The following is a 69,517-nucleotide window of genomic DNA, read 5'->3' as shown; positions in this document are numbered from 1 at the left end:
ACATGACACATGACTTCATTTCTTCATGCCTGCCCAACATCCTAATTCTCCATCATGAGTGCACATGACTTGCACTGTATAAAGAGTGGTTATATTTATTATGATTAAAGAAGAAAAACTGCCCAGAAGGGACCTAGTCAATTTATTTTTTACCCTCTGAAATCTCAAATAGTAGGGATATGTTAGTAAGGGCAACACACTGGGTTCCTCCAAATGTCAGAACCAGATCGTCACCAGAATCCTTTTTCGGTTTTCACATTATCCATTAAATCTAGTAGATAACCAGTTTCAGTATACCATAAGCCCTCATTTCTGGCCCAATACTAGATACCACATACTACATAAAAATAAATAAACTAGTTCTTTCCTCTTACTCAGTAATTCTACGTCCTGGGAGAGATCTGATGCCTCGGTATATTAGAATTACCTCACTAAATTCCTCAAACAAGGCTCTCCCAACCCCTCACCAGAGTCTGAAACCTGCCCATCCTCCAAAAATAATTGCCAGAATAAGCTATGGTTAACTGATGAGAATAAGAGTGAGCGCAAGCAGGGTGAGAAGGCGGTCTACCAGAAGGCTGGCCCAGTGTGAGGAGCCAGAGCCAAAGCAGGATAAGGTAGGGTCCGCAGCCTGGCATGGAGTTGCATGTATCCGTGTGGAAGGGCGGCCTGGTGTGGGGTGCCACCACCCAGGCAGGACAAAGATGGAGGTATTCATATAAAAAGGGAGAAAGTAGAATAAACCTTATGCGGCTGGATTGGAACTGAGGTCCTGGTGTGAAGTCATGATTTTCAACATGTATGTACAAATATAGATATATATTTGGGTATACATATTTGTGTTGTGTGTGTTTACATATATACATATACACTCCCAAGTTCTATTACAAAGAAGCCTGGGAACAACAACCCCCCAATAAGCAATGATGCACTTCGTACCCAGATTTTGGCTTCTAAACACCATTCTCAAATAAAAGGAACCCGAGCTTTGTGGCAGAATGGCTGACTCTATGGCTAGGGGAGGGAAAATACAAGACAAGCCTGGGGTATCTTGTTCCAAAATGTAAAAGATTCTTTTTTTTTTTTTTTTTAAGATTTTATTTATTTATTTGACAGAGAGAAATCACAAGCAGGCAGAGAGGCAGGCAGAGAGAGAGGAGGAAGCAGGCTCCCTGCTGAGCAGAAAGCCCGATGCGGGGCTTGAACCCAGGACCTGGGATCATGACCTGAGCCGAAGGCAGCGGCTTAACCCACTGAGCCACCCAGGCGCCCCAAAATGTAAAAGATTCTTGACGAATAACAGGGATGTGTCAAAAGCCCCCATGAAATTTCCTCTATGAAAATATAAGTCTTGGGGCGACTGGGTGGCTCAGTGGGTTAAAGCCTCTGCCTTCGGCTCAGGTCGTGATCCCAGGGTCCTGGGATCGAGCCCCGCATCGGGCTCTCTGCTCAGTAGAGCCTACTTCCTCCTCTCTCTCTGCCTGCCTCTCTGCCTACTTGTGTCAAATACATAAATAAAATATTAAAAAAAGAGAAAAAGAAAATATAAGTCTCTTCAGGACACAACTGTGATTTTTCCATGTTGCTTGTCCCCAGGATTTTGACTAGAAAAACTCAGTAGAGCACCTGGGTGGCTCAGTGGGTTGAGCCTCTGCCTTTGGCTCGGGTCATGATCTCGGGGTCCTGGGATCAAGCCCCAAGTTGGTCTCTCTGCTCGGCGGGGAGCCTGCTACCCTTCTCTCTCTGCCTGCCTCTATGCCTACTTGTGAAAATGTCACCCCAGTATTTTTTTTTTAAGATTTTGTTTATTTGACAGAGAGTGATCACAAGTAGGCAGAGAGGCAGGCAGGGCAGGGGCAGGGAGCAGGCTCCCTACTAAACAGAGAGCCTATGCGAGGCTCGATCCCCTGAGATCATGACTTGAGCTGAAGGCAGAGGCTTTACCCACTGAGCCACCCAGGCGCCCATGTCATCCTAGTATTTTTAAAAAGCAAAACACCATAAAGATTTCTCAATAGTTTCCTTAAAAAAAAAAAAAAAAAAAAAAAAAAAAAAAAAGCCAATCTCGGGGATCTGAAATAAAAAATCCCAATTCACTCATACCACAACTTAGTCTTTTTCTATTTCACTGTTAAATTTTAAAAAGTTTTAGAGTCACAGAAAAGTTGTGAAAACAGCACAGAATTCCCATATATCCCACATTCAGTTTCCCCAATTTCTAACATCTTACATTTCCATGGTGCATCTGCACAATTAATGACCCAATATCAACACAATGTTAAGTCCACATTTAACTCAGATTTCTTTAGTTTTTATGTCCTTCTGTTCCAGGATCCCACATTACATTTAGTGGTCAGGTCTCCTTAAGTTCCCTCTTGGCTATAACCTTACCTGATTGTTTTTTTATCCATTGAAAAAGCATAATATGATAAAAGCAGCCTCTTAAAAGACATACAAAAACCTGTATGACTTCTGCATATATTGGGAGTTCAGGGTTGGTGTGTGCTTTAATACTACTTACCCTTCTTGACAACGTAAGTAACCATTAAAGCAAAGGAAAATCAGTCACTATTTACTTTCCAGAGGGTATCATTTTACAGAGAAAAGAAAAGGAAAAAGATAAATCATCACTTCAGCCTCAATTTCCTCATCTGGAAAATGGGGATAATTATACTTACCTCTTGTGGTGTTGTGAGGATTAAAATAATGCTATAAAACCCGTAGGAGAGTGCTTAGCACACAGCAAGCACCCAATAAATGGCAGCTCTTAGCCAGTCTTTCCAAAGAAAAATATGCTAAAAACAAAGACAGGACTATTTCTTCTGTCACACAAAATTACTTAGGAATGACTAAAAGTATTTAAGTCTTTTTCATGTGTTCCACATGGTCTCCTCAACCTGACTCTATCTTTGTAAATGAATACAGCCTCCAAGCTTTTATTTATTTATTTATTAGAGAGAGGGAGAGAGAGCATGAGATGGGGGAGGCTCTGAGGGAGAAGCAGACGTCCCCCTCAGCAGGGAGCGGGATGTGGGGCTCATTCCTGCGACTCCAGGATCATGACCTGAGATGAAGGCAGATGCTTCACTGACTGAGCCACCCAAGTGCCCCGCTCCAGCTTTTTTATCATCTCTCTTCTCCCAACTTCTGAATAACCAAGTTTAAAAAGGGTAATGAATTCTTTTCACATTCTGCATTGACCTCTGCACGACATCCAAAACCTAACCTTGGAGAGGAGCCGGAGCAGCATCATCACTCTCTCTCTCATGAAACCCAATCCTTCCGATCACATTCTCTTCTGCTTTCTATTACCCCAGAAGCTATCACTCCTGACTCACAAACCTAAGCTTTACACACATAGTCTTCCTTTTGGATAAGAGGAAAAAAACCCAAAATACCAAAACCAAAATACCAAAACCAAAATACCACACTGATCGTTTGAAGGACAGAGACAAAATTTTCCAATGAATGGATGCAGCAATTCCAGTTAATTTTCTGAATAAACCGTAAATCCAGAAGAACTTACAGAGACAGTAATTCCTAATAAGCTGTAAGGCTGAACTAAGCTTCATCTTCAACCGAACAAGAAAAGCTATTGTGAAGTACAAATGGATAATTCTGCTTACCTCCCAACTGCGGAGCCCTGGTTTTAATAGCCGTCAAACTCCCTCGTAGTCTGTGGTTTACGCCCTATAAAGAAGCAACCAAAAATACAGCAGAAGTACAAGACATTTCCAGCCCACTGACAGGGCCACCAGTGATATTAGCAAATCCAGATTTTAAGTGATGATAAAATAAGACCATTCACCTACTTACCACTGGAGAATTTCGAAAACCTTTTATTGCCTGAAAGACACCACCGCCTATGGTACCCATCGTAAAGGCCCCACCGCAATCATCGACAATTCGCCAAGGGCTAAGAACAAGGGGGAAGAAAAGATGATTGTATTTCTCCTTAATAAACCATAAAAGCTTTCTTTCCTAACACAGTAAGGGATGCAACAGATTCCAATGCAGGGCCCACCACAACCAGTGAAATAAACATTTAGACAAAAGAATGCTGAACATATCTGCATCTATTCAGCTCCAAGCCATAGGGAATGGTACTGGCTTTAACCCCCTATTGTTAGCAGTGCTTCATTCTCATTTAATAATCAGCACATCTGGGGCACCTGGGTGGCTCAGTGATTAAGCCGCTTAGTCATGATTAAGTCGGCTCAGGCCCTGGGATCGAGTCCCACATTGGGCTCTCTGCTCAGCAGGGTGCCTGCTTCCCTCTCTCTCTCTCTCTGCCTGCCTCTCCGTCTACTTGTGATCTCTCTCTGTCAAATAAATAAATAAAATCTTTAAAAAAAAAAAATAATCAGCACATCTATGAACAGCTGGGCACTGAGCAACAGTGACTCAACAACTATGTAGGAAATTACATCATATTCAATGCTGATCCAATCTCCGAGGGATCGAAGTAAGCTCTCCAGCTGCAACAGAAGTTAAAGTTGAGACCCCCCCCAAAATGAATATTCAATAGGGGCAGAGGGAAACCAATTTAAACAGTTTTTAAAGTTTGAAATTCTTTCTGGGTTCACTGAGTCGCATTAGCACTTGGAACTTTGGTCTGTATTACGTCCACTTAACACACCAGACTACTCTCATCTCCAGTATTTAGAGGTTATATTTGTAAACCCAGTTTCCAAATGCAGCGACCTAACTTATACAACACGATGAAACCTGAATAATGTAATCAGAACAGAACTACTATTCTAGGGATCTGGCTTATAAAAAAGTCTGTGAATGGTTAAATTCAGTTTTAAAAAAATATTTTATTTATTTATTGGTCAGAGGGAAAGAACAAGCAGGAAGAGCAGCAGGCAGAGGGAGAAGCAGGCTCCTGGCTGAGCAAGGAGCCCGCTGTGGAACTTGACCTGAGGTGATCTGAGCCAAAGGCAGATGCTTAACCAACTGAGCCACTCAGATGTCCCTGGTTAAATTCATTTTAGGGGCGCCTGGGTGGCTCAGAGGGTTAAAGCCTCTGCCTTTGGCTCAGGTCGTGATCCCACAGTCCTGAGGTCAAGCCCCACATCAGGCTCTCTGCTCAGCGGGGAGCCTGCTTCCTCCTCTCTCTCTGCCTGCCTCTCTGCCTACTTGTGATCTGTCAAATAAAACTTTTTAAAAAATTCATTTTAGACTCACTGTAAATAAAAGCAATTTCTTTGATCTAGTTTTAAGGGTCAAATGCTACATAATGAACCTATGGGCAATCACCTTTGCTCAAGTAAATTTGTGAATTGAGAGTGGTTGCTCCCGGAGAATTTGAATGAGTAATTTATGCCTTTGGTGGAATACAAAACCTTGCAGTCAAAACATCATGTTCTTTTTCAAGTATAATACAAATCAGGACCTTGTACAGAATGACTCTCATGCAGGACATACTCCAATTGTCAGCAGGATGCTTCCGGCCTTGCTAACCAAGGCTTGCTTTTGTGATCCTAAAAGCAAAATCAGCAACACCTGGGAGTTTGTCAGATGTGCAGACTCTCAAAACTTTACTCAGGACCTACTGAATCAGAGTCTACAGTTCAACATGATCCCAGTTGACCTGGTTTCACTTTAATAGTTTAAGAAGCAGTGCTTGAGACTAAAAAGGATTAGGAGATTGTGTTAAAATGGTAGAAAGACTAATAGAAAGTATAGAGAAAAGACAAAGGAGAATGAATTAGTAGCTCCCTCAGAGTGGTACGCCAGTAACTTTAAAAAGAACTAGTCCAAATGATCTTATTAGTTGAGGATTAAAAAAATCAGTAAAGAACAGCAGGGTTCAGATCAGAGAGCAGCCAGAGTATTCCAGGAGAGATATATAAAACATGGAAATAGTTTCTGAACTCTGGCTAAATCAAAATATTCCTACAGAGAAGTGATGGGCTACACAGAAGGAAAGTTGAAGCCAGACTCTAAAATAATGGAAATACTAGACAAATGCAGGGGACAGAGAAAAAGTAACATAACACGATTAAGTTATCATTTGCTAAGTATCAACTATGTTTTAGATGTCTTCGATGCAAATAAGACCTATGATTTTCAAGAAAGGTTATTCTCCAATAGAATTTCTAAGCTTTTAACTTCGTGAAGAAGAGTATTCCTGTCTCCTCTCCATTTTACGGTGGACGGAGGCTCAGACAGAGATTAATCTGCCCAAGATCATATAGGCTGTAACCAGTACAATTCAAATACAAAAGCTAGGACTCCAAAGCTCTGAATCCTTTCCATTATATCACAGGGACTATAGGTTTTCGAAAAGAAACATATGGTAAAATGAAGGATTTAGGATAATTAAGTTCATATGATGTATTAAAGTGGGCTGTATTAATGGGATTGTATTAATGAGATGTATTAATGAGGGCAATTAAGAAGCTGTTGCAAAAGGCGTTAAGGATGCCACATAAGATTGTGATAATAGGCATGGAAAGGCAGAGTTATGAAAAGAATTCAGACAGCATATGGTGTATACGTTTGGAGGTGGGGTGGTGTGGAGGGAGGAAGAAGATTCTTATAGTTTGAGGCTGGAGGATTTGAGAAAATGCTCTTACCAAACAGGGTAATACTGAAGATCAAAAGCAGGTCTGACTACAAAACCAACTAGACAACTGATTGTATTGCTTCAGGACATATGCACTAAGAGAAAGCAAAGGGACCACCTCATCAAGTAGTAGATAAAAACTCATTATTCTTATATCTTTAATTCAACAAAGTTAAAAAAAATTACCCTCCTGCCAGCCTGCGTCATTATACTACACCCAACAGCAGCTGATTAACAGTCTACAATGTGCTGAATTCTGCACACTTTAGAAAGGGGGATAATCACATTTGATAATTTTAAAGAGCCAGGAGGTGCTGAAACATGCCCCGTATCCCATTTGAGTGACTTAAAAAAAAAAAAAAAAAAAAAAAAAGGCACAAAGCAGGTAACATGGCTACTGCTGGCAAGGTAAAAATATAAAATCGTAGGCATTTTCACAAGTTGAGGATGACACTGGCTTTTGTTCTAACCCAATAAACAGGTGATTAACGCAGTAACGAGATCTGATTTCCCTCTTAACACCCCCCGAAGCCTTAAATTTAGGCAATCTGAGACCTGACAGCAATTAACCTGTTTTTATAACTATGTATGTGCCTGATTTATTCATGCTGTTACTCTCTGAACCTGTAGTGGTGCGCATACAGACCTCACTCAAATACTGAATACATGAATTTCTGTTCATGGTTTCTCAAAGAACACATGCTACTATCTCTATTTTCCAGATAATCCCTGTCTCCCTTCTCCCTTAAGGCAAAATTCAAAGGGTGAAAACGAGGCTCCTGTCTACAGGAGCTTACCCAGGCCCTTTAGGTAAAATCTCTGTTCCATACACTTGAAAATGCTTCGCCCTGCGGACACAGGTCACGATACAAATAATGCCTTAAGAATGGCATCCCTTTCAGCGGCCTCCTGCCCATTCCTCAACACAGGAACTGAGCAAAGCGAGACATGGGGACGCGTCCAAGGTCACCTCAGCAGACAGAGGGGATTTATTACGGACCCCGCCCAAGATCGACTACGCCCCGGGTTGGGAGCCGGTTCCGAGGCTCCGTCAAGCCTAAGCGTGGGCCTCCTCATCCAATGCAAGGTCATCGGGGTGCCGGGTTGTTGGAGGCGAGGCTGCCACACGCGGCCCGGGGAGTACAGGGCTGAGAAGCTGGCTGGCTGCTCTAGACGGCGCTGCCTACGTTTATCAAACCCAGGTCAACAAGCCCGCGACTGAGTTCAATTTGCACCTCCGGGCACTGGACAAGAGAGGACGAGGACCGTGGGCAGAGGGGCAGGAGGAAAGCAGTAACAGTGATAAAGCTCACCAAGGTTCTCGCGCGTACTCCTCCATCTTGACTCCACCTGCGCGAGTGATGCCGGGCAACTTGGGTGGAGCCTGACCCTAGAGGCGGAAGTGATCTCGAGAGGAGGGCGTTAAGGTCTATGTGGATTGGTCCACCTTTTCCTCCCGCAACCAATGGGAGCCTGGACTTCAGGGCAGCGTGGGGGCGGGGCAGAGGTGCTGCGTAGCAGCCGTGGCCCCGCCCAGGTCCTCGAAGGCTGCAAGTCTGGGCTACGTGGACTGGTAGCTTCTCAATCGCGAGGGGTTCAAGTTACACGGTCACTGAAGGTTCCGTGGACTGAGATAAACCTGGCCTTATTCCGCTAGGGTTCACCAAATTTCCTAAATACATTTCTTTGTTTGTTTGTTTTTAGTACCTTGGCTGCTACTTGGGAATTAATGTTAGCTAAATCGCGATGGTTTGTGAAACTCAACCAACTGTAAGGAGCAGGAGCAGGAGCAGGAGCAGGGTTAGGACCGACAGTGTCATAGTCCTTATAATTACAGTGCTTGGAATGTGATAGATGTTCCATAAATGCGTTTGAAGTGAACTTACCTGGGCCATCTTGAGTGTTGTGACCAATTTGGGGCCCTCAAATGAAGGGACAACAGAACCTCGTCCAGTCCACCCTCCAAAAGATCACCAGATGTGAGGGGTGTTTAGCTCAAAAAAGAGGAGACCAAAAGGATGGGAACCCATTGACCTCTTTTAGCTTACAGTCAACAAAACCTCAGTCATGTGATGTCTGTTAAAGGAACACTTCTCCATTCCTTTTGAGATTGACTTTAAAATAGTATATAGGGGCACCTGGGCGGGGGGGGGGGGGGGGGGGGCGGTGGGGGGGCTCAGTTGGTTAAGCATCTGCCTTTGGCTCAGGTCATGATCACAGGGTCCTGGGATTGAGCCCCACGTTGGGCTTCTTCCTCCTCAGCAGAAAGTCTGGTTCTCCCTCTACCCCTCTGCCCTGCTCAAGATCTCTTTCTCAAATAATTTTTTAAAATATGTGGAAATTTTATGGAAAAAATCAGTGCAGTTCATAGAGAACTGCAGTGAAGAGTGAGGTACGCACCAAATCTTGAAAATAAGGTAAGCAGATAAACTGAACACTCCACAGAACTGGAGATTGTCAGCAACGTGTATCTTTATGTGAAAAGAACAGTTCACACTAGTCATCTGATTATATGTAAAGACCAAGAAGTCTTTTTTTGAAATGTGACTATAATTAAGAACCTTAAAGTCTAATTAATTGCACAAGCTGAAGAGAGAATGTGGGAGATGGGCAACAAGAGGAGCCAGAGAGCAAGCATTTGATGTTTGCTCAGCACCCCAGACCTAGTGGGTATGAATATTTCAGTAACTAAAGACTGGCATTCTCATGGGGCAAGGATATTTTTTTCTGTTCTCATCAGGACCCAAGTGAAATATTCCTTAGGTCTAACTACGTCCCCTTGCTCTTAGTCCATATTCATTATGCATTTTTCTGATTGTTATTTGGTTTCTGAATAGATTTTCCTTTAGGAAAGAATTCCCTGGATTGTGCTCAAAACTATTCTTGTGTACTTGGTAGTTATACTAGCTTATGCATCTGCCTCTTGTGAACTGGGTTCTTTTGAATCAAGTCAATTACCAGGGATGGTGATAATATTAAGTTTGTGAGTTTACAAAACAGAGGGCCAGACTCTTGGCTGTGGTTACCCAGCTCACTCCATTCCAACAGTCCCTATCCAAAAGAAACTTACTGTTCTGGGAGGCCCTTCTCAGATGGCCAACAAGTATTCTTAGACTTCTCACTCTTTGTTTTCTTTTAACTGCAACAGATAATAGGGTGTAACAGGACATTTTTGGCTGGGTAGGGCCTTGTACTTAGCCTTTGTTGGCTAGAGGAGGAAGATGTCACCCCTCCTTCAAAAATATCCATTTTCATCTGAGTGCAGAAATGTCTCAGAAGAAAAGAACTAGCACTTTAATCTCCTCCTAGCGAGTCTGAAAGAAGTCTAAGGAACTGTCGTGGCCCTCACTGAAAGAATGGCCAAAGACATGGAGGAACAATGGAAGAAAGGAGTGGGGGTCCTTGGGAGAAAAGTTACAGTAAAGGTGAGGGGAGTTTGAACTAGTGATTCAAGACGGCAGGGTGTATTGGTGAAAGGTAGTGTTCTGGGCCATGTTGGAGACTACTGCTGGAACCCCCTGTGATCCAAGTCCTTTGCGTATTGCTTTGGGGAAAATAGCTCCACGTGTGAACTAAAAGAACTGTGACTCTGGGGCCTGTTTTGCTGTGAGAATTCCCTAGAAGGGGAAAGGATGGTGAGATCAAGGTGAGGAAGAAGGTGAAGAAAGGGAGATCATCCTCAAGGAACCACCTGGATGGTTGAGCTCTATGAAGAGGCCAAGTCTGGCAATGGCACTGGTGTCTTCTTCCCCACTCTGAAGCCATTATCCACCCCTGCCACCCCCCCCATTAGCTTTTATTCATCTTCCACTCTTGGAAGGTGAATGGAAGGAATGGTGGTCATCTTCCACCATTCTTGGGGAAGGGGTCACTGACAAGGCCTAAGATTGGAGAGAGATGACCATTTGATGGATATCAAGGGTGCACAGGTAATGCTGAACCAAGAGAGGACCTAGAGGGAGTATAATCCAAGTCAATTATAAGACCCTTACTGGGTACTCAGGATTGTCCTTAGTTTTAGGATTAGGGTGGAAAGAGTACAAAAAATATTGGTACAGTTGCTACCCTCAGGGTCCTCAAAATGTGCGTGGAGAGAACAAATGCACTCTTGAGAAATAGTTGGGTCAACTTTATAAAATTGCCAAAATGTGTGACTTAGAACATGGTAAGTGCTAGAGGCCCTGAGAGGAGAGAGGGAGACCTGGGGGCCTGAGTGTGCTCACAAAATGTGCGTGATAAACGCATTTAAGCCACAGTTTGAAGAGTGGTCAGATTTTGATCGGTGGAGAGGAGAAAGGTATTCTAAGTAGAGGGAATGATAGCATAAAAGTGTGGGCAGGAAAGAACATGGTGTTGTCACTGGATAGGTTGCTGGTCCTACAGGAGGATAGAAAGACTAAAGCAGCTAGAGCAAAGCTATATCAAGTGATAAAGTTCTAGGGCAGAAGATGTGGAGAATGACCAACAAGCAAGACTGGAACAATCAGCTGTGTCAGGAGGATCTCTCCTGTATCTACGCATTTAAGCATGAAGAAATAACTTCCTTCCAGTTCTCCAGAATGTTTCTGGAAGCCAAATGACCTTGGATGGGATGACCTTGGATGGGCCCAGTCAGTTAAGTGTCTGCCTTTGGCTCAGGTTGTGATCCCAGGGTCGTGTAATTGAGGCCTGCATTGGGCTCCTTGTTCAGCAGGCTCCTTGCTCAGTGGGGAACCTTCTTCTTCTCCCTCTGCCTGCTGCTTCCCCTGGTTGTGTGCTCTCTCTTTCTCTCTGACAAATAAATAAAATCTTTTTAAAAAGAAGAAGAAGAAGAGGAAGAAGAAGAAGGAGGAGGAGGAGGAGAAGGGGGAGGAGGAGGAGGAGAAAGAGGAAGGGAAAGAGGAAGAAGAAGAAGGAGAAGGAGAAGAAGAAGAAGAAGGAGAAGAAGAAGAAGAAAAAGAAGCCAATGACATTGGGAAGCTAGAGAGAGGGACTTCCTTCCCTGGAGATGTCTCCCTTCTCTCCTTGGACCAGATTGGTTTCCTTTCCAGGGTAATGAAGACATATTAGAGTTTTATCTCCTATATTAATATAGCTAAAGGATTTCATTCTAGAAAGATACAGAGAGGTCATAGGGTAAGGAGGAGGCCGGCCTGAAATAGCTTCTGTGGGGAGTGAGCAAGAGAATAAACCACAAATGAGTAAAAGAAGCAGGAATGCTTCTTTTTATGCAGACCCAACCTATGGAGGAAGTGAAATCGCCATTTTCAGAATCTGCCCCTTCCAACCACTCAGTACCTTCAAGGGACCCAGACCTATGTAGGTTGAGCTCCGTTGAGCCAGAGGCTGTGGGAGTCCTTAAAGAGCTTTGTCTACCAAGAGGTCACAGGCATGTATGCGGCTCCAAATCCCCCAGTCCTGCCTGGTCCAGACCCTGAGACACTCACATTGGCATGGACAAGTGAGGCCCTCACCAGAGCCGACCTTGGGTCTGGGGAACCAGTCTGTGCCTAGCACCTGTTTGGTGGGCAGAGACGTTTTAGTCAGGGTGAGGGTGTGGGAGGCAATCTGTTGTGTCTACCCTCTTGCTCTCCCCCTTGCTCTCCTTCCAGGGGGTACATTAGTCTGGCATGTGCTGTCTTGGAGCTCCCCTCTACCCATGTCCACTCACCTCAGGAGTGCTGGGCCAGGCCCGTGGCTTGCTTCCAGAGACAAAGTCTGCTGCTCTCGAGAAACTTCCAGTTTCCCTCCCACCCCCTAACAAGAATGAACCAGTGTGATTCTATATGGACAAACAGTATATTGAGGGCTGACAGTGGGTCTGATGCTGTGATGCATTTAGCACACATTATCCTATTTAATCTTATTTTACGACTCCTTATTTAATAATTCCATAACCCTGTGCAGACCTAGTGGGTACTTTTTTTTTTTTTCCCTTCGGGTGGGTACTTCTAATGCCCTCATATTCCGCTTGGGGCCCATACGGCTCAGAGAGGACAAATAACTTACTCAAGGTCACACATCTCAGATTTGAGCCCACATCATTTGACTCCAGAGCCTGTGATCTTATCTGCTATCCTATCCTGTCACCCTGGCTTCCTGAAAATGTGCCTTTCCTGCTCATCCAGCCTAAGTGAGAGCCACCCCTAAGCGTCAGTTAAATCGGTTCCGGTTCCCTATGCCCACTGCCCCCGCCACCATGTATTTGGCTATGAGACCGGAGGTCTCTCTTTCTTCCTTTCTCTCCCTTTTATTCTAGCACAATAGTACTTGTTTTTCTCTGGGACTGGAGAATCCCCTGACACTCAAGATGTGTGTTTCGAGTGGAAGTGGATTCTGAACTTGGATAATTAATGCCCCTACAGAGTCAGGGGCCAGTGGTCCCTCATTGCAGGGGCTGGAGGAGACTGTACTCATGGGCTCTGTGTTCCTGAATCTTCGGCCCCCACTGTGATGACTTTCAAGGGAAGACTTTCGGAGTCTGTGAGCCCACAGTCTCTGGGGCCTTAGGTAGTGAAAAGCTTTAGACTGAGTCATATCAGAAGAGCCGGCTACTTGGAATGATAGGACCCGAGGCAGAGAAGACTCAGTGGTTTGTGGGTAGAAACATTGGTTAGGAGGCCACAAGTCCTGCCTTGAAGTTTGGAAGCTGTGGACTTATTCTCAGAGTGTGTTCCTTAAGCAGAGACCACTGGACCCGGAGAGAAGGCCATTGAGACTAGGTAGTACAAAGGCTGCCCCTGGGCCTGGAGGAGTGGACATCATTGGTAAAAAGCCTAAGAAGGAAAAATCCTTGGAGGCCGGAGAGAGAGCTGCTTTTGGCGGACTGGGGGCTCGAGGTTGGTCATGGTGGCTCCAGAGCCAGAGATTCCTGGACATAATGCCTCTTCCAGAAATCTCCTTCGAGGCAAGAGCGAGAGTAGAGACTGAGTGACCCAAGGCGGGGCCGGAGTAGGGGTGGGGTTGGGCTAGAGGCTCGTTGTCAGTGCGGGAAGCGTCCTTTCCACCCAACAGATGAAACTAAAGCCCACCTCAGGCTAGCTCAAGCACTTCGTTATACCCTCTGGGCTGCTCACCCTGACTGCTTCCTACAAAATTATTGTGTCTTCGGTCAGACTTTTCACAATTGCTTCCACCTGTCTTGTTTTACTTTGCCTTATAGTATAATTAGGTTTTGCCCCCCAACGTATACATTTTTAAAGAGAATAAGCGGGTTGTAGTTATTTTTGTATCTCTCACCCTATAGTGCCTGGTAGACACATAGTCAGCACTCCATAAATACATGCTTCCCGACTCACCAACAGAATGATGACTGCCTTTTAAAAATGACAACCCCCAGGATTCTCTAAGCCCGTCTTCCACCCTGCCTCTCAGGTCTACCTGCCTCACCTCTGCACTCCAGTCCCTCCCGTCAGTCCTGGCCCCACCTCAGCCTTAACCTAAAGCTGGACTAGTAGACATTAAACGCAGGGCCAACTTTTTGACCCAGACGATCCCTGGACTCAGCAAATGCTGATCAGGTGACTGTCTCTCTCTGGCTTGGGATGGAAAGAGGCCAGGAAAGATCGAAGCATCTACCCCGATGGGTTACACCAGGGCTTCTAGAAGGGATTTGGTGGCAGGAGGCGGGGGGAGCAGGAGATTGAGTGTCTCTGTGACTTGTGCAGGCAGCATGATGGATGAGCAGTGGAAAGCCCTTTTATGAAACATGCCAGGCCTGCTGCAATAGTATCCCTCCCAACAGCCCAGAATTATATTTCCCTGAAGACACACTCAATCTTGCTTTGGATTTACATGTGGATGGCAACCTGCAGGCTCCTGCTGGGCCCTCCCGAAGGAGGTCTGTCTATAGGTGCCCCTGCAGAGGAAGAAGCGATGAGAGTGGAGGGGGGTTTGAGCCCTCTTCCCAAAAGCCTTGGCGCTTCCTAGAAATGGACAGTCCTTTAAGAGTTCTCTGACTTATGCGGGTCATACTCCCCCCCCTCCGAACAGCCTACCAGTTTTCAGTTTGGGTACACAGTGAAGATTTATTTCCTCTCTCTCTCTCTCTTTCTCTCTCTCTCAAGTAGTGGCTAAGCCTCTGATGCTTGGCACACAGGTTCTCCTGGGCAGAGAGAATGGGTGGGCGGGTAGTTGGGGGTATCTGGAGTCACCTATCTTTCCTGTGGCTGGAAACAGCCGGGAGTCCCCCAGCACATTACCAAATACAGTAGAAAGGAGTCAGGGGACCATGCACCGATCACGACAACAGCCAGCCGGATGCAGACGTCAGATATGTGCTTGAGCCCGGCATGCCTGGGGCTGGCCTGTTCCTGACAACCCCCCCCCCCCCCCGGCCCTCCATGGCCCGGTCTCTGCTTTTCTGGCTCTCCTGTGGCTCTGATCAGTTTCTGCCAGCCTCTGCATTTTTGTATCTTTTTCTCATTGCGTGGCCCCCTTGTCTTTAAAAGGCTAAATGCTCTGTACTAAATTTGGTCACACAGAGCTCCAAGATTCCCTGGAATGTCCTCAAGTTTCAAACGGCTCTGACAGCGAGGCGGGACCCGCCCCCTGCGTGGGGATTGGCTTCTCCTTTCAGGGCTGGGCAGTTGTCAAGTCTTATTGGCCCCCTGCGAGACCAGCCCGGGTCCACTAGCCCCGGGCTTCCCAGCGAGCTTGCAGTTAACGCTTGGGCACCTGTGGCACTGCGGGGCAGGGCGGAAGAGCCACGTCCTCAATCAGTTGGGGGTCTGCTCCCAAGCCCACTCTGCGCATCCAGACCAGCTTGTGCCTCCCCCTCACGGCCCCCCGCCCCCAGGACCCCCCTAGCTTTCCCCCAACACTCCACAAGAACCACAGCCCACTTTGCCAAGATGTCCAAGGTAGCCAAGTATCGCCGGCAGGTGAGTGAAGACCCTGACATCGACAGCCTGCTGTCCACCCTGTCTCCCGAGGAGATGGAGGAGCTGGAGAAGGAGCTGGACGTGGTGGACCCCGACGGGAGCATCCCCGTGGGCCTGCGGCAGAGAAACCAGACCGAGAAGCAGTCCGTGGGCATGTACAACCGGGAAGCCATGCTCAACTTCTGTGAAAAGGAGACCAAGAAGCTTATTCAGAGGGAGCTGTCCATGGACGTGAGTGAGCAATATGCGGGAGGGAAGGGGGGAGGGCGGGGAGGGCAGGGGGACCCGCACTCGTGACTGGGATGCTTCTCTCCTCGGAGGAAAAGGTCTCGTTGGCAAAAGATGGAACGCTTCAGAACCGATTACCATCTGCTGAGCGCGCAGCGTGAACCTCTTACCCCTAATTTCTTTTATAAAGCACAAGTTGGCTCTGTTGGGAGAACTCAGCATCCCACAGTGGCAGATAGAGCTGCTGGTAGGATGGGAGCTGGAGAACGTCCTTGAAGCGTTCATTGTCAAGTTGATTCCATCCTTGTCCCCCTGCACATTCACTCTACCCGTTGTGGGGGAGAAGGCAAGGGATAGAATGATGCGTGCTGTCTCTTGGCAGTCACCCCAGAAAAGAAAGTCAGGCCTCCTTGCAGAACTGCTTGTCTTCAAGCCCTCTGGCCCCATGGGCAACTCGTGGCACATGGATGATTTGAGGAAGCTCAGGGGCACGTGAGCTTCCCAAAGCAACAGTCAGGAGTCAGAGGCAAGGGTCGGGGGTCTGTGAGGTGGGAAATGCTCTTCACCTGGTGGCTTCAGTTACCCTCGCAGGGAAGCTGGGGTTTGTACTTCCTAGAGGAACATCTTGAGGGAACATCCCTTCCTTTTAGTCGTAAGTCCTTTTACAAGCCAGCAAGTCCCCTTTGCCGGGGGATAAAGATAGTTCCCGGCAGGGCTGTGCCTTGAGGAGGGGACAGTGGAAGGGCAAGGGCAAGGAGGGCCATTTTGGAAACATCTGCTGATGTCTAGGATGGGCTTAAGCAAAACCTGTTTTTGTTTTCCCGGCTTGGCCTGGAGGAGTTCTTTATTTGCCATGTGTTTGTATGTGAGTTTTCTTGGGACAAACTAGACTAGCCTCCACCTGAGTGTGACTCATAGAGCCCCTCATCTGCTGTAGAGAGGCGTTAGTGGGGAAACTGTCTTCTCTCTGTGAGCTGGTTCTTACTGGCCACGTCTCTTGTCCTTGTGGATTCTTGCATGAGAAAGTTCAGTCTCAGTTCTTGTCCTTTGTTTTACTTCTACGGAAACCAAGACCCAGAGGTTCACATGATATGTTCATTCTCCCAAAGGGAATGAGAAAGGCAACAGTATCTCCCGGAACTCCTGTGACATGTCCGGCTGGGTAGGAGTTTGTGCCGGACACTAGTCACAGAGCACGTTTGCGGACAGAGCCCTGGCTCCTTGAGTGTAGGGATGGGGGAGGGGGGGATGAGGGAAAATGAGATAGGGGAACTGGACCTCTCTCTGTGTCCCTACCACCTTGGGCCCATGTTTAAGGCTTCACTAAGAAGCTAGGAGCGAGGGGAGTCAGAAGGCTCAGAAATTCATTACCCTGTGGACAAGGGGATTATCTTTGATGCTGCCACTCAGATAATGATGAACAAATACTAGAACATTCATGGAAAGGATGAGAGGATATAGGGGACTACCTGTGAGGGCCTGGTACTTCAAGACAGCTATCGGGGCATGTAGGGAAAGCCAGGCAGCACACCCAAGGCTTTGGCTTCTCTGTAAATCCCCCACTTGGACCCCTGACTTCCACTCTGGAGCCCGACCCTCCTCTTCCCTCCCCCTAGTCCCCAGACTCTGTGCCCAGTGGCTTCTGGTATACAGAAAGATACTCCTGAGGCTAAAGTCAAATGCAGAACATTCTTAATCCCAAAGCAGGATGCTTAGGCTATGGAGAGTGTGAGGGGCTCTCGGGGTCCTGGAAATTGCATTTGCAAAAGGCTTTTTTTCCTTTTGCAAATGCAATTTGCAGAAAGCCTGGCGAACCTCACCTCCCCAGCCCCACCTCCCTCGCCCCTGCCAGTGGTACCCTTGTTTCTGCAAACAGAGTCTGAGTCAAGGAATGGAGGGTGGGGTGTGTGTGTGTGTGTGTGTGTGTGTGTGTGTGTGTGTGTGTGTATCTTCAGTATGAGAAGATGGCTTCGGGGCCATTTTTCCCTTGGAGGGAGAGGCTGTCCCCATTCTTCCTCATCCAGTCCAAAGGCTTGTGTCACCAGAGTGGCTGAGTGGAGTTCTGGGTGCATCATGAGCCATGAGCAGAAGTCATCTCTGTAAGTCGGGATGAATGGCGATGAACCCGACCAAGTGACTTCTTCAGCACCATTAGCAAGCTAGTAAGTGCGGGCTTAAGAACTTGGATTTAGGTGCCAGAAAAGCCTGGTTTGAGTACCAACCTCTCTTCCTAAGAGCATAACTAAGTAACTTACAAGTTATCCAGTCCACACCTCCCCTCAGCTACACAGTATCCAGCCTGCAGGATTGTTGTAAGAACCGAGAGGACAATGGTGGAAAGCACTTAGCACAGAGCTTGGCATATAATAAGTGTGTGATAAATGACAGCTATGCAATTATTAATTCACTGATGTCTACCCCTGCCCAGCCCCTCCCTTCCGTTAAAGCCAAGTCCGACTGCTCAGCTAGGGGCCAAAGTAAGCAATAAACAAGCAAGTCCCAGGTGGGTGCTCGGGCTGGGGGGCCTTGGATGGCGCAGACACAGAGCGGCTCCCGGTTGGGCTCCAGGCTGCTGGACTGACTGTAGCTCTCCCTGCTAGTGGCCTTTGCTCCCGTAAGGAACTGACTGGAAGTTAGTCAAAATAGAGTAACTTGCCTCTAGGAAGTGCAGCAAAGTGAGCATTTACTTACTGAGAATTTTCAACAGGTGAAGCATCTTCACCTTTTCCTTTATTTAAGCCTTGCACTTCTTGGGAGATAGGTATGTTCGTCCTCATGATACAGATCAGAAAATTGAGGCTCCGAGAAGCTGAATAACGGCCCTAAGTTCACACAGCAGCAAGTACCCAGCCGTGCTTCCTTCTCTCTGGCCTCACCCGGGTACAAAAAAGGGCAATCATGCCAGCCCCTGTACTGAGGAATTTATCATCTTATCAGGATCACAACACACACATACAGAACCCCACAGCGGTGTGACAGGGCTTAGACTACCAATTTCACATGTTGTTGTGGGAGCCCGGGGCTATCACACTGGTCTCGTCTGACTGAATGCTCATCCCTGCCCCCAGGACTGAAAACATAAACAGTAAAACCAAGTGTGGCCTCCGGATTCAAAGTGTTAGAACCGAGTGTGGGTTAGGGAAGTAAATCCTGCCTAGATATTAGGAATTTTAGTTAATTCCTTTTAGGTGGGATAATGGTATTATGGATACACTTTTTATTTTTATTTTTTTAGGATTTACTTATTTATTTATTTGACAGATAGATCACAAGTAGGCAGAGAGGGAGGCAGAGAGAGAGGGGGAAGCAAGCTTCCTGCTGAACAGAGAGCCCGATGTAGGGCTCGATCCCAGGACCCTGAGATCATGACCTGAGCCGAAGGCAGAGGCTTAACCCACTGAGGCACCTAGGCACCCCCATGGATACAGTTTTTAAAGGATCTTTGCCTTTTAAAGACACAAATCCTGAAATATTTATAGGAAAAACTGATAGGATTAGGGCATGTGCTTTAAAGTAATGTGGGCAAGGGAAGTGGGTAGGGGTGGGGTGAACTGATATTGTCCATCAGTTAGTTGATAACGTTGGATGCTGGGTGACGGGTCCACATGCCTGCCCGTTACACGGCTCTCTCTACTTTCATATGCTGGACATTTTCCGTAACAAAAGGTTGGTTTGGTTTTTTTAGACAGACACTGAGAGTGGAAGCCTGGCCCAGTTTGGGTCTTAAGTTTTGGTTTCTCCAGGGGAAGAGGAGGCCCAAGATTCATACTCCGGCTATACTGTTGGGTGGGTGTAGACTGTGGCTTCTCGGGTGGTGTCTCAGGCAGGCTTCTCCTTCAGTGGATAGAATACTCCAGGTTTAACCCCTGCTTCATCAATACTCTTCTCTCTACCCCACCGCTGTGCCTCCTTCGGGTCTCAGGCACCACTTCCTCCAGGGAGTCTTCCCTGACTGCCAGGCAGGCAAGTGTCGGCATCATGTCTGATCTGAGCACTTCGGGCCGCTCGGGACCAAAGCCATCCTGTTTTCTTATCTCTCTTCCTCACCGGCTTGTGTGATTCTGGTGGACAAGGGCTAACACTGGGCCCGGCATAGAGGTGGGCCCTCAACCTCTGTTTATTGAATGAATGTTAGGAGGGGGAGGTGGGGCTTGGCAGAGCTGATCCCTGGCTTGCCTCCCTCCCTTTAAAAGGACAGACCTCTCAGCCTGTGCGCTCTCCCCTAGTCCTTCTGGGGGGGCTCTCCTTCTGTCCAGGTGGAAGACAAAACCCCTGGGCAGGTGTGTGGCCAAGAGCTCAGGGAAACCCGTGTGCTTGGCTCAGGTTTCAGGAACCTGATCCCAGCAGGTCAACTCATGTGTTCTCTTTCCTTCCCAAGTGGGATAGAAAATCTCCAGCCTGCCTCCCCTGTCCTTCTCCCTGGCGTTACCAGGGAATGGGGATTAGCACCTGCACCCAGCCAGGAGCAGAGGCAGCTGAACTGGGGGGTGGAGGAAGCTCTTTCAGGTTCTTCCTTGAGAAGCTAACCAGAAGCACCCCACTAGCCAGTCGCCCAGCCTTCCGACCTTCCCCGCGGGTCTCTGGCTCACACAGCCTAGCGGTTCCCCTCCCCTACCAGGCCCAGTTCATGGCCCAGTGTCCATGGCTTCTCTATAGGGATGGGGATGCCAGGAAGGCCGGAGGCCGGCAGCACAACCCTCAGATTGCCCTTTGCAGAGGGCTGAGCCCTATCAAGAGTGCCCTGGGCAGCACGGCTCAACGATTAAGGAGATTAACCCCGACGGGTACACACCCAAAATAGCCCTGGGGTGGAGAGGGCAGAAGAGGTGATGGGGGCCTGTGGACCTGGGGAGGCGACCGCAGGCACCCAGGGAGGGTTAGACAAGTTTAAATCTCTCTCCCTGGAGTCTGAAAGGTGTCTCCCTCCAGTTTGAAAAAGTAGTTACTCAATTTCTGAGACTGGGTGGTGGGACCCCCAGGTGTTTGTTTTCGTTGTTGTTCCTACCCATAGTTGATACATTTTCTTCTTCATGTATAGACTCTTTGATTGATGGATTTTAAGCTGTAAAGCCCCAGCACCTGGTCCACACACAGTCTCCCCACCCCTGTTGCTCACCTTTTCTCAGCAGGACCGCAGGGAGAAGAGCTTGGGAGGATAGGACACGTGGCAGGAGGGAGGCAGGCCAGGCAGGACGGAGGAGGAGATGTAAACATGAAACATGAGCGAAGAGATGCAGATGGTCACGGGAGGGCGATGAGCCCCACTGACCAAGGGCATCCGATAGGCTGGGGGCTTTGGGTCCCCACATCAAGGAAGGAAGAGGCAGATGTGAGCAGACACCCAGAGTGGACACAAAATCCTCATGTAACTTGGCTACCCTCCCTTGGCCTCTCTTTCTCCCCCAAGAGACTCTGGAGTACCTGTAGGGGACCATTTCAGCCTACCAGAACTGGCTCATGGCACACAAAGCCCAGGTGAAGTGCACTGGGAGACCTATAGAAGACAGAGGCGTCAAGGGCGCTGTCTTTGGAGATCCAGTCCACCCGCATGAAGTCTATACACACACACACACACACTGCAGTCACTGCAACAAAGCACAATGACTGGGGGGTGGGGGAGGAGAAGTTGATATTCCTCTCTCTGCCAAGTTGGATAAACAAGAATATCCTGGACGTACTACACAGTCCTTTCCAGATCAGGCTGTGCTTTCTTGTTTATTGGATCTCTTTTGGCATAACCAGCAAGGAAAGAAGGAGTTTCAGAGCCTCATTTCCCCTAAAGGGCCCCCTTAGCCCGGGGCAGTGTGGGGAATAGAAAGCCGATGGGGGTTTGGAACCGGATGGGACCAGGTGTGATTCCGCTTCCGCCCCACACACCCCCACCATCACTCATGACCTGAGGAAGAGCCTCAACTTTCCTGAGTACCTTCTAGACTCAGAGGTGTTATTAATGCTATTTCATTAACATGTAGCTGTTGGAGGCCCATTGCTTTACTGTCAAGAGGGAGGATGATATCAGTCTGGAAGGGTTACCGTGAGGATTAAATTGGCTAAGGCACCGAAAGTGTTTGGTGGGTGAGCCGGTGAGCGACTTCTCCTCCCCTAAATTCCTCAGACTTTATACCCATGTGTGCCAAATCAACCTTTGTTTTGATAATCTCTCATGAGATTAAAAGACAAACTGTCAGCAGGAGGGAGGGAAGGGCAGAAAGGGAGAATTGGAGGCAGAGAGGCAAGGAGCTAGCTTAAGGAAAAAGGCAAGCTTACTTAACGACTTCCTGCCTGGCCCCCTTCGCTCCACGTCTTTGAGCCTAATTTATTTTATGCCCCAGGCTCAAGGGCCTGCACTGGGTGGCTGGGTTGGAAACAGGGTAGACGCAGGGTAAATGGGCACTGGTGGGAAAGGCTGGGGACTAGTGAATTCTTGTCTGCAACTTCCGGGAGCTCAGAAAAGCCTAGGCTGTTTTGGAACAGTTTGGCTTCACTTGTGTCTGGGGTCTGCTGTTGAAACAACCAGCGGGCTTGGCAGGGGGCTGCTTAGGAGAGAATAAGGTGGGGCTGCTCCCACATACCTCTACCCCCTCACCTGCCTTCCCTCAAGGGAAGGACTTGCGGGGTGATCACATCCTCAGCCCTGACTTCCAGATCAGGTCAGCAGCCTCCCTCCTCCCCACTGATACAGGACTGTGGGGGAACCCCCTCCCCAGGTGGAACATCCTGGGGGCAGAACTTCCGTGAAGCCCTGGGTATAGGATGTATTGAGTTCCTGTTGAGCTTAGCGTCTTCAGAGTCTGGCTAGACCTGGAAGCAGGTCCTCTCTGCTGGCGGCCGGCTGTGTGGCCCAAACAAATTACTTTACCTCTCTGAGCCTGAGTTTCCCCATCTTTAAAATGGAAACAACACCTAGTCATAGGATAGTTGTGAGGTTTAAAGCAAAATAACAGGGGGGCACCTGGGTGGCTCAGTGGGTTAAAGCCTCAGCCTTCAGCTCAGGTCATGATCCCAGGGTCCTGGGATCGAGCCCCATATCAGGCTCTCTGCTCAGCAGGAAGCCTGCTTCCCCCTCTTTCTCTCTGCCTGCCTCTCTGCCTGTGATCTCTGTCTGTCAAATAAATAAATAAAATCTTTTAAAAAAATAAAGCAAAACAATATTCATAAAGCTGGGAGCAGAGTGCTGGGTTGGAAACTTGGTAGTGAGGGCTAAACCCTGAACTTGAGTTTCCTCTCCTGCCTTCACTGCTCTTCCCTCCACCCTTTCCAGGTCTCAGCATCCTTTTCCAAGGCAGGATTTAGGAATTCTGTTTTGTGGGACGCCTGGGTGGCTCAGTTGGTTGAGCAGCTGCCTTCGGCTCGGGTCATGATCCCGGCGTCCTGGGATCGAGTCCCACATCGGGCTCCTTGCTCATCGGGGAGCCTGCTTCTCCCTCTGCCTGTGCTTGCTCTCTCTCCCTCTCTCTCTCTGACAAATAAATAAATAAAATCTTTAAAAAAAAAAAAAAAAAAGAATTCTGTTTTGTATCTACCAAGAGGGAGGATGACTCCATATAATCATTAATTCTCCAACTATTTAGGAAGTTTCTGTTATATTAGGTGCTTCTGAAGGCTGGCATAGAGTACGGAGTCAGACAGACCAGGTCCCTGCTCTTGGGGTGCTTCTAATGGGTGAGACAGAGAATACACGTTCTTCAATATACAGATCTCATAGAACATATGCACATCCCATAGAGCATATATATGGCACATACACATAAAGGAGAAGAATGCACTTTCAGGAAAGGGTCTGTGATGATTTCCTATAAAGTGGTCAGGGAAGACACCACCTAAGACATGACTCAGGCTCAGAGCCTGGAAAGGACCAAGGAGTCAGCCAACGGGAAGGTCTGGAGAAAGCTTTCCAAGTGGAGGGAACGGCACCTAGAAAGACTTGGGTAGGGGAGGAGGTTTAGTATGTTCAAGGAAAAGCCAGGCCAGTGTAACTGGGCCAGGGCGAGCCAGTGGTGGGGTCAGGGGCTTGGAGGAGATAAAGCCCCAGAAGTCAGCAGGATTCACATAATGCAGGACCTTACAGCTCAGCAGAGGGATTTTTGGATTTTTATTCCAAGGGTGGTGAGATGTCGTTGGAGGGTTTGGAGCAAGGGAGAGATGTGATCTGATCTAGGTTTTTTTTTGGTTTGGTTTTTTAAAGATTTTATTTATTTATTTGACAGAGATCACAAGTAGGCAGAGGGGCAGGCAGAGAGAGAGAGGAAGGGAAGCAGGCTCCCTGCTGAGCAGAGAGCCCGATGCGGGGCTCGATCCCAGGACCCTGAGACCATGACCTGAGCCGAAGGCAGAGGCCCAACCCACTGAGCCACCCAGGCACCCCCGATCTAGGTTTTTAAAAGGATCTGTCACTCTGCCAGCTTTCAGATAGACGGTAGGAAGGCAAGCCTGGGGGAGAAGGGAGCCCCGCTAGAAAGGTGTGCAGTAGCTCAGGCAAGAGGCCTAGGATGCCTGGAGGAGAAGTGGTCAGATTCAGGAAACACCTCAAAGGTAGCACAGACAGGACTGGCTAACTCACTGGGGCAAAGACAGGGGTGGGGGGGCCCAGGCCTGCCTGAGCTCTGGGCTAGGTTTGATGCCATTTACTGAGGTAGGAAACAATGGAAGAGGAGTGGTTTGGGGGAGATCAAGAACTCTGATCTGAATGAGTTAAGTTCGTGGTGCTTGGTAGATGTCGAAGAGCAAGCATTAGGTTGGCTGAACACGTACCAGTCTGGAGCTCAGTGGCACGGTGGGGCTGAAGTCTCCATCTGGGGCCATTAGCGTCTAGATGACACTATAAACCACGAGCGTGGAAGAGGCCACGTGGGGAGGACGTGTGGATGAAGAGCTGAGGGCCAAGGGCCATGCCCTCCGTTACCCCAACATTTAAACACTGGAAGTGGAGAAGGGGCCCATGAAGGAAGGAGACTGAGAGAGGTGGGCGGGAGCTCAGAGCGGCTTCACAAAAGCAAGTGGACAGGGGGCTTCTAGGAGGAGCCTCTACTATATCCGTTCTTGCTGAGAGGCCTAATAAGATGAGAACAGAGAATTGACTGTTGTAACTGGAAAGATGGAAGCCACGGAGACCTTGACAAGATGGGGGGGGGGGTCACTGCAGCGAAGCGTGGGCTTGAGAGAGACAATGGTCAGTGAGGACTAGAGATAAAGAATACAGACCAGTCTCTTCGATTTGTTCCCCCAGTTTTGTTCTAATGGGAAACAGCGAAGTAGGGTGGCCGTGGGAAGTAAATGTGGAGTTAAAGGGGGATTTTTTTTCGTTTTAAGACGGAATACAATAGCATGTTTATATGCTAGGGGGGTTGGTTCAGTAGAGCGGGGACCCTCGATGGTGCTGGAAAAGGCTGGAAAAGGGATGGAGTGCACTGGAGTGGAGGGGTTGGCCTTGGCAGCGGGCAGTCACCTTTTCTGTGGGGAGGGAAGGCAGTGGAGACCGGCAAGGAGGGAGGCAGGGTGCTAAGTGGTCAGGGAGCGATGAGGTTGGTCTGCTCTGTGGGGACGCAGGCAAGGTGCTGCTCTGGGAGGGACCCCCTGGAGGCTGGACACAGGCTGGACTGAAGCGGGGAGAAACTGACGAGGCCGTGACAGTAGTCAGAGGTTAAACGTCAGGTCACAAGAAAAATGCTCAGTGCTCCCTGGGTGGGGTAGAGAAAACACCGAAACGCTTCCAGATCTGACATCTGGCACGTGACCAGTCAACAGACAGCAGCCAGCTCCAGAGCGGCCTGAAAATCCAGCAGATTTTCACCTCCAATGCCTCCACCTTCTGTCCCCAAGGCCACCCGTGCCCAAGGAGAAGGAAGGAGCACACGGGTCCCTTCCCAGCACACAGCTGACAGCCCTGGGTTTGCAAGGCAAGCCAGTGGGGGGTGGGGAGGGTTTGGGGCTCACTCCCGGCTTGACTGTCTCCTAGCTACATGGCCTCAGACAAGCACTGAACTTGTCTAAGCTTTACTTTCTTTTCGTTGTATTCTTTAATGGCTTTTCTGTGTCTCGTTTTATATTTGACAATAGCGGATTTTTTTCTAACACTTTGTTTTTATCGAAATATAAAACACATATAGAAAAGTATCCAAAACACAAATGTAGAGTGTCATGAATTCTCACAAAGGCAATAAGAAGAACATAGCTGGCCCTGCGGGACCCCCACCCACCCTTTGCTTCCTCTCTGGCTCTACCCCCTTCCTCCCTGCCATAGGAACCTCTATCCTGACTCTCCAATCTCATAGGTTAGTCTTGCCGGTTTTTAATTTTATATATATATATATATATACACACACACACACACACACACACACACATATATATGTATATATTTATAAAAATTTACATTACATATATAACATCCATACACGTATATAATCATACAGTAGGTGTTCTTTTGTATTCTGCTTTTTAAAAAAAATAAGATTTTAATTATTTGACAGAGAGAAATTGAGAGAGTGAGTGGGGGGAGTGGCAGGCAGAGGGAGAGGGAGAAGCAGGCTCCCCGCTGAGCAGAGAGCCCCATGTGGGACTTGATCCCAGCCCCCTGAGATCATGACCTGAGCTGAAGGCAGACGCTTAACCGTCTGAGCCACCCAGGCTCCCCCGTATTCTGCTTCTTTTTTCTTTTTTTTTTTTTTTTTTAAGATTTTATTTATTTATTTGACAGAGAGAGATAGATCACAAGCAGGCAGAGAGGCAGGCTTCTGGGGAGGGGGAAGCAGGCTCCCTGCCGAGCAGAGAGCCCGATGCGGGGCTTGATCCCAGGACCCTGAGATCATAACTCGAGCCAAAGGCAAATGCTTATCCTGCTGAGCCACCCACGCACCCGTATTCTGCTTCTTTCAAGGAGCGTCATGTTAGTGACATTGTGTTTTCTGCAGCCTTTTTCCCGATCTCACTGCTGTAGAGTATTCCCATGTGTGTTTCATTGTATGGCCGTGCATCATCTGTGTATTCATTTCACTGTTAATGGACATTTAGGTTGTTTTACGGTTTGGGGCTATTACAAACAATGCTCCTGTGAATGTTTTTGTACATCTTTTGGGGGCACTTATGACTTCATTTGTGCTGGATATATACCTAGGAGTAGAATTGCTGGGTCATAGAAAAAATGCCCAGTGAACTTTTAATCTCCTCACCTGTAAGTAACAATGATGCTACCTCATCTGAAGAGCATGAAAGTTTGAGGAAGTGAATGACAGTGATTTGCAAACAGTAGGCACTTAATAAAGTGGGAGCCACCATCATGTTTTCTAACGGCGTCCATCTTTGAGAGCAACTGGAGTGTTGTCGAGTCCTTTGGCCACGTCCTGCCTGCTGTTTCTTGAACCCTACTATTAAGATTTGCATTCGGGGTCTCTGGGTGCCTCAGTGGGTGAAGCATCTGACTTCAGCTCAGGTCATGATCCCCGGGTCCTGGGATAGAGCCCCACACCTGCTCCCTGCTCAGCGGGGAGCCCTTCTCTCTCATCTCATCCTCCTGCCCCTGGCTATGCCCCCCACCCACTTGTCTCTCCTGTCTCCACAGGGACCTTTGCTCCTTTAATCATCTGTTTTCTCTCAACCTCTCTCTCTCAGTCGCTCCCCTCCAACATTCCTTCCCACTGGCTCTTTCTCTCCAGTTCCCTGGCTCTTCTCTCCTTTCCTTCACAGCCAAGCTGTAAGAAATCGTATCTACACTCACTCTCACACGCCCTGCCCCTGCGCTGACCTCAGTCCTGGTAAGGTCTCCACAGGCCTCCTTGTTGCTCACCCAGGGGATGCTTTCTTAGTCCTTACCCTCTTTGTTTACTCTGTGGTATTCCACTACTCTCTCCTTCTCAAAATACTTCCCTTGGGGCCAAGACACACCATGCTCGCACACCTGGCTTCCTTTTTCTCTCTCTAGCTGTTCCCTCCTTGTCTCCTCTGAGAGCAGCCTTTCCTTCAAACGCCTCGCTGTTGTTTCCAGGGCCCTGACCTCCCGAGGCCGTCTCTGTGGGTACCCTCAGCCAACCCCACGGTTCAGCTACCACCCAGGTGCTCTGTCTCCATCTCTGGCCTAGATCTCTATTTTGAGTTCTAGATCATTCACTTGCTTCTTGGACTCCTCAAATGTCTCAGATTCAACTAGTCTAAAAATAAATTAATCATAGTCACCTCACCCCACCTCACAGCCTGCCTTTCCTCCTGCACTCTACAGTGGGGTAGAACTAGGTAGACCTAGGCACACCTAGGTCAGAACTCTGGGGCCTCTCAGTGTTCTCAAACTCTCCCAGTGACAGAACCCTATTGCTTCTACCTGGGCCACCTCCCTCGCCTCCAGTCCTCCTCTCTGTGGTGCTTCTGCTTTCCCCCGTATCACTTATCAGCCGTAAGAATGGCGTGACCTCCCAAGGGAGCTCCCTGTCTCTCTTCTCCCCCCATTGCAATCCATCCTCCCTGCAGCTGACAGTGTCTTATTATAAAATAGAATCATGATCTTGACACTCTCCTGCGTAAAAGCTTTCAAGTTGCTCAACATAGCTTCCATGATCAAATTCACACGCCTTGGTGTGGCTTAGGAGGCCCCTGGCAGCCCAACGCCTCTCTATCTCTGTAGCTACTAATATTCTTCTCCTTGACTTTTACCCTTTGCTACAGTTAAACTTGACCACTGGTTCTCCAACAGTGCCACGCTTTGTCTTGCTTCCTCTGTGCCTTTGCACCAGCCGTCGCCTCTCACTGGGATGCTGGCCCACCCTGGGCCTGCTAACCTGGATTCTTTCAAGGCTCTGCTCAGGTGACAGCTTTCTACTTCCCCCATCCCTCCAGCCTGGGCTGTGTGCTCCACCCCTGCAGTCACAAAGCACTCTCTGTGTACGGTTCCTGTCACTTTGGGCAACACACATACCCCTAACACCTTTGTTTCAGCACTTGTCTGTTTCTCTGCCTTCTTTTTTTTTTTTTTTTAAGATTTTATTTGTTTATTTGACAGACAGAGATCACAAGTAGAGAGACAGGCAAAGAGATAGAGGAGGAAGCAGGCTCCCTGCTGAGCAGAGAGCGCGATGCAGGGCTCGATCCCAGGACCCTGGGATCATGACCTGAGCCAAAGGCAGAGGCTTAACCCACTGAGCCACCCAGGCGCCCCCTTCCCCGACTTCTTAAGAGCAAGGCCTGACTCTTACTCGTCTCTATGTCCCCAGCAGTGAGCACGGTGCCTGGCTGCACGAATGAGGGGCGAATGGTTTGCAAATTCCATTCTTGTCACACCTGATTGAATCTGCAGGAGTTAGGAATTCATCTAGGAATTCATCATTCATCTGAGACGATTTGAAAATACGGTGTTGGGGGTGCCTGGCTGGCTTGGTTGGTAGAACATACAACTCTCGATTTTGGGTCATGAGTTCAAGCCCCATGTTGGGTGTAGAGCTTACTTTAAAAAAATAATAATAATAATAAAAAGAAAATATGATTTTTATGTCCAAATCATCAAATGAAAAGCAATTTAGCAGGGATTCTTTTTTCCCAGTTTCTGTAAACAAGCAATTAAACCAGTCCAAAGGTTTACACTCTGGAATCTGAGTTGTTGGGATGGGTCATTGCCATATTTTCCTTTTAGTGTGTTCTGGACAGAACGAACCTCAAGGCCTCATTTTTAACTTTTTCCATTTTTTTTTCCTTTCTTGCTCTTCTCGTTCCCAGCTCTCTAGGGATCTGAGATTATAGGCTGACATTTTTAGCTTGACCCAATCAAGTTTGCCCATGATCTCTGGGGCCACAGATATACCCTACAGAGGACAGTAGACTTGGTCTGCGTACAGTTAGCCTAGGCTGGCAGCTCCCATTATCTGAGTGCTTCCCTAGACTATCTGGGGAAGTTCAACCTCTTTGCCTCTAGATCTAGAAAAAGGTAATATGGCTTCTCTAGAGAACTTGCTATAAGCAGATTATGTCTTTGGATCCCACACATGTCTTGGGATTCATAGAGTCTGCCCTTTTGGGAGGCCCAATGTTTGGATATGTGGATATGATGACCCCGGATATATTAGTTCCATGTAGACGCAGCCTTCCCCTACTGAAGCCAGAACTGCGAGGCTGGACCAGAGGTGGAACAGACCTGGGACTGGGTCCTTGTAGACAAACAATCGGCTTTTCTCAGCCAGGGTTTATTTTTGTTTTTAATTAATTTATTTTTTAAAAAGAATTTGTTTATTTATTTGACAGAGAGAGATCATAAGTAGGCAGAGAGACAGGCAGAAAAAGAGAGGAGGAAGCAGGCTCCAGAGAGCCAGATGTGGGACTTGATCCCAGGACCCTGGGATCATGACCTGAGCTGAAAGTAGAGGCTTAACCCACTGAGCCACCCAGGCGCCCTCTCAGCCAGGGTTTTGCAAGAGAATTAGGCCCTACAGAAAATTAATGGAGCGATTATTTCCTCAATTCTTCCAAAGATGCTCAATAGCAGGTTGCATTCTAGATATGCAGGAAAGAAATTAAGTCATTACATACAATGGGACCTTCAGACATTAAGGACTTAATTTTTCTCCTGGAATCCCAGGTGACAAAGGATGACACTGAACCCACTTGCTTCTACCCAGTCTTCCCAAGATGGGTCATCTCACCTTCAACAATAGCATCTCTCGCACTTGCCGCTTAGTGATAACCAGAGCGTCTCTGTCTCTGGTCCTTCACTGCCTAAAAAATATAATGTATTCGAAATCACCAAGATGTTTAGTAATGACCTCAGAGAACTGAAGACTCTAGTGGTAAAGGAGATTTTCCCCTCCAGTCTGCAGTCCTGGCCTTAAAGGCGGGAATAGGGGGCTGTGCGTAAGCATAGAGTTGCTATTTCTAGATGACTTTCTTCAAAAAATAACTTATACAAAACTTATACAAAAAATAATGGGTTTCCCCCACTATCAGAAAGCAGGGCTTTCCTATGAAAACTTTGGCAAGCAGAAATGGCATAAAACAAAGATGAATTTATATGGGCAATTTTTTGAGTATTCCCAGACCCCCAAAATAACCTTTCTTAGGCTTTTCTGATACCCCAAGACACATCTGTGCTATTGAATGCACAGAATAAGTGGGGATATAGCGCCGATGCTCACAGACACCGTTCAGGGCTCTGGCGGTTGGACGCTGAGGGGCTGAGTGTAGTTGGGGTGAGGGAAGGAGCTTTGGGGACTGCGGGGGGCCCCTGCTCTTGCTGCCACTCGGGGTGCGCTCTTCTTCTGTGAGGGCTCCCACAAAACCAACGCTGAGCATTATTTTTGCTTTTCCCCTTTTTTTTGGTAGAAGCAGAAATCCAGTTCAGATTTCTTTTAGTGAAAACAGTCGTCCCGTCGGTCCTGTGAAAGCAAAGTTGCGCCAATGCACCCTTTCGTGAAGGGAGGGGTACCTGTATAATGTAATAAGGCTCTTTATAGACAATATACAAAACATAGGGAAAAATAACCAATAATTCTGTTTCATTAATTCTGTTTCATAGTAGGCACTGGCTGTTTTGGGGGGTGTATGCATCTGTGTGTACTTTTCCTTTTGTGGTTGAGGTCACTGTGTACACTTACATACAGGCACATAAATTGTGTTTGGCTTTTTTATTTTTTCCTAGTGTAGACATTTTCCCACATCCCTAAAAATTCTTCCTAAACACCATTTTCAGTGGATGTTAGCACAGTCCATCGTATGGCCGGGTTGAGCCACATGTCTATATTTGGACATTTATTTACATGGTTTCTAATAAATATATTTTCCAAGGGCCCAAACAGATCCCCAGAGCACAGGCTCCTTCCTTTGGCCCTTGGCCCCCATGGTGTCTGTCGCCAGCCAAACAGGATGATATATAGAACCGTTCACACACTGTCCCTCAGCCGAAACTCACAGACAGCTGGGGAAACAAAACTCAGAAAGGAGAGGAGAGACTCCCTGGATGCCGGAAAGGAGGACACCGATGGTCACTCCCAGGACATACTCCACAGCCTGGGCGAACATGAGGCCACACACACTGTTTTCTAGAGGGTCAAGTTCCTGATGTTGGGATATCTGCTGAATGGGGCAAACCTCCAGGTTCTCCTCACTGTGGCTCCCAGAAATGGATCTGTTCCTATGCACTGTGTGCCTGGCTTCCTTTTGTCTTGGAACGAAGGAATTGTTACCACTTTAAAAGAGAATCAAGCCTCGAGCCTTGGAAAATTCCAGATGTAGGGAAGATGTCAAGGAGGGAAGTACAGTGAGTCCCTCCTCCTGCTTCCGGGGGAACTTGCCCCAAAGCCGCTCGCAAGTACCATAGCTAAAACCTAATACCTGGTCATGAGGCAGTCACTTTCCCTTCCCAGAAGAAATCGAAGAGTCTTGTACACCGAGTAGCCTGTCGGTAGGCACTCAGCTGTTTCCATCCACACTATCTCACTTCATCCCACCCCCAGCCTCTTTAAAGTAGGCTTTGACCTGTCTGACAGATGAAGAAATTAAGACTTAAAGAGGTTTCCCAGCTGGCGACTGAGGAAGGTCATGAACTATCTTCTAACTTTAGGTTGTAACAAACTGCGTAATTTAGAGGGAAAAAAAAAAAATCTGTGTTTTGGGCTTTCCTTTTGGACCTCCACTTGAATAGGAGATGCATTTATTCCCTCCGCATTGATGAAACGCGTCCCATGCGCCCCTTGCCAGGATAGGTTCAGTCCCGGTGGCCATCTTGGCGGCAGCTTTCTTGCTTACTCTGTCTCATACTGCAAACACGGCCAGCAGAGCTTCCCCGCCCTCAGGGAGACCTCAGGGAAGGCGGTCAGGAAGCACTCCTGGCTATTCTGGGGTGATTCCTTCTCCTGCTGCAGGACCCTTGTGCTCCGGTTTCCTTCACCCTTCTGCCCAGTGCAGAACCTTCCTTGAGGTTCTTCTCCCCAAGCCTGACCGTGGAAGAGGCTGTGGTCTTCCCAGCTTGCCTCTTCCTAATGACTCTGGTGCCAGTCACACAAACCCTTTACTATTTAAGTTTTTTTTTAAATTGCTCATCATAGGGGCGCCTGGGTGGCTCAGTGGGTTAAAGCCTCTGCCTTCGCTCGGGTCACGATCCCAGGGACCTGGGATCGAGACCCACATCAGGCTCTCTGCTCAGCAGGGAACCTGCTTCCTACTCTGTCTGCCTACTTGTGATCTCTGTCAAATACATAAATAAAATCTTTAAAAAAATTGCTCATCATACATGCAAATATGCAGAGGTAAATACAACTGGCCAAATGAGAAGTGACAACCATTCTAGATCTGACCTGTCCAATAGGGTACCATTTGCTACGTGTGGCTCTCAAGCACTCGAAAGGGGACCAGTCCGAATTGGGGTGTGCTGGACGTGTAAAATGCACATCAGAGTTTAGAGTTAGCAAGAAGGAAAGAATGTAAAATCTTATAAATAATTTTATATTGATTATGTGTTGAAAAGATATTTTGTATGTCTTCAAAACTTTGAAGTTAGTTTCACTTGTTTCTTTTTACTTTAGAACGTTTAAAATTGCATATACAGCTCACGTTATATTTCCACTGGATAGTGCTGGTCTGCAATGTAGTGTGTCTGGCGCATAGGTTTTGGGGGACTTTTTTGTTTTTCTTTTTGTACTTTCAATTCTTTATTTAATCGTTATCCTTTAGAAAGTAAAGCAAGAGAAGATAAGCATAATATGTAAAATAAGATTTTGTTTAGTATAACTCTTCTATCATTCATTGTACAATTGAGACCAAAATCTCCCTTCATTATCTTTAAGTTGTTTATATTAAGATATAATTCACATGCCACAAAATTGACCCTTTTATTTTTTTAATATTTATTTATTTTTAAAAGATTTTATTTATTTGACAGGGAGATAGCAAGAGGGGAACACAAGCAGGAGGAGTGGGGAGGGAGGAGCAGGCTTCCCGCTGAGCAAAATGCCTGATCCAGGGCTCTATCTCAGGACCCCAGGACCATGACCCAAGTGAAGGCAGAGGCCCAATGACCGAGCCACCCAGGTGCCCCAGATTCACTCTTTTAAAGTGTGTAGTTCAGGGGCTCCTGGCTGCTTCAGTCAGTGGAGCACGTGACTCTTGATCTCAGGGTCGTGAGTTCGAGCCCCACACTGGGTGTAGAGATTACTTAAAAATAAAATCTTAGGGGCGCCTGGGTGACTCAGTCAGTTGAGCGTCCGATTCTTGGTTCCGGCTCAGGTCATGATCTCATGGATCCGGAGATCGAGCCCCATAACGGGCCTGCACTCAGCAGGAAGTCGGCTTGAGATTCTCTCTCTCTCTCTCTCTCCCCCTCTGCCCCTCCCCTCTGCACTCACTTTTTCAAAAATAAATAAATAAATCTTTAAGAAAATACTCAAATAAAATCTTAAAAAATAATAACAATGAGGTGTGCCATTCAGTAGTTTTTTAGTGTATTCACTAAATCGTGCAATCAACACCACCACTTAATCCCAAAACATTTTCATTACCCCAAAAAGGAAACTCCATACAGGTTAGCAATTACTTCCAGTTCCTCTCCTCCTTCTCTAGGCTCTGCAACCTTGAATCTACTTTCTGTCTCTATGGTTTTCTTATTCTGGACGTTTCACAGATAGTCACGCAATATGTGGTCTTTGGGGTCTGTCTTCTTTCATATGCTATCTTTGTAGCATTCTTTCTTATGGTTGAATAACATTCCTTTGTAGAGATCACATTTTGGTGACCCACTCAGCAGTTGATGGATTGTGAGTTGTTTCCACGTTTGACTATTGTGAATAATGTTGCTGTGAACATTCATGTGTAAGTTTTGTGTAGACCCATGTGTATAGTTCTCTTGGGTATAGACATATATGTGAATTTCCTGGCTTGTATGAAAACTCTATATTTAACTTTTTGAGGAACTGCCACAATGTTTTTCAATATTGCTATACCATTTTGCATTCCCACCAGCAATATATGAGAGTTCCATTTTCTCCATATCCTCTCTAACATGTATTATTTTTTTAAAGATTTTATTTATTTATTTGACAGACAGAAATCACAAGTAGGCAGAGAGAGAGGGAGAAGCAGGCTCCCTGCTGAGCAGAGAGCCCGATGAGGGGCTGGATCCCAGGACCCTGAGATCATGACCTGAGCCGAAGGGAGAGGCTTAACCCACTGAGCCACCCAGGCACCCCTCTAACATGTATTATTGTCTTTCTTTTTATAATAGCCAGCCTAGTTGGTGTGAAGTGTCTCTCATTATGGTTTTGCTAACCTCAAAGGATAAGATATTTATTTTATTAAATAATGTGGCCGTCTCCCCTGCTCTTATTTTTTAAATCCCTTTCCTCTTCTTGATGGTTTTTGTTGTTACTTACACACCTGTGACTTCCCAACCCACAGCTCAAACTCAGATCTCTTTCCTGAGCTAAAGATGATTATTAAGCCCAACTTGTTAGCCATTTAAGTTCTGTCATGGCCCAAACAATTCATCGTCTCAATTCCCATCCTCACCTTCCATGGTCCTTGTTAAGCATCACCGTCCATCGGGTTGACCAAACTGGGAGTCTCGACAACCATCTTCCACTCTTCCTGCCATTCCTCACTTCACTGAATCATGTCCAGAAGTGTCTAGAGAATTCATCTCCTCTTCCTGGTGCTCACTGCTCAGCCTCGGTCCAGGATCTCACCATTTCTTGCCTGCACTTTTGTGTTTGTTTCCTACCTGGACTCTTTCCCTCCAGTTCCTCCCAGCCTCAACTCCATTCTCCAAACCCCTGCCAGGGCTGTCTTTCGAAACCAGAAATCTGATGGTCATGTCTCTGGTTAAAGATCTGAATGTTTCTCCGTCGCCCACTGGGTGAAACCCACATCCTGTAGCGCGATGTATGAAATCTGTCATGATCTGGCTCAGGATCCAGTTCTGGTCTCCTCTCTCACTCCCACTTCCTCAGCCCCCTCCAGTTACAAAGAACTTCCCAACCATTCCTGGAGGTGTGGTGCTCCAGGAATCACACATTTTGCCTGTTTTATTCCTTCTGCTAAGAAAGGCTTCCCTTGTCTCCTGTGCCCAAATATCTCCTCTGAAACTTTACTCCCATCTTCTCCCACCTCTCCCCTCCCCTTGCATATTCACTGGGTCCTGGACTGTGCAGCGGCCACATGACAGCCCTGATTTAATGCACTGGCACCCTTATTTGCTGCCTCTTTTTCCCCCTACATCTTGACTTCCCTTTCTTTCCCCCCAGTGGAATGACCAGCCTCACCTCCCAGTTCTCCTGGAGCTTCAAGATTGAGCTTAACACTCAGGCTATTCCCTAACTCCGACAGACTCCCCAGTGTGCTTTTTCTCTCAGCCAATAAGGGGGATCCCCCTCTCTGTGGCCTTGACACACAGAGAACCTGGGCCTCCTCAGGCCTCAGCTGCTGGAAGGGAGATGCATTTGGGGGTTGCAGTGACCCTGTAGCACAAAAGGAGGAAGTTTCCAGAACAACGAGCAAGTGTCTGAAACCTGGAAAATGGTGGCTCAAGGTGAGTCATTTTACTAGGGTAAAAATCCCCCCAGAAAAGTCAGTAGTGAGTGGAGGTAGTGTTAAAGCCAACGGTTCCCTCTCCTTTCTGCAGTCCTGTCCCCTCCGGAGACTTCAGAAGACTCTGGAAAAGACCTCTCCTAATAGCTTAGGGCCAGGATGCACAGATGTGGACTGCAAGGTGGGATGTGAGTGGTGGCTCCCTACAGGTTTCTGGCAGGGTGCTAGAGAGCTCTATCCTCCGCAATGCCCTGTCCAGTGGGCATAAAGATCTAGAAGGCACACCTCCCATGTTTGCAAATTATTTGAACCTGAGAGGGACTGAGCTTTAAGCAGCAGAACCAAGATCACCCAGAAAGTTCTAGTCAGATCAGAATGCTGTGGGCTCAGTCTAACAAATGAACTCATTTAGCCTGGAGAAGGGCAGCCTCTCCAGGAGAGAAATGCAGATCTCTCCATCTTCTGGAGAAGATTCCAGAAACTCACATACATATCCAGCACCCATACAAAGGAGAAGGGGGTAGTGTTGTTCCATAGGACCCCAGGGATATAACTGGAACCAGAAGGGCTTTCAGCATCAGCTTTTCAAAAGAAGAAGGCTTGGCTTCTTCAGGAAGAACTGAGCTCCCTGCTATGGGAAATATGCAAGTACAACCTATTTGGTAGGGACACTGGAGGGAGGACGGAAATATTTTCTTTTCATTCCAGCAAATCTTTATTAAGTGCAAAGCACTCTGCCAGGCCAGGTTCTGGGGACAGAAATAAAGGTCTGGTCCTGGCCCTCAAGTTACTCACCATGTAGTCTAGGGACAGTTGAGGAAGCCGTGAAAAGTGCAGGGATAGTGGGCAACTCTGCCTGCAAGGGGGGAGGGTGTGTCCTAACCCAGGGCCTGGACAAGGGCCATTGAGAGGGCCCTCGTGCTGAGTGTTGGCGGGCCATGACGATGAATTACCCTTCTTCATTTTTTGGTAACAGAATGGTATTCTAGCTTTTAAAAAAATTTTCTGTCTTTTGAGGATAGGCACTGAAATATTTATGAATGAAATGACATACCCGGGATTTGCCTCCAGGTCACTGAGGATGGGAGAAATGCGGGTGGGCATATAGATGAAGCAAGACCGGCCCGATGTCGGTAACTGCGGAGGCCTGGCGATGGGTACCTTGAGACTCCTTATGCTGTTCTCCCTCGCTCTGTGTATAATTGAAGTTTCCCGTAATGAGTGACAAAGGAAGAGTAGGAAGAGGAAGGGAGGAGGAAGAGAAGAGGAACAGAGGGTTAGCCAGGCAGAGAAGATGAGCGGAAGTTCTGAGGGGCAGGAACTGCATTCACGGGCAGCGAGTCGAGGGAGGCACACTTGCTCTTCCCTATGACCCCGGTGTGGGTACAGGGCACACAGGGCGCAGAGGCAGACACAGGTCAGATCCTGAAGGGCCTTGCGTGCCAGGTTAAGAAGTCTGGACTTCCTCCCGAAAGCCTGGGAGCCTCCGATCAGATTTCCATGTCGGAAAGATCTCTCTGGTTACAGTGTGCAGATGTCTTGAAGAGAGGAGTAGTAAAACGGGAGGCAAGGAAACCAGTTGCGAGGCACGAGATGGTGGTGGCCCCAGCACCGCAGGAGCAGACGGATGGGGAGGGGCTCATCAGAGATTTATTAGGAAGGTGGGATGAAGGAAATGTGGTGCGGGAGCAGGGAGAGTCTAGACCGATGTCCTGGGGCAGGGGGTGGTCTGTGGAAATGGAGGTGCCATTCCTGAACACGGTTGAAGGCAGGAAGGCAGGATCCACTCTACCCCTGACATCCTCTGCTCCTGTGTTTCTATTAGGCCCAGGACTGGCTACAGGATTTTCAAGACCTGCTATAAAATTGAAACATAGGGCTCCTTGTTCGATAATTATTAAAACTTTCAAGATGGTGACAGCAGAGCCTTCAACAGACCAGGCTCATGAAGCCACTGTAGTCTTTTATGTTTAGAGCAGGCCAGAGGGTGGCTGTGTGCAAGCCAGGGCTGCAGCTCTTGGCCTCAGGAGCCAAGAGGACAGCATGTTCCTCTTGCTCCCCCCTGGGACCTCGGTGGGACCCAGTACTCTGGGACAAATAGCTTACATTTAAGTAGCTCTTTACAATGTTTTCCAAACTCGCTGGGGTTTCTGTCTGTGCTGGGATGAAGTTAAGAAGCAGAAAGTAGGCATTTCAGAGTGTGGAGCGCTAAAGGGCCGTGTTTGTTTCTACAAAGAGATTTCCCGGCTTCTCCAAAAATGGGGTTTGCTGCAAGCCTCCCAGTATGAGTCACCAGACCAGTTGGCAAAACACATAGGTCTGAGGGAGCACTGGATCTGGTCCTTCATCACAGAGAAGCTCCACAGTAGGGTTCCAGAAAGAAACCCAAACAGCTTCCTGTGAAGGTCTGGCCAGCACAAGCCATAAAGCAACCCCTTCACCTTGAACCCTGGCCCCCACCCCGCCTTCCCACCTCTCCCCACTGACCGTAAAATGCAGACACCCTCGGTGGGAGGAGTAAGGGTCTTGGTGAAAAGTAGACATTCTCGCCCTCCCTTGCTTGCCAGTGCCTTTTGGCACTGGACTCCTTGGGCTCCTTGGAGGGGACTAAGAACCAAAGAGCCACTCCTCACCATCCCAGCTGCTTCTCCTATTTACTGTCCCTTTCACAAGACATCCTCACCCTTAAAGACAGAGCCGTCAAGGAGCACCATACCCTCTGGCAGAGTCTGATGAAACGTTCAGTGCAAAAGCCCAAACACCCAGGTTTGCACATCCCTCTCTTTTCCAGAATATTCCTTCCCTCCCATTCACTTATAAGGGCAATGCAGAAACTACAATGGATGGCATTTGCTCCCCTCGTGAAGCCTGGTCCTGAGCTGGACTGCATCAGAAGATGTTATTTCCCAGGTTCCCAAACACACTATCCTTTTCTTAGCCACCACTCCACTCTGCCAGAGCGCGTCCTGGGAGGTAAAAATGAACTGTGTTTCTGTTTACACTGGAGTTGGAGGCAGTGCCTGAGACTCTTCTGGCCCTTCTGCTCGGCATAATATTTATCATCAGGCTAACTTCGAAATCGCTGGAACTGAACCGGGTGAGGTCAGGCTCCATGGCAGATCTTGGAACAGCCCAGCTGGGCTGCATGGGGGGGAGTCACCACCCATCTCTCTGTCGCCTTCCATCCCTTCCATGCCTTCCTCCTGCCACTGGCCTAAGGGGTCTTGGTCTCCCTCCCTTCCTTTCCTTTCCTTTTCCTTCCTTCCTTCCTTCCTTCCTTCCTTCCTTCCTTCCCCACCTCCCCTTCTCCCTTCCCCCTCCCCCTCCTTCTTCTTATTCTTGCTATGAAATTGAATTATTTAAAGAAAATTTTCTTTTTTTTTAATAAAACAGCTTTTGGGGTTTTTTCATCATAAATGTAATTCAGACATTAGATATCTGTTTCAAGAACAGATTACGATCTCACATCACCCTCCAAAATAAAACCCAGATGAATTAAAGATCTAAGCTAAAACCTCTCCAGGTTAAGAATTGGGGTAAGGATTTACCAGGAGAAATGAAGGAGGACAAGCTTTCCAAGTAGAGGACATCACTGCAAACGCCCAGGAACTGGCTTGGTGCCAGAACCAAGAGCACAGAGCAGGACTGAGTCGGCAGGAAGGGTGAGACAGGGCAGTCAGCAGCCAGGTGAGGATGGGCTGGTGGGTCAGAATAGCACTGGAGAACCACTGGAAGGTTTGGGCAAGGAAGTGAAATGCCAGATCTGTGCTTCAGCAGAGTCGCTGTGGTGTGGGGATTGTCCTGGAGGAGAGCAGCAAAGCCAGCATGAAGGGGGCTGCAGTAAAGCCCAGAGAGAGGTGATAGCTGCGGGGACGCATCGGTGAGGTCAGAGGAGGGGTTGATCAGAGCGGTGGTAAGGAGTAGCGTCATCTGTGTGTAGGAGGTAAGGGGATAAGACCATCTTTTATCAGTTAGATGGATTGCACAGCCTCCCATCCCACTCCAAGCCCTTGGGTTGGAGGAGAAGGGATGCATGAGTACAGAGGGGTCCACAATGCCTCTCCCCACATGATCCTTCTATCCTCTTCCCAGCAGGATTTCTGATCTGAGCCACCACCAAGACAGGGAACGGAGCAGGAATGGGCGTGGTGGTGGGAAGACGGAGGGGGCAGGGGGAGCTCAGTTTTTGAGACCCGTGGGGACACACACACCAGGATGTTTGAGGACAGTTGGATACAAGGGTCTGAGTGTCCACCATGGTGTCTAGCCCAGGAAAACAGCTTCAGGCGATAGCATAACACAGAACACAACTCATGCCCTCGGAGTAGATCAGGTCACCCCAAGAGTGGGTCTAAAAATGAAAGCAAAGGAGGCTTCAAAGACCATGAAAGCACCCACATTTAAGAGGCATACGATTCCCAAGCATTCCCAAGCAATTAGGCAGGATGAAGAATACAAGATACAAATCTGATTTAGCAATAAGGGGGTCAGTAATGATCTGGATGAAACTAATTTCCATGGAATGTTGTGGCTGAGGCGAGATTGTGTTGGATCTGGGAATGAGTAGGGATTTTACAAGAACTCTTTGGGGGAAGTTTGGGTATAAAAGGCTATTGGGTGCCTGGTGGCTCAGCTGGTTAAGTGTCTGCCTTTGGCTCAAGTCAGTATCTCAGCATCCTGGGATTGAGTCCTGTGTTGGGCTCCCTGCTCGTGGGGGAGTCTGCTTCTCCCTCTCGCTCTGCCCCTCTCCCCATCCCGCTCATGCGCTTGGTCTCTCACTCTCTCTCTCTTTCTCTCTCTCTCTCTCATGCTTTCCCTATCTCTCTTAAATAAATAAAATCTTAAAAAAAAAAAAAAGGCTATCAACAGCAGTAGCACCCAGGGTCACTGTGGGGTCAAGGCACAGATTTGATTGACCTGGGAGAGATGTGGGCATGTGAGGGCCATGGAAGAGAGTGTGGGAGCCAGAACCCATATCAGGGTGAGCCTGGGACAGAACAAGAGGTGCCTCATCCTTCCTGGGACTGGGGTGAGGGAGACAGGGGAGAGGGGAGGAGGTAAACATGGTGCTGAGATGGTAGGAGGGTTGGTGGGAAGTTGAATTCCCACGGTTGATTTCTGTTGATTCCAGAGAAGGAAGTAGGGAAGATGGTCTGCTGAGAATGGGGTAGAGTGGGGTGAGAACTGAGAGCTTCAAATGGATGCTATGGGAGAACCAAGACAGAGCTGTAACTCGGGGAAACTAGACCATGACAGCTAACTTTGACTGCAAACTTCCAGCACATTCGGCACTGCTGCAAATACCTCCCACATAGCACTTCACTGGAGGTTCAGAACCTTGAGAAGGGTTATCATCCCCACGTCCCACATCCTTTGCATAAGAGCAAAGACTAGAACCTTGGCCTTCTAACTCTAGAATGAGGGCTCAGCATTGATGTTACCCAGGAGGCAAGGCTGCGGGAGTGGAGGGCCCTGGTCCTGCTCTGGGGGAGGGGGGTGGTGGGCTGCTTGCCATGCGTGGCCCAGCAGCCTGTGAAGTGGTGTGGCATGGGCGTGGAGTTGGTCAAGTTCAACGCTGGGGCTTTGGCCAGTGGGTGTGACCCTGGTGAAGGATTTGCAAGAATGTGGTTAACACGCCGGATAGGACCGGAGGTGGAGCAGCCAAGGTGGATGGTGCAGAGAAGTCAGAATTTGGGTCACATTCCAACAATGCCACTTCCGGCTAGAGACCCAAGAGAACTGAAAGCCTGGACTTGAGCAGATATTTGCACACACATGTTCATAGCAGTGTTGTGCAGAATTGCAAAAAAGGTGGGAATACTTCCAGTGCCTCTCCATGGCTGAATAAATAAACCAAATGTGGTATATAGCTACAACGGAGTATTATTCAGCCTTGAAAAGGAAGGAAATTCTGAATTTAAATTTTTTTTGGTGTCCCCCCCCGCCCTTAGTAGGTAACATTTAGCAGCTGTGAAGTCTCACTCTTGCTCAGCAGCAAGGGGCTCGGCAGTGGGTCTGGACGAGAACTGAGTTATTAAGGGGACTCTAGCCTTGTCCTGAAAAATCGGGTTTCCACTAGTGGCCCAGAGAGGTCACTAAGGAAACTAGCTAATGGATGACAGTTCTGAGGGCAAGCTCCTTGGCCTAAAGCGAGCGCATCTCCGGTTTGGTAAAACAAACTTGACCTCTCCCCGGCTGCCCCATCCTTTGGGATAAAGTGGTGAAGATGAAGAAGAAAATGGCTGTCACTGCTCTCCACTCCCACCCCTAGCCTCCCACCTCTGGCCCCGTGGGGCTGGGCTTCTGCTTGTTTACTGCATTCCTTTAAGGAATATCACTGGCGGGCAGGCCCTGGGTGCTGGCCTGGCTGGCCTAGCTGCCTCTCGGCTCCTACCTCCTTCCCCTCCAGCTCGGGATATCCTCAAGGCTGCAAGGCCAAGGCAGCTGCAGATCCAAGAGGCCTTCCGGGTGCGGACTCCAGGAAGTGTAACATACACAGGGGTGCGCCCAATGGTCAAACCTGGCTTTGGGCCGGCCTGATCCAGACCCAGTGCCGGGAGGGAAGGGACAGGGAGCCAGAAGAGCCACAAGCAGAGGACGCAGACTGAACAGAGGGCAATGCAGCCCTGGGGCCTGACCAAGAACCTGTCTCAGGCCTGGCCTCCTAGGATATGATATGAGTAGTCTCGAAATGCTCTACAGCTATCCCTGCTGAGTGGCAGGGCCCTGGGTTGCCTTTCCAGAAGTTGGGGGGGAATCACATGCATTCACTGTCCCAGTACCCCAGCCCCTTGTCGGACCCCTGACTCAGCCCGCTCTGGGCCTCGGAACAGGTCCTCTGCTCAAGGAGGCCCTCCTCCCCCCACACCCCAGTACTGGGATACAGGGTTGGGGATATGTAACAAATCCGGACCAGGCTGAGAAGGCGGACATTCAGGGCTCTCCAACCTGGCCAGACTGGAGGCTGAGCCCACTAGCATTTCAGCCTTGGAATCTGTCTCTGCCGGTGTGAGTGGTGGGAACGCCCCCTCTTCACCTCCAACATCAACCTCAGTGTCATTTGTTCTCACCACTTCTGTACTTGTGCTCAGCTCCTCATTCCACAAGCTTTCTAGATCTTCATCCTTCCAAAACTAACATTTGGCTCCCTTTGGTGGCCTCATTTACTCATCCGCTCGTTCATTCCACAGCTCTGTCCCAAACATCTACTGGGCTCCATGCTATCTGTGGGGGACCCAGTGGCTAAGAAAGCCCACTTCCTGGCTGCGGTCCTGTAGGAGAGACAGACAAAGGGACAGAGTGATAGCAGCCAAGACCGGGAGTTGGGGCTGGGGCTGGGGCACCTGGGGTGACTTCCCAGAGCAGAGCACGTGGTGTGCTTCATTGTTTCAGAGGTGAACCAGCTGAGAATGGGGTGTGGAACCTCAGTGAAGGATCCGAGCTGGAGGATGGGGCTTGGGAGGCAGGGCAGAGCGGGTGAGGTTGCAGAAGGGAGCGGAGCCTCTTCCTTGGGCTGCAAATCTCCTTCCCTGCTTCGAAAACTCCTCCTCCTCCTCCTTCAGGAGCAGCTCGGGTGTCTGTCTCCGGGCATAGGGAAGCTTCCTTGGTGCAACGGCCTGGATCTGCGGTCCACATGCATTCCCTTGGCCTGAGGACTTGCTCAGACCTCGTGCTCGTCTCTGTCGGCAAAGCCCGGTGGCTCCTTCTCCCATGCAGCCAGCCCTCCTCTACAGCGCTCCTCCCAGGCTTCTAGTTGTCGCCACCTTCCTCGTACCCTTTGGGTTTCTTCTTCCAATCCTGACCGATGGTTTCCCCATCTCGGCACCTTGATTGTTATTCTCATGAAGCTGTCTTCCCCTTAACTCTGCCTTAGTGAGAGCCATGGGCCCTTCCTGCCCACTGGCCCCTCCTTCTAGCCTGGACATGAAATCCAAGAGAATGGCAGGTGCCTCTCCCAGCTCTGGGAGATGCCTGCCCAGCCATCTCTGCGTCCCCAGAGCTGAGCCCAGCACCTGGCAGAGTTATCACTCCTCAGGTGTGTGTAGGACCCAATGATCAGATGGCCAGGGGGCAAACTCCAGATCTGTGTCATGTGCTTTTCCAGGGGCACCTGGCAGGAGTCTGGCATTCATTCATTCTTTAGTGTCTGACCGTAGGGAGTGTAACATGGGAGTTAAGAGCATGATCTCTTTAGAACCCAGGAGATCTAAGCTTGAACTCCAGTATCTTGTTTAAGAATGACACCATCTGCAAAATGTAGAAAATGTTACCACTGACCCCCAGAAGCCTTAACTGCTCCTGAGCAACACCGTCCAAAAGTGGGTGAATTTTCTGTGGTGTATTTCTAGGATGCTAACATAATGTGATGGTCACGGAGACCATGAGCAAAGCTCTTCGAGAACAGTGGGAAAGGAAGACCTTTCTGATTATGAGGGCTCCGGCTCCTACCCGCCAGCCAGACGAGAGTCCCCACCCCTGCCAGGCTTCCCCCATGCTTCCTCCCCAGGAGGCTGAGATCTCTCCAAGCCGTGCCCTCCTCTGGTGGCAGTGCAGAGGAGTGGATTCGTTGGGTGACTTAGGTCAAGCACTTAGCACAGTATCTCCCACCTTGTAAACGCTAAATAAATGGCGGCCGCGGTTATTGTTATTTATGTTATTTCGGTGCTGGGCTATCTCTGCACGAGGCATCTGGCTGAAAGAATGGCTTGGCGTGCAGCCCACTCACGCACGACAGGGGAATATAGACGTAAGAAGTTCAGAATATAGACGTAAGAAGTTCAGACTCTAGAACCCGAGTCCTTGCTTCCTTGCGTAATAGCCGTGTGATCTTGAGCTTGCGTTTCTTCTCCTGCGAACCAGGGATCTGATGGCAGCTCACGTGCCGAGCGGCACAGGACTGCGGGAATTCTGAACTCCATGGGAAGCATGGCCTATAGCACGTCGATGAGCCCGTATTACTACAGCGATGGCTTTGCTGGAGAGGAAAGCTGTTGTGAGCTAAGGATTTGGGGAAGAGGACTGAACTTGACTAGGATTGAACTTGACTTCTCCAGCGGACTGGCCGCCAGGGTTGGGGAACATGCCCTTTAGAAATCAAGAGCTCAAAACCATGAAGCAAGCTCCTTCGGTGTTGGGAGTGTAGTTTCTTCACTGGGTAAAGGGATAGCCCGAGTTTGCCTTGCCCTTCCCCAGCAAGCTTGCTGCCATTCCCAGACCCTTGGTGCAACCAGCTGTGAGCACCCTGCCAGGGGTCTGGAGTCTGTCCAATACCCTGAGAGTTGATTCACATGCCCCCAGCAGGCTGGTCCTGGAGGGTTGGGCAAGCCAGAGAGAGAGACCAAGCAGGGTGGGGACAGGGAAGCAAGGGGCATCTGGGATGCCTGCAGGGAACAGCTTTTCTTAGCTCTGTGACTGCATGAGCCTGGACTTCTCAGGTCAGAGCTAGCCAGGTGCTCACGTTCCCCTAGGGAGGTGCCCTAGATGACCCTTCTGGAGCCCTGGTCAGGTTGGAGGCTCTTTTTGGCCCACATTCTTTTGGGGGACCAAGGGGTCCAAGCCTCCAACATTGCTTGCCAGGTCAACTAGGTGTGGATTAGCTCTCACACTGTCAAGCCACAGGACTTCAGGCTGGGGGCAGAAGAGGGCTGAGCCATCTGCTGGTCCCTGGTATTGAGGGGTCCGACCAGGGTCACCTGGAGGGGTTCTCTCCAAGCCTGACACCTGCCCGTTTCTGCTGTCCTCCTGGCAGTTTATTTGGGACTGGTCTACTCTGTCCTCATCTCAACAAGCACTTACAGAGGCGCCTGTGATGGGCAGACCCCCAGGCTGGGCATTGTCACCCTCCCTCCTGGCCTGCTCAGGGGCTGAGGCCTCCAAACATGCAGTCATCAGAGTCCCAGAAGGCCTGGTGAGAAGACGGCGCTGCAGCCCCCATATTAGATGGTCTAACCCTCACCCCAAAATTAGGAATTTCATTTGGGGGGGGAGTTTTGTTTTAAATATTTTATTTATTTATTTATTTATTAGAGAGAGAGAGAGAGCACAGGCAGAGGGAGTGGCAGGCAGAGGGAGAAGCAGGCTCCCTGCTGAGCAAGGAGCCCGATGTGGTACTGATCCTAGGACCCTGGGACCATGACCTGAGCCGAAGGCAGACCCTGACTGAGCCACCCAGATGTCCCCTTAGGGGATTAACTATACTCCAGTTATGGGCAGGAACTGAGTGTACACATGGATCTTTGTGTATAAAGCCTTGAACACCCCAAAATTATGTTCCCAGAGGTGTGAACCCAAGGAGGTGTGGTTAAAGCCCTACTCTGCCCCATTCCCCATTGTCTTCCTCCTTCTTGAGCTCATCCTCTGGGGTCCCAGTCTCCCCACAGACCCCTGAACAGCTACAAGGGATGAATAGAAGGGGATTCCTCGGAGCGCATTCGGCAAGGGCCAGAGGAGACAATGTTTCCCTACACTGGGGGCTTTGAAATAGGGGAAGCAGACCTGGAATGATCTGAAAAGGGCCAGGGCTGGGATAACCAAAAAAGGGGGTTTCTGGGAGATGCCAAGACCTTGTCCCTGAGCCATGGCCAGAACAGGAGCCAGGGAACTTCAGTCTGGGAATGGTTGAGAAAGGGGCTGCCAGGCCTTTTAGGGATGCTGAAGCAGTAACTCTCTGCCATCAGAGGCCCCTACCTTAGCACCATCTGCCCCAGGCACGTTGACATCAGATCGTCGCCCTGCCTGCCATCCCTCTAAGCTGTGTGGGTGGGACTTGCTTCTGTAGCATCTGTCCCCAAGATGGCGGTGACCTACACCTCCTGATGGGTCAAGTCAGGACGGGTAAATGAGTGAGGTCACAGGAGGAGTTTGGAGGGGCTGGCTCTCGAGAACCCCCAGGCCCACACAGGCCCCAATGCTTGTAGGGCCCTGGTGCTAGTGGTCCCCTATGGGGTTGGGGACACCTGTCCCCAGGCCACTCCACCCCTACCTCTGTCACCATGGGATTGGGGGGAGGCGTGGGAGAGAACTCCCCAAGCGACCTGGTCCCTGCCCAGCTTCTAGCTCTCCAGGGTTTGAGACATGGTCATTTCACTTCCAACGGAGAAGTATGAACAGAGTCACTGACCGTCAGAGTCACTGACCGCTGGGTGAGTGCTTCATCTCGCCCTTCTAAATAACACAAAGATACTAAGCAAGGAGGCTGGGGGCAGGACGAGCCCTCCTGCCTGCTGTGGGGCTTAAGCACTTCTCACAGCGAGAGCTGGGCTTCCCCGCAGCTGATCTCCGCTTCAAGCCCTTCTCGGGACCAGGCAGGCACCTTGTGGAAGTCTCCTTGCGCCACTTGCAAACTAATGACGAGCTCCAGATGGGTCAGTTTCATGCAGCATATGAGACGACAGGTTCGCAGGAGGTCTGTAACCCGCCCAAGACCACGCAGCTAGTCGAGGGCAGAGTTGGGATTTGCACACAGGCCAGCTGCCTGCAGAGCCCATCAATTCCCCTACCACCATAGGGAGGACACGTTAGGAGGAATCCCAGCTTTCCGGACAGCTCCGGCGGGAACCTGCAGCTCTCGGGGCAGTCTCAGTGGTTTCAGGATCTGGCGCTCTACTGCGTAACGTACAGAATCGTCAAACCGCCGTGTGTGCATCGGGAGCTGATGTAACATCGTGTGTCCACTAGGCTTCGATTAAAACAAAGAAGGAAGGAAGACCAGGGGAGCCTGGTTGGCTCAGTCGGCAGAGCATGTGACTCTTGACCTCGGGGTCATGAGTTCAAGCCCTACATTGGGCATAGAGCCTACTCAAAAAAACAAAACAAAACAAAAGGACAACAAAAAAGGGGCGCCTGGGTGGCTCAGTGGGTTAAAGCCTCTGCCTTCGGCTCAGGTCATGATCCCGGCGTGCTGGGGATCGAGCCCCACATCGGGCTCTCTGCTCCGCAGGGAGCCTGCTTCCTCCTCTCTCTCTCTGCCTGCCTCTTTGCCTACTTGTGATCTCTGTCTGTCAAATAAATAAAATTAAAAAAAAAAAAAAAGGACAACAAAAAAAAAACCCCGAAGCTCTGTTTCAGAAGCTGGCTTAAGCCCCCAGGGGACGACTCCTGGCCCGCAGACCACCAATGGAAATGGGCCTTGCTGTCCCTCCCCAGGGCTGCCCGCTCCAGGAATGATACTTCCCCCCAAATGGCAGCTGCTCTTCCTGAAACTTCCTGTCAGGACAATCTAGAATCTTTCTTCTTGGGGGAGAGTTACAAAAGAGTTGCTGTTCCATGCGGAATGAGGCAGGAGGCTACAGGGAGGGAAGCTTCTTGGTCCCCACAAGCCCTAGGCCCCCCGCTATCTGCTACCTGCCCTGCCCTTGACCCCAGCCACGTCAGGGTCTGTTCTCCCAGGGGACCTCTGGCTCACTCTCCGGCCTGCGGCCAGCCCCTCCACACCCTCCCCTTGCAGACGGATGACCCTGGAAGCTGTGGTGCCGGATACCAGGTCTCCAGATGGCTGGAGTGAGTGGGGCCAGGGCCCCAGAGCACTATGGGGCCAGATTCGTGGGAGAAGCAGGGGAACACGATCTTGGGCTCGGAGGCAGGCTGAGGGCTGGTGGGGAGCACTGGTGCAGGACCAGGAGGGAGACACGGTGGGAAGTTGGAGCACTGGGGGGACTAGGAAGCACCGCAGATTTCCCCGATGCTCTCCTACGAAATATAAGCTAATCCACGGGAGACAAGAGGCAGGCTGCAGATCAGAGCCAAGTGAAAAATGCCGGTTCTCATGAACTCGGACCCTGAGGCCTCTGTGTCCTCAGGACTTCAGCTCAGGCCTGGAAGAGAGTCTACTGAAAGCAGAGCTGCAGACCCCAGAGTCCCTGCCCTGAGCCCAGAGCCTGAGCTGCCGCACTGTTGATGCTTCCAGACGGAAGTTCTGAGGCTGTCTGTCTCATCTGAATTGACATCACCTCGGACTTGCTTTGGGGGTGGAGCAGATATGCTGGATCCATGGCAGTGGGGTCCAATGTGAGGGGCGCAGCCACTGCCAGTCACCCCTGCCCTCCTTGGCTCTGCCCCCGCCTGGGCCAGGGGCTGGAGTGAACTCGACAGACCCAGGCCTTTCCGTGTCCTGTTTGAGAAGTTTTCCCCCAGGTTTATCTGGTCTTGGTGCTGGGCCCCAGGGAGGTCTACAGACTCCCCCCACCCCTTGCATCGGCCTCAGGCAGGGTCACCCTGCAGTCGATGCGTCAGAGGAAGGAAAGATAAGGCCTCGGTGGTGGTCTAATGAGCTAATAGGCACCAGTGGGCCGAGGGCTCAGCGCGGCACACACAGGGGGTTTGGCCTTCCCTCAGCAACTTCTCATTTTCTAGGGACTTCCCGATAGACAAATCTTTTCCTCTCCCCCTTTGGCAATGAAGGTGGTAAAATGTTCTCTTCTCTGGTCAATCGACGAGACTTCTAGGGGAAGTTGTACCTGAAGGCCCAAGGTAAGGGAAATGACGCCATGTTGAACCTGTCAAAGGCATTTAACTGGGATCCCAACCCAAGTGGCCGACAGAACAACACCATGAGGCCACAGACCTGGAGCAGATGGGGGGAGAGAGATGCTTCTCACCGCTGAGTCTGATCGCTAGGTCCCTGCAAAGTCTCGCAGGTTGTTAGAGGTTTTCAGACGTCATCCTCCCCACTCCCCTGCCTCTGTGAAGGATTACAAAATCACCCCCGGGCCTTCCCCTAACCCTAAAGCTTTTCCCAAAGGGGAAAACAATTATTTTTTTTAAAAAGACTTTATTTATTTATTTGACAGACAGAGATCACAAGTAGGCAGAGAGGCAGGCAGAGAGAGAGGAGGAAGCAGGCTCCCCGCCGAGCAGAGAGACCGATGTGGGGCTCGATCCCAGGACCCTGAGATCATGACCTGAGCCGAAGGCAGAGGCTTTAACCCACTGAGCCACCCAGGCACCCTGGGGAAAACAATTATTGCTGCTTAGATCTCTCACCTGTGGACCTTTGCTCATGGAAGTTCTTTGTTATATCTAACTTAAACCCCTCCCGCTATAAGGAATGAACAGAGGCCTAGAGACAGAAAGACAAGGAAAAATAACCCCAGGAGATCGCCAGGAGGCACCACCAGTTCTAGAAGCAGAAGAAGTTGGCTTGGACTCCCTTTCAGATAAGCAAGAAGGAGGCAGCTCTGCTATGTGCTGAGGAGCTCCCTCATCAGAAATCTCAGCCCTGGGAGGACGCTGGGCTCCTTCTCCTTTTAAGGCAACGTCTGAGCTCTCATGGCTGCACAAGCAGCAGCAAGCCCCAGCCCCACTCATTCCTGGCTATTTGGAGGAAACCCATGATTAATCAGCTCTCCCCCCCTCCCCCGCCCAGCCTGTTTTTCATTAGGTTCTTTTTAAAGGGCTGGAACACCTCCTTAAGAACAGACATATGACAGATCCAAGCCAACTAGGACCCAAGGGTAGGGGGAGTGGAGAGTAGTCCTGGATGAAGACCAAGGGTGTAGGTCAGAATCTAGGGTGTCAGGGCAGAGAGAGGGTTAAAATGCTGGAAAAGGAGTCCTGATGGGAGAGCAGAGGAAGGCTCTGAATGGGAGCCCTGGTCAGAAAGCTGGATGGGTTTGATGAGGAGAGGAAGGAGCTGCTGAGCGAGGCTGGGGCAGGCACACCTGGAGGGCTGCTGGGCAGGCGGAGAGGAGCACCTTGCCCCTAATGGGCAAGGTTGGAGAAGGTCGCATTGACTTGGCCGCTGCTGGTGAGATGGTCAGACCTGAAACCCAGTTTTTCCTGAACTTGCTGGTTAGTGTCTCTCTGGTTAGTGTCTCCCTGGTTAGTGTCTCTACAGTTTCCCTGTAAGTGAGGCCGGTGGGAGGCATGGGATCTGTGCAGAGGGCAGCTGGGCGCTGCACGGTGGGCACTGAGAAATCCCCAAGGGCACGCGCATTTGGAAGGGGAGGGCAGGAGTCTGAAGCTTGGGCTGGACTCCTGGAGAGGCCACAGCACCCAGTTCTCACTTCCATGCTCCCAAAGTGGCTAGAATTTGAGATGAAACCACTGTGAACTGGGATGGGCTGGAATTTCCTGGCTGAGCTGTGGACAGATGTTAGGAGTGTCCTAAAGGGTCTGACCCATTGGATCTCCCCGTTTACCTTCTGTTTGCCTACTCCAAGCTTCCTCTTCCTTTCAAATCAAGGTACAGTAAAGTCACCATCAGTGACAGGGTGATACAAAGGATCACATCCAGAGAAAGTGTGAGAAGGCATCCTCCAGCCCTTGCCCCACCACTGAAGCCCCAGGGTGCTCCCCGCCGCACAACTGCCCCCACAGGGCAGGAGGAGAGAAGGGGCACATTCCTCGGCCCTGCCTCACTGGGCCCTGTGCCCCTTGGCTGCGTGTTGTGATTCTAGCAGAGAAGCCAAGGACTTTTGCTGCTAAATAAACCCTAGGGCTGGTCCCCAGTGGCATGTGTTTGTGGAGCAGGTACAAACTGTTTCCATAGGACTAACCAGTTCCCCATTCCGTCCGGGCAGGGTGGGGGTGCACTCTTGAAAGAAAGGAAACCTTTCTAATAATCAGGCCGTAGGCTCTTCCTCTTAAAAACAAAACGAAACCTTTAGGAAGGACATTCCTTGAGGTCCCAGTTGCTCTGGCGTATCTATCATAGTTAAACAGTTTAATATCTAATTGTAGGCAATCCTGATGCTTCTTTAGCCCTCCTGAAGGGGGTAGGAAGCAAGTACTCTCAAAATAAGGCTCAGACTTTCTGCAACTTCACGAAAGTAGACACACGGCCCCGTGGAAGTACAGGGTGGCCCATGCTGTGTGTACAACTCAAGCCTTTCATGCATCTCAGCTGACTCCCTTCCAGGCCCCCTGAACAATTTCTCCTTGTCTATGTGGTCCATGCTGAGTCAAGGAATCCTAGATCTGGAATCTGGCAGAGTCCTCCTGAGGTCAGCTCACTCAGCGGACTCCAGGACCCCTTACAGAGAGCTGCTGGTCCTTAGCAAAGTTTTTTCTAAAAAAATAAGGACAATACTGTGGGCTCTTGGAAAAGCTACACATACCTGACGTAAACGTATGGGCTTTATTCTGTTAATGTCTGCCTTCTTTATCATAGGCTCCTTTTTATTTCAGTGAGAGAATGATGGGAGATCAAATTTATAAATATCTTTAATTGGTAAGATAAAATGTTAGGAACCCTATGTTGGTCACTCCAACTTTTTTATTCCTTTGAAAAGGCATTAGCTGTGGGGCGCCTGGGTGGCTCAGTGGGTTAAAGCCTCTGCCTTCGGCCCGGGTCATGATCCCAGGGTCCTGGGATCGAGCCCCGCGTCAGGCTCTCTGCTCGGCAGGGAGCCTGCTTCCCTTCCTCTCTCTCTGCCTGCTTCTCTGCCTACTTGTGATCTCTGTCTGTCAAATAAATAAATAAAATCTTAAAAAAAAAAGAAGAAAAAAGGCATTAGCTGTGAAATTACAGCATCTGAGGACCACCGACCCACCTCCCTTTGGAAGCAGGGTCAGCGCTGGGGTGAGGCACGCGAGGCACTAGCCGAGCCCAGAAAATGCAAGGGGGCACCCAAAAGCGCAGTGAGCTAATATTTTTAAAATTGAATTTAATGCCAAAAATAAAAAATCCATGACAACCAAAAATTCAAAATTTTAAATAAAGGCAGGAGCAGCATAAGTGATTTTTCCTTTTGCCTCGGGTTCCAACATGGCTCAGCAAAGCACCACTTGGAAAGATTCCTGCTAAATCACCCATGACAGAAATGGGCAGCTCTGGGTTTGAGAAGCCTCCCAGGGAAGGACCTGCCGCAACGTCCTCAGGTCTTCCTCTAGGCCCCTAGCAACCCTGAGGTTTGCTTGAGTCTGATGTAAGCCTGTTCTCTGCAGCTTGAATCCCAGACCTTCTCAGGGTGTTCTCAATGGACTTTGCCCTTTGGACGCTCCAGGGCAGTTATATAAATGCCCCCCCGCACTTGTCCCCATACTCTCTCCTCTCCCTCTGCAGCCAGATCTTCATGTTTCTTTTTCTTTTCTGAATTCTTAGGAAAGCAAGCAAGTGGAGACCAAGACAGATGCCAAGAACGGAGAGGAAAGGGGCAGAGATGCCAGCAAAAAAACCCTGGGCCCCAGAAGGGACTCAGACCTGGGGAAGGAGCCAAAGAAGGGTGGTTTAAAGAAAAGCTTCTCAAGAGACAAAGAGGAAGCTGATGGTAAAGGCGGAGAGAAGCCCAAGGAGGAGAAGCTCATCAGGGGCATTGACAAGGGCCGGGTCAGGGCTGCTGTGGACAAGAAGGAGGCAGGGAAGGATGCGAAGGGAGAGGAGAAGGCAGCAGCCCCGAAGAAGGAGGACGAGAAGAAAGGCAGTGACAGGAGCGCAGTGTCGAGCAGAGACAAGGACAAGAAGAGAGAGGAGAAGGAGATAAGCAAGAGAGAGGACGACGGGAAGGGAAAAGGGGAGAGTAGGAAGGCAGATAGCAAGAAGGAAGACGAGCGAGTGAAAAGAGGAAGCGGGAGCATAGACACAAAAAGGGAGGACGAGAAAGTGAAAAAGGATGAGTCCGTCAGTGAAAAGGAACCCAAAAAAGAGAACAAGACCCAAGCGCGGGAGAAACCAGCCCCGGCTTGCCCCACCAAGCCCTCTGAAGGGCCTGCCAAGGTGGAGGAGGAGGCGGCCCCCAGCATATTTGATGAGCCCCTGGAGAGGGTGAAGAACAATGACCCAGAGATGACCGAGGTGAACGTCAACAACTCAGACTGTATCACAAATGAGATCTTGGTCCGGTTCACCGAGGCTCTGGAGTTCAACACGGTGGTGAAGGTGTTTGCCCTGGCCAACACACGCGCGGACGACCACGTGGCCTTTGCCATCGCCATCATGCTCAAGGCCAACAAGACCATCACCAGCCTGAACCTGGACTCTAACCACATCACGGGCAAAGGCATCCTGGCCATCTTCCGGGCCCTCCTCCAGAACAACACGCTGACAGAACTCCGCTTCCACAACCAGCGGCACATCTGCGGCGGCAAGACCGAGATGGAGATCGCCAAGCTGCTCAAGGAGAACACCACCCTGCTCAAGCTGGGCTACCATTTCGAGCTGGCCGGGCCCCGGATGACAGTCACCAACCTGCTCAGCCGCAACATGGACAAACAGCGGCAAAAGCGGCTCCAGGAGCAGAGGCAGGCACAGGAGGCCAGCGGCGAGAAGAAGGAGCTGCTGGAGGTGCCCAAGTTTGGGGCCCTGGCCAAGGGCTCCCCCAAACCCTCCCCCCAGCCATCTCCGAAGGCCTCGCCCAAGAACTCGCCCAAGAAAGGGGGCACCCCAGCTGCTCCGCCGCCGCCTCCGCCTCCCTTGGCCCCGCCCCTTATCATGGAGAACCTGAAGAACTCATTGTCCCCAGCCACCCAGAGGAAGATGGGAGACAAAGTCCTGCCCGTCCAGGAGAAGAACTCCCGCGACCAGCTACTGGCCGCCATTCGCTCCAGCAACCTCAAGCAGCTCAAGAAGGCAAGTAGTTGCAGGCCTGGGCCCGAAGGGCTGGAGGGGAGGGCGAGCCTGCCCAGGGAACGGGGACAGAGCAGGCTGTCAGGCTGCTGTGCCTGTGCCACACCTCCGGCCATCGCAGCCATCCCCCTGCCTCTGGACAGGCCACAGTGTCTCCCTTAGAGGGGGACTCCCTCCTTCCTGTAAGGAGCTTCCTTTAGCCTCTCACTCCATGCCTCCAACTTTGCTACTCTGCAGCTTAACCAGGGTCTCCCGGAAATGGAGAAACAGTCTCTACCTAGTAGTTCCACTTCGGGTCCTGCATTAAGTCTTCTCTCCTTCCTTCGCAAAACAAAAATGATCTCCCTTTTACGAATTCCCTCTCAGGACCAGCCAAGTCCTACTGATCAGTGTATCCCAAAGGTCTTTGGGAGATTCAGCCCTCAGGAGGGTCTCCCCTGTGACTAATCAGTGCCACAGACACATGAGCCATCCCTAGAGACCACCCTGCTCCTCCAGGTTTCACCTTCCTGCACCGCAGGCGTCAGAGGCCACGGCCATGTGCTGATCTGACGGGATGGCGGCAGCGAACCCTAGCCCCACAGCATCATCGGGGGCTAGGCACCAAGACAGAAAGGACAACCTCAGCTGTGATGCTAGTGGTCACTGGATGACATCCAGTTTTTACAGACAGGGAAAATGCTCACTTACGCATTCCACAGACACCTGTGGGGGGGCTCTGGTTGCCAGAAGGAAGGAGGCCAGATGAATTCTAGAGGCTCCTCTGCTGAGCTCCTTTCTCTAAACGGTCTCTGCTTTGCCCTTACAGGTGGCGGTGCCCAAACTGCTTCAGTAAGACCAGACTGCCAGGGGGCACTGTCTGTTGATGCCAAGACTGCCCCGGCCTCGCCTCCCAGGGCCGCACAGACCCCGCCCCACACCCCACGCCCTGCTGCCCTGCTGCGGATGTCCCTACTCTGCCGTGGGAGAGCATGAGGCCGGGCCACACTCCAGGAAGGATGCCTTCTCTCTTCTCACTTTCCTTTTCTCGTCTCTGAGGCTCTCCAAACATTTCTTTTATACCTGGAGCTGAGGTTGCTGGACAAGAAGAGTCCTTTTAGCGTGTCACCGAGAAGATGGCATGGCTGGGGCCCAAGTAGCTGGCAAGTTGCGAAAGGCCTGTGATCCAGGAAAGATGTCCCACCAGGACCACATAACCAGCCCAGTCCCACTGCCCTCCAGGGCCAGGATTCGGGCCTCTGAGGAGCCCTTGGGGCAAAGCTGCTGGGCCCGTGGCCCTCTGTGTGGGACAATGGCAGAAGATTGAGAAGGGCACGAGGGCCCAAGGGAAGAAGGAGGAGGGGCCGAGGATACCCTCAGACCCCTCCTGGGCTGATCAGAGGACATGGCAGGGGCAGCTGGCCTGGTGGGAAGTGGGCTCCAGCTGGGAGGAGAGAGACAGACAGCAGCTGGTCCTGAAGGTTTGATGCCAAAGCAGACATTTCCCTCACACCCACCTGCTGTTGTATAAATAGCCGTGTATCTGTTTTTCCATAAGATTTTGATAATATATACAAGCCTTTAGTTGTGAATGACCGTGCCCCCCACCCTGTACTGTCCTGAGGGGTCCTGATGCTCACCTTAGGCCCCATGGAGGACTCTAGAGGCTCCGGGTCCCTGACATGCCAGCCCAGGTTGACCATGTAACAGGTTCATATCTGCAGAAAGTCCAGTGCGAGGGAAAGACTCAAGCCGGGGTCGAGGGCTCCCCACTGACTGGGTTGACCAGGCCAAGGAAACTAGGCCTTAGCCGGGGTCTGCTCCTGACCATTGCTGCTGCCTGGAATCATTAGCCAGAGCCGCTTTCAGGGGTGACGGGGCAGAGTGGAGCACAGGGCCCTGGGATGGCTATATTAGGCATGTTCAGGGAATGCTCATTCCATGACTCTTCCTCACTGTGGGCTTGGGGCCAGCTCCTCACAGCAGTCACAAGCCCAGGAAGGCAGCCATCTCTGAGCAGGCAGAGAAGTGAATGACCATTTGGGGAGCAGCCGCCACACCAGTGTGCCCAGTGACCCATCTCACCCCCCACTCCAGCTGCAGGCTGCTCTCCTGACCTAACTGCACCCCTGTGCCCTCCATCACGTATATCAAAAGCATCTTTCTGATTTGATTGACTTACAGGCGCTGGCACCCCTTGACACTGTGGAAGAGCCTCTTTGGGTCTGGGTCACTGGCAGTTTTCTCTGTCTCGGTGTTTTGTCCCACAGCAGGGAGCACAGCAGTGTCATCATCTTTGGGGTGAAGGAGGGGGCGTCCCTGCTAGGAAGAAGGATTGCTGTGCTAGGTCTGACCAAACACAGAGGCAGGCTAGTTGTGGGAGCAAAAAGCTTGGATCCCAGGGGACACTCTGCACCCCCTTCCCCTCTACCCACTTGCCTGTCCACCCCAACAACCAAAACAAGGGCTGGGCCCAGGAGATGGCGGGTAGACACCTGCTGACTCTCGGGCCTCAGAGGGTGTTAGCCGGAGCTGAGGGCAGCCGGTGCTTCCATGTACCCTGTGTCTGAGGTTGCCAGGCCTCAGCAAGACGCTGCAGTCTGCTTCAGGTGCTCTTGCAATTCTGAAGGTTTCCATTTTGCAGGTCAAGTTCAGCCCCGAGAGGTTACCTACAGGTCCATGATCACACAGCTGATAAAAAGAGAGCTCAGATCTCCTGCTCTTAAAGCTCCTTCTGATGAGAGATCTCCCTCCTTCCTTTCCTGACACGAGACCGGTCCAAACCCAAATAACGGATCTCCAAATCTTAAAGTTCCAATAACCAGACACAGACACACACACACATTCTCTCTCTATATTGTCCTCTTGGGGATTTGGGGGGTGTAATGCCCGGACTGATGAGGTCATCCTTCCTCCGGTGCCTTCGAACCTGATGCGGGACCGTAGCGCCATCTGCAGGCAGGCCGCGTCCGGCTTCTCCGGCCGCAGTAGGGGCGCCCCGGAGCTACGCGGGGTGGGGCAGGGAAGGTGGGCAGATGAGACGCAGCGCCGGGTCTGGGGGGCGCCTTCCGCCATCTGGGAGGGACGGGGGGCGGGGGAGCTCCAGGCACCGAGCGGCCGCGTGTTCCGGGTCGGCCCAGCGCGGGAAGCGGGCCACGCTCGCGGGGCCAGTTTCTGCGGAGTAGTGCACCCACCCTGTCCCACCTGCCCCGTCCGCCTCCGCGGACGGCCGTCTGCAGGGTTTCCCATCCTGAAAGCCAGGCTGCAAGAGCCGGAAAGGATCTGTCTTCGTCCGGATCCCGCCTTTTCCAGGGAAGATGATGAGAGTCAAAGGCAGCAAATGACTTGAACAAGCTGATGCACACGTACGCAAACCACGTCTCTCGTCGCCGGCTGCATCCTACCGACCTGGGCCAAGGAGTCTGCCCCGACTTCCGCCACGGCTGGCCCCTTTTTGTTTCCAGGGGCCACATCCTGGGTCTCCATTCCCCCAACGGAGGGCGTCTTCGCATCTGGCTGCCCCGCCCCTCGCGGGGCCCGCCGCCAACACCCACTGTTGCACAGGCTTCCTACCTCCGGGCCCTGCCGCCGCAGGCCTTAGGGGACACCGAGCTAGGTAGGACTGAGGCCCTGTCACTGGCCATGGGGGGATGGCGGCCGCCTACTCGCCCCACTTCCTGTCGCGGGAACTTAACCAGTGAGCCAGGGGCTGTTGGCTGTGGCTGTCACAGGTGCTGTGAGTTGGGACCATGGCCACTCACGCGGGCCTAAGAAGCGTAAGAAAGATCTGGACACGAGTCACCCACCGAGGGTGGCTTCTGGACCACCAAGATCACCAAGCCTGTTGTGTCACGTGCTCCCCGCCCCTCTGCAGGCCACTCTCAAGCCTGGGGCCCAGCTACCCCTTATGCCACTTCTTGTGCAGGTGGCCACTGCTGTCCTGGGAGTCCAGGCCTGGTGAACCACCCCCTCCCACCCCCCTGCCCTGTGTTCTACCTGCTCTGCCTGGCCCGTGCACCTTTCCCAGGCCTCTAACTCCTCTTCCTTTATCCCACCTACCCTCCCTCACTCTTTGCCTCAAGTGTCAGCTGCCCCAATTCCATTCCTCTCCCCCTCACTGTGCTTCCCTTTCTTTTTTGGGGGGCCCCCATTGTATTCCCATTCACCTCTGCCCCAGCTCTCTCCCTTCATCTGAACCCCTGCCTTCCCCCTTTGAGCTCAGCCTCCCCCTCCGGCATCCAAGGAAGAGGAGTACTTGCTTTTGCTCCTCTCCGGCTGTGCCTCCCAGACCTCCCCTTAGGGGTTCTGAGTGTGCCCTCGCAACTCAGCAGGACCCCACTTACACCACTGGAGTGTAAATCCTTGAGCGTCACCGCTCCTCCTGCCCTGTATCTTCCTCTCATCTGTAGGGTGCCTGCCTGGTTTTCAGGGGTGCTAGCTGCTGAACAAGAAGATGGGGAGGGGCAGCTACAGCTCTGTGCTCCTGCTGGCCCTCTTCCCCTGGTGGTAAGCAGATGAGATGGGCTCATAGATGGAGAGCTTTGGGAAAGATTCAGGGGGACTGCCCTATTAACAGAGCTAGAGGATGTGAGAGGCGCCTTCTCTCTGCTTGGGGCATGTGAAAGCCCCACTCTGTCGTAGTTATCCCCTTTTTCTTAGAATTCTCAGTGTAGAGTAGATTGCCTGGAAATGCTGGGGAGGGGAGACGCCACCTCCTGGGAGGCAGCTATGACTGGGATAAACCTGCCTTCCACTCCAGTCAACAAAGCAATTTTTAATTGGCCCCAGATTGTGGATTTAAGGATAATTAATTCAGCTGGGCATGGCCATGCATTCATTTACACCTCTTTTCTTAGGGAAACTCAGAAACCTTATCCTGCCAATGTCTTCCACCTCTCAGCTTCAGGAGGGAGAGGGAGAGCGAGAGAGCGAGTCAGAGAGCGAGAAAACTAACTGGGTTCCAAACCTTGAGATGAGCCGGTGACCCCCTCCTGAAGTGTGAATGAAGGCAGAATTTGCAGACCGGAAGCCAGGACTCTGTGTGACCACAGCTCCCACCACTTGCTCCCACCCTCAGAGAGAAGGTGGATTTGTAGCTCTGGCCCCAGCTCTGCCCGCCCCTCAGCATTAACTTTCCCTCTCTGTCTGGTCAGGTCCAGGGGCAGACTCCTGGGACCCCTGAAATTTTAATGAGGATGGGAGGAAGCTGTGACTCCCTGGACGGAGGCTCTGCCCATAGCTGTTACTAGCTTTGCTTACAGCTATCTCTGACGCTGGCCGAGGAGCCCCCCACTTCCAGCCTGTGTGACGAGAGCCTCCCTGACACTCTGTGGGCACCAGAGGGCATGGTTAGCACAGTGGCCATATGCAGAACCCAGCTGGAGGACAAGGCTGTGGGGCTGGAGGAAGCCTGGGGGAGGGAAGGAGGGGCTGAGCATATGGGTGTTGGGGAAAGGAGACCGTTGGTTGGAGGTGGTGTTGCCAAGCCACGCTGGCACTTTTCCCACTTGAATTAAAAACTGTAAAACTTCTTTCCCTAGATCTGTCACCAGACAAGTCCTGAGAGCACGAGGACCCAGGTCCTCAGGGAACAAGGCAAGGGAAGAGGGTAGAGCTTGGTACCCAAGCATCTCCAAGGGTGGGGGCGTCTGCCTGGCTCAGTGGGGGTCTAATGTCTTAGTCCGGATGATCCAAGGCAGCCGACAGGAACACCTCGCACCAACCTCTTGGGCGGCCCAATCCCTCCGCCTGGCTCCTAGAACCCCTCAGATCAGGAAGGACAGACAGCGGTCACAATTTCATGTACATATTTCACGCTCACGACAGCCCTGAGGCATCATTTCCATGGGATAGCTGAGAAAACTGGGCTCAGAGACACACCCAAGGTCAGCCAGTGTCGGGACCCACACATGAAGCTAAGAGTCCCCGGAAAGGGGAAAGTGCCTTTGTACAAATGTGCAGTGCCTTCCATGTCACGGGGGCCTGACCCCTAGTGGGCAACCTCTGCAATGCAAATAAGCCCCCTCTTCCCAGCTGTGGCAAAATCCACCTCACTGGCTTTGGGAACCAGCTCAAGGAGCCCTCAGCCTGGGCGTGGCTCTGCTGGCGGAAGCAGGTGAGGGGGGATGCTGGGCTCCAGCCCTGGCGCCTGCCCTCCCAGCCTGGAGGATGTGGCACTGGCAGCACTCAGGGCCCAGCTGCAGGCAGAGCTCCTGGAAGGTGTGGACGGGCCCAATGAGGCAACTGACATGAGTTACAGCTTTACAGCTTTAATCCAGCAGTTGGAGCCCTGTGGCCAGTGGGGCAGCAGGGAGCAGGGCTTCCGCCCACTGCTGATGGAGCCCTCTCCCTGCTCTGCCCCGGCCCACAGTGAGCAAACAGGGAGGGCCCCAGCGTTCCTGGCTGGGATCTTGGAAGTTGACGGACTCTGAGAAAGCAGGGGTCTTGACCCAGGCTTTCATGTCCTTCTCTTGTCCCAGGTAAAAATAGTCCAGTGATCCCAAGCCCTCCCCACCCACCCCTCATTCACAGCCAAGTTCCAGCTCAGCTCCTGGTCTACTTCCCTGGGGCTCCATCACCAGCAAGACCCAGGGCTTGGCTTGGTCTTGGGCCTGAGGAGTAGAGGACCCTCGCCCACCCCCACGGCCAGATGCAGATACAGGAGAAGGGCATCACTGAAGGGGCAGCAGAGACACAGCTGGTTCCTCAGGCTCCTGGGTAGGACGGCTGTGGTGGCATATAGGGGGGAGGAGCTGAAAGCCAAGGAGACAGGATGAGGGTGGGGGGGGGGCATGGGAGGTTGGGAAGTGACCCCCAATTCCAGAGGCATGAAGGATCCATGGGGAAGAGGTAGCCGGGATGTTTCCAGCTGAGGCAGAAGTCTGGGAGAGGGACTCAGGGTGAGAAAAGAGCAGCGGAGGTCCCAGCACAGAGGTAGGGAGCAGGCGGGAGCAAGAGACTCCAGATCGCTCACTTACCTGCAGGGTTGTAGATAGGGGGCCCAGCCGGGTAGAGTGGATACTGGGGAGCAGGACCACTAGGAGGGTACATGTAGCCAGGCTGTGGGGGTGCGGGGCCAGCTTTGGGGTCCTGGGGGTATGGGTACACTGGCTGCACTGGGATGCCTGTCATTGGAATCTCCTGGCCTAGGTGGGGGACAAGGATCAGCATCAAAACTCCACATCCATGGCAAAACCTCCTCCTCCTGCCCCGGAAACCAAGGTAAGCACCCCTGGGCCTCTGCTGTCTGTTCTGGTGGCTCCAGGCTGGCCTCCTGCTGCCTCTGCCTCCCAGACATTGCCTGGCAGAGTTGAGCGGGGAGCTGTGCACGTGGTCCCCGCGAGTCAGTCTGTGTTTAGCAGGTTTGCTCCCCTCAGCAGGTTTCAGAGGCCTCACGAGCCAGACAACAGAGCCCGGGGAATGTCCCACTTAGGCAAGGATAGGGCAGCTCGAGAGTCTGGTATCTTGTTATCTAGCACAGCTGCCACTCAGGGGGTCCGCCTTCAGCCTTTTCCTCCCATTCTGATCCCCCATGCGGCGTCACCACTCCCACACCCAACAGGGTTGGGCGAATGTGTGGTCACATGTCAGCACTCAGGCATACATTCATTCCACTGTACACTAGGGTTCATGCAATTAATGCTCACGGCTACAGACCCCATCCCGTGTCCTTTCCAAGAGTCACGTGCATGCCTGTGCCCATGCACACACACCACTGTTGACAGACGGCCTGCCACGCACATCTGAATATTCCCATGCACGCATGTCCGCGGACACAAAGTCTGCTGGTTCACATAGAGCCCTGGCCACGTTCTTATTTCTGGGGTTACCGGCTGGCAGGTGTATGTACACAGAAGCACACTCGCTGCTACACAGTTCACACACGCTTGAACTCTCTCGTGCCCACCACGGGGGTCGGCCCAGCCTATCGGATTCATCTTTCCCGTTACTGTACATACCTTCAAATGGGCTCTGCAGATGCTGGCGCCGGCGGTACAGGTAGCAGCAGGAACAGAGGAAGCAGCAGATGGTGGTGGCCACCACAGCCACAAAGAGGATCACAGCCGAGGCGATGCCTGCTATGGTCTTGGGACTTAGACAAAGAACAGTGCCCTCACCTTCCAACACTCATAGGAGGGACTCCTCATTATGGTGACCATAACACTGTGCTCCAACTCCTGGCCAGCAGGGGGCCACAGCAAGCTGAGATTTGGGGTTCCTTGAGGGGCTCTGCCCAGTCCCTGTGGAGGAGATCTTAGGGGACCTCCATGTCCCAGAAGACCATGCTGCCTGGCTGCCTAGTGTGAGGCATGCCGGGATTTGTAGTGTGCTCCCCACTTCGTAGCTCCTACGTCTACAACTTAATTGGTTAGACTTTGAACATGTTAGCACTGAAAGGCACCTTAGAAATAATCTAGAGCCCCTTTCTATCAACCCCCCAACACGCAGTCTCCTTACACCTTTTCTATATTAGCAGTTCCCTGCAAAAAGTTTGAAACCACTAGTTTGGCAACCCCTGCATTTCGTGAAGAGGAAATAATGACCCAGGAGAGGACGAGCCTTCCCCAGAATGACACGGTTAAGGAGAAGTGGACCTGGGAATCAAACCCACGTCTCCTGCCTTCTTGCCAGAGCTTCTCCCACAAAGCTGCCCCATGTACCCACCCTCCACCAAGCGCAAGTCGGTTAATACGCCTTTCCTAGAGCTTTCAGGCCCCAGCACCAACACCCACTCTGTCACCAGGCTGCGTCCTAGGTCTGGGCTGAGGCTGTGGAGGTGGACATGGAGAGGGACAGGAAGGAGACAGGGAGGAGGGGAGGCCAGGGGAGGCCTCCTGAGAGGAGGCTGGAGGGGGCGGGGGAGGAGGCGGGGGCCCACCTGAAGGCCAGGCAGTGCTTCTGCTGCCTCTCGGTGATAAGCAAGGTCAGGTCTCTGCAGCAGTACCGCTGGTAGCAGGTCCCGCAGCAGAAGGTGAAGAACTCGCAGTTAAAGCCTGGATGCCAGGAGCCATTCCGGTCCAGGTACCACAGGCAGTCCTCGCCGGCCAGCGCTGCGGGCAGGTTGGGGTGGCGAGCCCATGGCCATCGGGCCAGCTTTCCGTCCGCCCTTAGCCCCGCTCCCCCAGGCTCCCGGCCCGCCGTCTCCCGGGTCTCGGGATCTGCTCCTCGTCGCCACCCCGAGGGGCTCCGCCCCTGAGACCCGGCGGCCTCCCTCCGCGGCTGACTCCGCGCCCCGGGTAAGCCTCCCATGGCCCAGCCTCCCCGCTGGGTCTCCTCCCGCTCCCTGCGGGCCAGCAGCACCCAGCGGAGCCCCGCGCCCACCCCGCCACCTCGCCGCCCAACCCCTTACCCAGGGGAGCCCCCAGCACCAGGAGGGCGGCCGCGGCTAGCGGCGCGGCCCCGCAGAGCCCCGGGGGCCGCATGGCGGGGCTTGGGCGCGGCCGAGCTCGGCCGCCGGGAGCGTGGAGCGCAAGACGAAGCCGGCAGGCGGGAGCTGCTGCGGGGCCCAGCCCGCTTTCCTCTCCCGCCTCCTGCGAGGGCGGGACTAAGGCCGGGGCCGCGGTAACCCTGCCCCCCACGTTCCGCGCCCGGCCCAGGGGGCCACCCACCGGCGACGCCCACCCAGCCCCGGGCTCGGGAGCTGGGCGCCCCTCTCCCAGCCCGGTGCTACCCTGCACCCCGCCCCCGGCTCCACCGTGGCTCCTGCTGCCGGAGCCACGGAGGCCACAGCGGGGCCGCTGGACTCTGCAGCCAGGGAGGCCTGGCCGTGCCCTGGGCCCGCCCCCGCGGCCTGGGCCCAATCAGTATCCCGGACCCCAGAAGCTCCGATCCTGGTGCTGTCTCCGAGTGCCCAGGCACATGGGCCAACCCTAGAAGGGCAGGGCTGGACCTTTCCCCGTGCAGGACCTTCTCTGCCCCAGTGTCCAGTCCAGGACGTCCTGCGGCGGGGGTGGGGGGGAAGCCTGAGAGCACCCCGCCCCCACTCCCAGAACACAGGCACCCATTGAGAGGCAGCTCAGAGCGGCTTTGTCCCCGGCGGTGCCCACAGGCCTGGACTCTGCCAGCTGCACTGGTTTCCTAAGATGGCCCCTTCCCCCTCTGAGTGGACAGAGCTGGCATGCACCAGCCTATGGCCTCATCAGTCGGGATGACAGGCTGGGGCCACCTGGAGCCCATCCAGCTAGACACCCTTCAAAAACTCCTTTTTTCATAAAGCAGTCCTGCAGAAATACTGCATAGGCTAGGGGAGCATAGGGAGGGCAAGAGTTAATTACAGTGGAGACAGTGGTTTTGGTGGAAGGGGTGAGCCAGTTAATCCCCTTACAAATTTATACTGTCAGTATGTGACATATATGTCACTATGCCCGCTGCTACCTGGGCTACCCTGACCAGGACCTGCTGTCACTCCAGGGACCAAACTGAAAGCCTACCTCAAGCCGTGGCCTTGGTGCAGTCCCTTACAAAGCACTTTGACAGGTAGCTCATGAGAGGGTTTCCACAACTCGGTGAGCTCAGTGAAGCTGACAGGTGACAGGTGTTCGATCCTATCGTACAGATGGAGAAAGTAGGACTCAAGGGAGTTGTAGGACTTGCCAGAGATAATACAGCCCACGAGAGGCAGAGGCAACAACAGCAGGACCCAAGTCTTCTAAATCCAGGTGGGTTCCCCTTCCTGACAGCAGAGGGTGTGCAGTGAGTCTCTCCGTATTTGGAGGTTAGGGAACCCGGGCAGAGCAGGGGAGGTCCCGCAGAGCCTAAATAAGTTAGGAAGGGTGTCCAGAAGAGGAGCTGCCCTGTCTGGGGCCCATGTGTGTGCTAGCACACCCAACCTGGGAGCTGGAGTAAGAGAGGAGCTAAGAGCTGGAGTAAGAAGAGGACTGGTTCCTGCCCCAGGTAGTTGCTGGTAGTCTGATGGGGGAATGGGGGGCAAGTGATTATAAGTACCCGTGCAGGACCCAGTCAGAAACACAGCAGCAGAGGGGTGAAGAGAGACGTCTCGCCCTTGACCACCCCCTAGACAGTGTGCCCTTTGCCATCCAAGTGCGCAAGCTCCACGAGTGTGCAACCCTGTGGCCGTTGTGCTCACTGCTGTCACCCAGCCCTTGCCATTGGTAATGATTGTAGGTAGCCTGACACGCAGAGCGAGGGCTGTCTCTCTTCCCGTCCAAGACTGATCCTCCCACGTGTACTCTAGACCCCCTCTGATCTCTCCGCCTTATCTCTTTTCTTCCCGGTCCTTAGTTTCTTCTTTCTGATCAGCTTCTTTCCCCAGAGCAAAATGGAAATCTCAAGTCTCTCCTGGTAAAACAAAACAAAACAAGACCAAACAAAACCAAGCCACATGCTTCCTGAAACTCATCCTTTTCTAGCTACTTTCTTGCTTTTCTCCTTTTCCCCTTTTCTCTCCAACGGGTCCTCCTCAAACCTCGCCCTGATTGAGGCTTCCAGCTGGCCACGACACCCAGTTCTCACAACACCATCAGTGATTTTCTAACTGTAAAATTCTAGGGAAACTTTTCAGTCCGCAGGATGGGAGTGTTGAGACTGAGACAGAGGGTGGGGAAGGGCTGGGGGTGGGCGCAGGGGAGAATGGACAGGGTTGGGAGAGCCTGGAGATGGGTTGAGGCTAACTCTGTCCTGATGATGGACCTGAGTCCTGGCGGAGGCCATGGAACTGGGCAGGAGTGGGAAGAGGCTGGGTGGGAGCACTGGAGAGGGACTGGGGGCGCTGAGAAGGGGGTTGTCCAAATCTTTTAGGCTCGAAGGGGCTTTACTGCACCTCATCCCCTCAGGGCACCTGGGAGACTCTTCCCCTCATCACGCCAGTCTCCTAGGCCCCAGTGAAGGGCAGAGGCACTTTCCTGGAAAAGGAGAGGAAAACAGTAATTAATCTCTGATCAGATGAGACAAAATATGAACTTTGCCAGTAGCAGGCTCTCCCCAGTGGGCCTGGAATATGATCATAGTGCTGCTAGCAGCTAATACTGCAGATGAATTTGCCCCTTGTACAGGGGCCGGAAGTGAGTTTTCCCAGCTTGCCCGGCTGGGATTTGAAGGTGAGCTTCTGTGACTTCTAAGTCCAGGCTCTTGCAGTCCACCGCCTGCCTCTCCTGGAACATGTCTAAAGTGCTCCACGCTATGCTCGGCATACAGAGCACGTACCTGGGGAAACTTTGATACTCCTTATCCCCAGCAGGAGTCTATGTGGGAAGAGAGCGGGATATGTGGGAAGAGAGTGGGGAAGGGAGGCGGAAGCCGGGCAGAGAGGAGGGCCTAGGACCATGCCTGTGACCCAGTTTGGGCTTTGCCTGGGGCTGTGGTACCCGAGCTAGCGAGCGAGCGAGCTGCTGAGTCATCTCACCGCTGGGCTGAATGACCAGCCCAGGGCTCCTCCCCACCCCCCTCTTGCTCCTCTTCAAATCAGAGCCAACTGAGTAGGCCTGGGCTCTCCCAGGACCTTCCTGCCTTCCCAGGACCACAGCCCTGGAGCCTCCATTTCAGAGGCTTCTGCCCCACCCAGCTGTCTGGCTCAGGGGGATTCTGGGCCATTGTGAGATAAGGGAAGCTCCCTTCCTCTCCCCTACTTGCCTCCAGGTTAGTCCCAGGCTTTCTCCAGTCCTCCAGCTCCCAGCTGTCCTCTGGCACAGTCACCTCCTGCAGGTAGGTAATTACGCATTCCTTTCTTCCCTAGGACCCTGAGCCCTTTCTTCATTGATTTAATCTCATTACATTCTAGGGTGTCAAACACACACTGGTTCTTCCTTGCAACCCAGGGCTAGGAGAGCAAGACCCAGGAGAGCCCCAGAAACTTGGCCAAGATCTCATGGCTTAGCTGGGCACTGAAGGAACCAGATCTCCTGGCTGTCACTGCCCCCAAATAAACAAACAGCTCTCTTGCAACTTCAGGTCTTCCCTGGTGTCCAGCTTCATTCTCTCTCAGTGCGAAGGGAAGACTGTGACTCCCAAGTTTGTCCTCTTGGTGGGAGGGGTCTGCGGGTGGGCGAAGGACCGTGGGGATCAGCCTCGCTGCAGGCCAGCCAGCTCCCGGTAGGAAGGAGCACTATTTAACAATGCCTTTGCAGGGTTACCTGTCCCCAGAATACCAGGCTTCAGCTTCTTTGCAGAGGCCCAGGGCACCTGGGCAGAACTTCTACAGCCTGGGTCTCAGGAAAGGAGGGGTTAGCTGGGCTCCTTTGGGTGGCAGCTGTGAACAGCCTGCCCTGGGGGGCTGTGGGAGCAGCAGCAGTTCCAGGCAGCCAGTGCCTGGCCTGAGGCGCCCAGCCCAACCAGTGGGGCAGACGGGGAGGGCCAGGTTATCTTTAAATGGCACCTTACTCACACTGCACCTCTGCCAGCTGGGCAGGGTGGGGGCAGACAAGTGTTATTTTGGGATCTGAGGATAAGGAAGGAAGACGGTTCTGTTTACAGCTCTTTCCTTTATCCCCACTCCCTCTCCTGGGAAGGATTTGGGGACGTGGGCCTCAGCTGGTCCTTTCCACCCTGGGTCTCTGTCTTCAGCCTAGTCCTGTTAATCAGCGGCACAGGGGGGATCTCTCAGACCGACAGAGGCACAGGGCCTTTGCTGGTGTGACAGGCTCTACAAGGACAAGTTTGGGTAGTGAGAGCTGCTTTGGGCTTGGAATTGGACCAATGGCTGCTATGACTACTCACTATGAGGCAGCACTCCACAGTGCTTAGTACTGTGTTGAGTTTAATCCTCAGAATGAGTCCCTAATGCAGATACTAATATTACACCTATTCTGTGGGTGAGGAAATGAAGGTACAGATAATTTAAGAAGCTTGCCCAAAGTCGCCCAGCTGGTGGATGGCAGAGCCAGGATCCGAACCTAAGCAGTCTGGCTCCAGAATTCACGCTCTGAACCCCTAACCAGAGCGTGGGTCCTTCCCTGTCTCTTACTTGCTCTGCAAACTTGGACAAGCCACCTAAACCCTCTGGGCTGGGCTTCCTTGTTTATAATGGGCTATGGTTCAGTCAAACCCACTAGAATCCTCAAATCAGCTGGCAGAGGCCCTCTGGCCCATTGTCTCTCCCTGTTCAATGGAAAAAGAATTTACTCAGGGTCATATAACAGGTCACTAGCAGATCTTGGGCAGGAGCCCAACCCTCTTGCCTCCACATATATTTCTGTGCTCTTGCTAGGGGCGCTCCGTGAGTCAGGGATGAGGCAAGGGAGCCAAGCCAGTGAGGGATGGGAGATCAGGTGTTGATCCGCAATCACAAGGCCAGGTATAAGAGAAACGCCGCATTGCTTTTCTTTCCCTCCAGTTAGATCAGACCAAGTCTCTACCCTGACCTGTGGAGGGGAATTATCAGTCCCCCTTCTGGGATCACGAAAAGGTCCTGGGATCTCACACAATGCAAAGTGCTGAGGGTGGGCCCTGCAGGCCTTGTCCTCTGCCATTCAGGGGTGGGCAAGTCCAGCAGTCCTGGCCTGGGGGTCGCAGACACAGACACCATTCCCTGGAGCCCTGGCGCCCAGCAGCCTGCCTCCCCAGGGACTCCGTGCAGCCTCTTCTTCCTTAGAAGTCCTCCTGTCCCCAAGTGCTCTGCCAGGATCCGGGCAGGGTCTCCACCATTCAGGCCCCATGGACTTCTGCTCCTTCTTCTCTTCTGGGACCCCCTCCCCTTTCTTTCTCCCTGCTTCTTCCTCTGTGACCCTGTGCAATGAAGCTGCTACAGAGGCTCTGTCCTCAAGCAGCTCTGCTTTCCACTCTGCAAAAGCAATTAAGGCAAGGAAATGCAAAAAATTTGGCTACGTTCTTGGAATAAGCAGAGGGGAAAAAACCTAGGGAAAGCAAGCCAATACATCGATAACATAATATCATGCGGCTCATCACAGAAAAACCGCGTAGCAGGTGGAAGGTAGG

General features: G+C 51.3%; 3 protein-coding genes across 4 annotated transcripts in view; 1 reads left to right on the top strand and 2 right to left on the bottom strand.

Annotated features, from left to right (window-relative positions):
• The window catches only part of LOC111151091 (translocase of inner mitochondrial membrane 17A), a 17,054-nt gene extending 5,121 nt beyond the window's left edge, over positions 1-11,933 (bottom strand). Inside the window, exons 1-3 of one of the 2 annotated variants that reach the window (XM_022508860.1) lie at positions 11,930-11,933; positions 3,817-3,916; positions 3,627-3,690 (exon numbers count right to left, since the gene is read on the bottom strand). In XM_022508860.1, the coding sequence (XP_022364568.1) occupies positions 3,627-3,690; positions 3,817-3,876 (124 nt within the window). In that variant the 5' untranslated portion in view covers positions 3,877-3,916; positions 11,930-11,933. Of the gene's footprint in view, positions 1-3,626; positions 3,691-3,816; positions 3,917-7,887; positions 7,944-11,929 lie in introns of those variants that run through there. The other variant, XM_022508859.1, reaches the window with a different exon arrangement.
• Positions 11,934-15,158: 3,225 nt separating this feature from the next.
• Positions 15,159-56,220, top strand: LOC111151107 (leiomodin 1). Its single transcript, XM_022508890.1, has 3 exons — positions 15,159-15,666; positions 53,189-54,652; positions 55,458-56,220. Exons 1-3 carry the CDS (start codon positions 15,406-15,408, stop codon positions 55,482-55,484), a joined length of 1,752 nt encoding a protein of 583 aa, XP_022364598.1. The 5' UTR covers positions 15,159-15,405; the 3' UTR covers positions 55,485-56,220.
• A 4,661-nt stretch (positions 56,221-60,881) lies between these two features.
• Positions 60,882-64,065, bottom strand: LOC111151109 (shisa family member 4). Its single transcript, XM_022508892.1, has 5 exons — positions 63,978-64,065; positions 63,507-63,678; positions 62,587-62,720; positions 61,606-61,773; positions 60,882-61,380 (listed from the first exon to the last, which is right to left on the bottom strand). Exons 1-5 carry the CDS (start codon positions 64,048-64,050, stop codon positions 61,334-61,336), a joined length of 594 nt encoding a protein of 197 aa, XP_022364600.1. The 5' UTR covers positions 64,051-64,065; the 3' UTR covers positions 60,882-61,333.
• Between the last annotated feature and the right edge of the window lie 5,452 nt (positions 64,066-69,517).

Source organism: Enhydra lutris, unplaced genomic scaffold (genome assembly GCF_002288905.1).
Source record: "Enhydra lutris kenyoni isolate GAN:26980312 unplaced genomic scaffold, ASM228890v2 scaffoldscaffold25, whole genome shotgun sequence".
NCBI lineage: Eukaryota > Metazoa > Chordata > Mammalia > Carnivora > Mustelidae > Enhydra > Enhydra lutris.
Note: the sequence above shows the minus strand (reverse complement) of the source record. Positions and strands in the feature narration are given on the sequence as shown.

Bases quoted from the DNA above. Each gene is read 5' to 3' on its own strand.
- LOC111151107 (XM_022508890.1), top strand. From the start codon at position 15,406: ATGTCCAAGGTAGCCAAGTATCGCCGGCAGGTGAGTGAAGACCCTGAC. The intron at 15,667-53,188 runs GTGAGTGAGCAA...CTGAATTCTTAG, and splicing joins AGAGGGAGCTGTCCATGGAC to GAAAGCAAGCAAGTGGAGAC. The intron at 54,653-55,457 runs GCAAGTAGTTGC...TTGCCCTTACAG, and splicing joins ACCTCAAGCAGCTCAAGAAG to GTGGCGGTGCCCAAACTGCT.
- LOC111151109 (XM_022508892.1), bottom strand. From the start codon at position 64,050: ATGCGGCCCCCGGGGCTCTGCGGGGCCGCGCCGCTAGCCGCGGCCGCC. The intron at 62,721-63,506 runs GTGGGCCCCCGC...TCTTTGTCTAAG, and splicing joins AAGCACTGCCTGGCCTTCAG to TCCCAAGACCATAGCAGGCA. The intron at 61,774-62,586 runs GTATGTACAGTA...TCCCCCACCTAG, and splicing joins TCTGCAGAGCCCATTTGAAG to GCCAGGAGATTCCAATGACA.